Source organism: Bicyclus anynana, chromosome 18 (assembly GCF_947172395.1).
Source record: "Bicyclus anynana chromosome 18, ilBicAnyn1.1, whole genome shotgun sequence".
In the NCBI taxonomy this organism is placed as follows: Eukaryota; Metazoa; Arthropoda; class Insecta; order Lepidoptera; family Nymphalidae; genus Bicyclus; species Bicyclus anynana.
This window is the reverse complement of record NC_069100.1, coordinates 669,547-741,635: the sequence shown is the minus strand read 5'-3', so window position 1 is coordinate 741,635 and position 72,089 is coordinate 669,547. Positions and strand designations below refer to the sequence as shown.

Sequence of the window (72,089 nt, the reverse complement as noted above, 5' to 3'; positions counted from 1 at the left end):
CGTCTTAAACGGTCGTATCTTACGTTAACTTAGAAGTTCGATTTTTTCACATTCAATGGTCTGTGAGATCTACAATTTAAATTAAAACATGTCATATAAGAGCATGGTTTTTAATTTCAACTCTACCTGTACGCGCTCCAAAAGATCTTGACAGACAAGGGGGCAAACAACAAACTGATCCTATTATAGTTCCGTTTTTTCTGTAGCGGCACGGTACCCTAAAACAATTCTTGTTACGTTAAGAAAATAATTCCTACGGAATGAATTCCCACAAGTTGTTGTAACAATAGGAATAAAATGGTATTAGTAAGTTTAACAAGTGCTAAGTCAGCGGATCATAGAACTTGGTAGTTTTAATTCCTTGAACCTTCCCTCGCGTGACCTATGTACTAAAGTTTTGGGTTATGTACAAATGTATCGAATATTATAGTTAACTTTTTATGTAGAGTAGATTGAGAGCCTATACTTGCATGTAATAGCCTAGTGGATATGACCTCTGCCTCCGATTCCGGAGGGTGTGGGTTCAAATCCGGTCCGGGTCATGCACCTCCAACTTTTCAGTTGTGTGCATTTTAAGAAATTAAATATCACGTGTCTCAATCGGTGAAGGAAAACATCGTGAGGAAACCTGCATACCAGAGAATTATCTTAATTCTCTGCGTGTGTGAAGTCTGCCAATCCGCATTGGGCCAGCGTGGTGGACTATTGGCCTTACCCCTCTCATTCTGAGAGGAGACTCTATCTCAGCAGTGAGCCGAATATGGGTTGATGACGACGACGACGACTTGCCTGTAGCTAGCCTAGATAGCTAGACTTTCGGGAATTTATATAAACAGAAACTTTGCTAAATGCTTCCTATAATCAGTGAGTGCGCCAGACGAATAAGGAGCTTGGTCCGAGGTGGCATTAAAGGTAGCAAGTCAGGTAGGTTAGCTTTCAAATATAGAGACAATATTTTAAGAGTTCCAAATTAATTGGCAATGCTAAGGGTTGCCGAAAAAGCTGACGACGGGTATGATTCATTGTAGCATTTCGTGAAAATTAAAATAAATATATATACTTGAACAGTTTAGGTCTGGATATTTAAAACCTGCCAGATGAAATCATTAACCCACGCTATCCAAAGGGCATAGTAGGTCTGGTCCAAACATCTCCAAAAAATTAATGATAAGGAAATTGGTTTAAAAAATATCATAATATTCAGAATCGAGTTAACAGGATGTAAGGCTTTTTAATATGTAACCCGGGCAGCGAGCAGGCCTTCGTCGCGTTAGCGAGCCTGCTCTCGTAAAAAATAGGCAATCCAATACGCGCCGTGCAGCGTATATCACCCTACAAGACAGACGTGAATGAGGAATTACATCCCGTTTACACCATGCGATACGACTCAGGTACATAAATGAACAATTGAACGAATGAGTGAAGGAAACGTAGAAATCATCTACAATAAACAAGTTGACTACCTGTCCTAAATGTGTGTCATTGGTAACAGAGACCGTGGTTTAAATCTATTTTGGACTTTGCATTTTTAATATTGTCTCGGATCTAGATCAGACCAGACTAGAGTAATATAGCTGCTCAGTGACTAGATATACAGATGTTATCTAGTAGTATATTTTCGCCTTGAATAGGTAGAAATATACCGACAAAGAATAATCGCTGAGGTAAATAAATCTTACTGCTTCATGTTGGCCCGTTTGGCTGACGTTCATCAGGTGTAAAGAAAGCGCAGTCAAGTGCTAAATTGTCAACATTATTAAATATATTTTAACATTGTCATTGACTTAATAAGACAAGCATATTACGGACTGCTCGCACCTGTGAAGTATTGCACTGATTCCATATTATATAACTTTGATATGGAATCAGTTAAAAATATCCGTTAAAAATATGTTGACATATTTTTATTTTATTATTCAAAAAGACAACACGACACGACAAATCGCACCATGTAAACTCAACCTGACATTATGGAGATTAAAATTGTTTTTTTTTTCGCTGACAAGACAGTGTCGGAGGCTTTTTTTTATAACAGCAGTAGCAGCAAGCAATCCGTTTGTTTTCGCTCCTTGGATTAAAGATGAACTCAGATCGATGTTTACTTTATTAGATTTGCCACGGACGATTATATGTTCATTGTCAGCAGATGGGGCAAAGGTAAACAGAAAAATCATTAAGATATATTTAGCAAATTAACAAGAAGAACATGGTGCTGTTGAATTTCCCGCTGCCATTTTTAGTAAAATCTGCCTTCCGAACTGACAGTAGGGTTACTACAAACATACAGAATACGTTATTTTATATTCATACAATTTAAAACTGCTTTTATTTAATTTACACGCATTTTGACTAATGAAATGAATTATAGCTTTTTGATCGAGCCAAGTATCTAACTTTATAATTGCCATTCTTAAACTTAAATTTTGATTTTAAGAAAACAATGTCATTGACTTTTAGTTTATTTCATATTTTGTCGTCTTCTTTTCTATATATTTAACCACTCTACATTTTAGAAATTATATATCTTCGATTACATTTGATATGTTGCTTCTTTGTGTTACTCGACTTTGTACTTTCCGTGAATACACTAAGACTCAATATTCAATGGCAATAAAATCCTTATATAAGGTAACCCCGACACATAATTTAGGCATCGAATTATGTTAGAATTGTATAGTAGGCGAATATGATATTGTATAATAATACAATGTACCATGTTATATAATAATATTTTATTCAATACGTAAAGATGGGACAAATCCGATATACTTATACAAACCCACGGCTGAATGTTCCTCATTCTTGATACTCATTGTCTTTATCTGGAATGTTCTAGTTTCAGTTTTTTTTACCACCTACAAAATAGGTACCCATATTTATGACCAACTTTTAGTCATAGTCAAGCACTTTCATCGGCAAAATGGAAAAACCGTAATTAAATAGTATAGAATAAAATAAACCAAAGGACAGAACAATAAAAGCACCTTATTATGGTAGACGTCCACTGATCCGCATCGTACGCATCGCATCACACGGATTTTTAATTTTAATGTAGAAAATATCGATGCGTCGTCTCGAGCCGCCAGCATCCAGCGGTTCCCTGCAACCCGCTTGATATCCTCGGTCCACCTAGTGGGGGTTCGACCAACACTGCCCGGTGCGAGGTCTCCATTCCAGCACCTTGGGACACGTCCATCGGCTCTTCGATCTATGTGGCCTGCCCATTGCCTCTTCAGCTTCGCAACTCGCTGAGCTATGTCGGTGACATTGGTTCGTCTGCGGATCTCCTCATTCCTGATTCGGTCACGCAATTTCTAATAAGGCTCATAGTCAGCGATCAAGTCTCAGATCCGTAGGTCATCACTGACAACACGCACTGTTCGAAGACTTTCGTCTTATTTAGGTATATTAAAATATTCAAACTCATATATACACTGCAGCACATAGACCTTTTGTACGAACATCGGACCACGGTCCCAAGACGCCAGCATCTAGCGACTCCGTGTATACCACTTAAAGTAGTCAGTCCACTCAACGGAGGTTCGACCAACACTGCACTTTTCAGTACAGGGTCACCAATCCGCGTTGTATCTGCGTGTATACTTTCTCATACTGTAAGACATCAATATAGACCGACGACTATTACTTTTTATTATATCTCGCCCTAAGCCCTCTAGCTCTGACCCCGCAGTAAGGATGTTCTCCAAGCTAATGGCGGTGCTGGGTAAGCTTGATTACAAGCACGCGTCAGCACTCCTTTACGTCCCTTATTTATAACGGAGGGGCTTGAATTAGACAAATAATAAATAGGGGCAATTTGGTCATTCGCTGACTCGGCACGCCTTACCTGGAAATAGAGATGCGCCTGCGGGTCTCCCAGAATTATCGAAATCGATCCACGAAAAATGGTAAATGACACGTTTTAGATCGTTTGTGGCGTTTGCTACTTGTCTATACCTACTAATATTATAAATAGGAAAGACTTAATTGTTTGTTTGCATTTTATAAGCTCCGAAACAACTTAACATATACATGATATTCTGTTGGAAAGCTACACTATCCCCGGGCGCTATAGGCTATACTTTATCCACGTATTCCTATTCTGCTAACTGTCTAATAAAGTGAAGATCTGTATAGCTTCCAAAATGCTTTAGGATTTAAAACTGCGTTAATTGTAAAAGTATTTTATTTTTGGAAAAAAGACAACTGCAAATTTAACGAGGTTTATTTCATTGGTTTTAAAATAGTATTACATGTAAAATTAACGAAAGCATCCTATACCGTCCATCGACTTCAAACAAACTTAAACCTCGTTAGCATTATTTCAAACCAACATAATTCCCGGAAAATCAACATTTAATTTTAAGAATTGTACATTCAATAATTGTATTTTCTAATAAAAGTTCTGAATTATACTACTCAGTTTAATTTCCGCAAATTATTTGAGAAAAGTATTCCGCAATTAGGCATTGATGGACTTACGTATGTGTGCCTTGGACCACATTCACACGTTCGTCCATCAATGCCTCTCTTGCCGGCCCCTGTAATGTACTAATTATGTTATCGCAGTCAACACAGAAAAATATTTATGAGGACTTGTATTTTAAATGTAAAATATATTTTTTTTAAATGCAAGAGTAGCGTTACGTCGATAAGTGTCCCTTCACTATTCCATCACAAAGGGGCGGTGATTTGTATCAAGGAATGTTTTTTCTTGATTCCCCGTGCGCTGCCGATTATACAACCTTATTGCTTCGCCAATTTATAACGCAACGGTTTACGCACACTTTAGACAAAATGGTGGACCTAGGTTGGATAGACGTCAGAATAAACTGGTACTGACTGGTAGGTATTTTCATTATTTTTAAAGTTTTATTTAGTTTTACTATTTGGTTCGGTCTAATTGTGGTGAATTTAACACAAACCACACACTTTAGACTGTTGTCTGCTGGTTTTAGCTTAAAATGAGTTCAGTATACAATGCACTCTATGGTTATTGTTTTAAAACTCTACTTTGTTTAAATTAAAAAAAAACATTTATTGAAATAAATGTTTTTTAGGCTTAATTTACGAGCACTTTTAAAACATTAAGTTTGACTATTTGTAGTCTCTACCACCGGTTCAGAATGGAGGTTCTGCTGAGAAGAGCCGGCAAGAAATCCCATGTTCTTTTGAAATCACACAATGTTATAATAATTACAATATTTAAGATTTCGAAAGAACGAAAGATTTCGAAAAATCCCATGTAACCTAATTCAATTTGATAGCTAATGATTCCTACTATCACCCCTTAAAGGGATCGGTATAAGTTTTCTATGTCCCTGTATATTGACAGGCATAAATACTGTAAGTATACCTATTTCTAAACTTTTCTTGAAAGGACCCGTCAAAAGACTTACTTTATTGTAATTAATTGGATTCAATTCAGAATTCGTTCGTATTTTGCGATTATTGGTCAGGAAAGTAACACTAATGTATCCTGTGAGCTGAAGAGGTAGGCAGGAGTAAACTGATGTGTGGTTTCAATTTCAGTCCATGCATTAGTACGTGTACCTATAATTGTAGTATATAGTACTAGACTAGACCTTTCGCTGGATGAAAACGTGAGTAGATTGCTATTTATACACAAATAATGTGGGAATTGTCTAGGGTGTGGTGGAAATAGACCTTTTTAACCGACTTCCAAAAAGGAGGAGGTTCTACGTTCGGCTGTATGTATGTTTTTTTTTTTTTTTTTTTTATGTATGTCCAGCGATAATTCCGTCATTTGTGGACCGATTTTGAAAATTTTTTTTTTGTTGTGAAGGGTTTGATTCCAGGGTGGTCCCATTTTTTTCATGTCAGGATCTGATGATGGCATCCTGGAGAAATCGAGGGGAACTTTTGAAAATCGTACAGACGGCTAGTGCGTTTGTTAGTGTTTCCATAAGGTATTTTAAACCACTACAATTTTATGAAGGTCTGGAGTTGGTCTGATGATGGAGCCGATACACAGACGATGGAACTCGTCAACGATTTACAGCAAGTACCTTTTGTTTGGGCTTAATTTATTTGTATTAATGAGAACTTTCCACCTAGGTGGGTTGTGACTGTATTAAGGGTCTGATGATGAAGACGAAGGACAGTGAAGGGAACTCCTCGACGGTTCACAGTAGCTACCTTGTGTTTTGACTTGATAATTTTGTATTGATGAGAACTTTCCACCTGGATAGGTTATGACTGTATTAAAGGTCTGGTGATGAAGATGAAGGAGAGTTAAGGGAACTCCTCGACGGTTCACAGTAGCTACCTTGTGTTTGGACTTGATAAATTTTATATTGATGAGAACTTTCCACCCATATCACACGACCCACACTCAGTAGGTGTGCTAACACTAAAAATTAAAAAATAAAAATTTTAATAAAAAAAATTCAACCGACTTCCAACTCAAAAATTAACCTAAACTAAAAAGCAAAAAATAACATCTTACCTATGTGCTACCTTCTGATCAGTTTGAAGGCGGTGCCAATACAGTGTCATGTTTTAATTAAAGCTGTTTCTGAAAGAACCATAGAAATTGTGTAATTTAAACGGCTTGAATTAAAACATCACTGGCTTGGCACCGCCTTCAAACTGATCAGAAGGTAGCACATAGGTAAGATGTTATTTTTTGCTTTTTAGTTTAGGTTAATTTTTGAGTTGGAAGTCGGTTGAATTTTTTTTATTAAAATTTTTTCATTGCTGAGGTTCCGGTTCCAATTTACCGATTCGGTTAACGTTGTATCTCTTAGCACGTAAAGTAGAAGAGGAGACAGTGGGAATATTGGGCATCACACTAATAGTATAAAGGCAGAAGTTTGTGTGTAAGTGAGGGTGTGTTACTCCTTCATGCCGAAACAACTTAATTGTTAAAACTTTATTCCGGGAAATCCATGCGGTTCCTGCGCAGTATTTGTGAAAAACAGAGTTTTACGCGGACAGAGTCGTGGGCGTCCCACGAGTAAGTAATTGTTAAATTAAATGAAGGTTAATTTATTTTGTTAACTTTTTGCAACATATTTTTTAATATAACATGGTAGAGCTGACAAAACATAGTATTAGGGGCCCTACGTTGGAAAACCCTACAATGACATTATCGCAGTCTCGCAAACGTACTATCCTTATCGAGAATAAACAATGCAACGTTGAAATAAAATGAACCTAACAGCCTTGTTTTAAAGCTCTATTTCCATTGAACTGTAATAACGGTACAAAAACCCAGCATACGCTAGTTTAGTGAATACTTTAACCATTTCATACAGGAATATGTCCAAAAAACAAACCCCATGGCCCTAAGCGGAAAGTGCGAAATGATAAGCGGGCCATTTGTATTCGAGACGCGCTCGCCGAGTTTATGAGGTTGGTATAACAGTAATATATACTGACGCGCGCGTAAAAGTGTAATAAAAATGTGTTTTCGTCACAAATTAAGATTACTCGACGTTTCCCTAGACCTTTTACTACCTTTCCCTATTCAGAAAAATTACCTGCTAAGGGAAATATTTTTTTCCAATAAGCAGGCCATATACAATGATTTCATATAATGATAAGTAGCAATGCATTTTTACTGGAACAAATATTTTATATTGTTTGACAACGTATGGTTTTAGAGAACCTTCTGGTTTCTGGTCGTCATCAACCCATATTCGGCTCACTGCTGAGCTCGAGTCTCCTCTCAGAATGAGAGGGGTTAGGCCAATAGTCCACCACGCTGGCCCAATGCGGATTGGCAGACTTCACACACGCAGAGAATGAAGATAATTCTCTGGTATGCAGGTTTCCTCACGATGTTTTCCTTCACCGATTGAGACACGTGATATTTAATTTCTTAAAATGCACACAACTGAAAAGTTGGAGGTGCATGCCCCGGACAGGATTCGAACCCACACCCCCCGGAATCGGAGGCAGAGGTCATATCCACTGGGCTATCACTGCTCTGGTTTCTCTAAAACTCTCGTAGCTCAACGTGTCGCGAAGCTGAAGTGGAAATGCGGGGCATATAGTTCGAAGAGCCGTTAGCCGTTGGTTTTACAAGGAGTTGCGACCCCGCACCGAAAAATACAGTGTTGGTCGACCCTGGTAGACTACCAACAGGTATACTGATGATATGAAACGTATCGCAGGGATCCACTGGTAAAAGGTGGCTCAGGACCGTCGTGTTGGGAGGCCCTACTAAAGGCCATATCCAGCAGTAGATGAGCTATTAATACAGTAATAGATTATCGTAAATAGATAGGATAGATAGGGAATACTGACATAAAAACTGGAGCATTCCCTTTTAGTTGAGCAAACACATAGTTACAATCCAATCAATATCGAATCACGGAGTTATTGAAAGTAAACATTTAAAATTATTCCACACACACCAGTTGTCAGGCTTGTGCTGTGTTCGCACGCTGCGGTTACTCGGGCCAGTTACTTGCACATGAGCCCTCTCTACACATCATGCTTTTTTCCTGTCTTCTCCTATCTTCAACCATTTATTTTATCTATCAGCAACTGCTTTTAAGTCCATAAAATATGTCATCTACTGTATAATATCCACCAGTAGGTACTGGATGACATTTGTTATATAGAATCTCAATTTCGTACATGTCATAGCACACAAACGTACATGTCAAATATAGTGAATTAGCTTGTTGGTTCCTGATTTCTTACGTATTCTGTAAGTGGTTAACAAAGACTACCGTGGCATCGGGACAAACTTTTCTTTAACCATAAATTCTAACAGTACTAAAGTCGCGTTGAGCCGCTTCTGCGCTCCCTGAAACTCCACAATGACTCCACTAATTATGAAACCTACAGCAATAGATATACGTCATCAGCTTAAACCATAATATTGTCATCTTAAAACACTGTTATATTCTAAAGAAATAATTCACATCCTTAAATACTCGTAAGCTAAATAGTACCTATCTACATCGGCTGCGTTAGCCAAGTTGAAATGCTTGTAATCTAAACGATGATGAAGATTGTCTACGCTTCGGTAGGTACCAATCTAAACGTAACAACTAATCAACAGAAAAAAAATAAAGCGATAGTAGGAACGAGAACACACGAACTTTATTACTTACTCAACTTTAACTGACTCAAAATTGTTATAGATGTTTCTTTACCGAAAATACTTGTTTACAGTTGTATTAATTGTCTACAGCTAGAATTATTAAAAAAGTATTGATTTGATTCACAACTTGAGCGAGTAACACATCCATTTACAACTCACCATAAAAATAGTTGTACAAACAATTGGGCACAAAATAAATATGATCAAATTAATGAGCTCCCTCGGTCACCGGCTTAGCGATGAATTATACAGCGATGCATTGTGACGGAAAATGTATTCGCAATCATTCGATAAATACATAATAAACCGTTATAATTGTTTATTCATGTTATAATTGCTTTCGCGACTTGCGCTGTAATCCACGTAACAATAGGTAAAGCTATTGACGGCCGAATATAACAATATTTGCTTAATAATTATTCATTCATACCGTGGCTAGTTACCACCCTACCGACAAAGACGTACCGCCAAGCGATTTAGATATGATATCGTGTAGAAACCGAAAGAGGTGTGGATTTTCATCCTCCTACTAACAAGTTAGCCCGCTTCCATCTTAGATTACATCATCACTTACCATCAGGTGAGATTGTAGTCAAGGGCTAATTTTAAAAAAATCATCATTATCAGTCGATGGACGTCCAATGCGGACCTTGAACGAATATTTATATGTTTTTATAGTTTGCCCTATTAGTAGTGTTTGCTCACTACCTATGAGCGTCATAAGAAGGCACTCAGCAGGCGATAGAGCAAGTTATTCTTGGAATATCTGTGGGATTGTATCAGAATTGAGGAGATCCGCAAAAGAACCAAAGCCACCGACATAGTTCAACAAGGCAGGAAGCTAAAATGGGCGAGACATACAGTTCGAAGAGTTGATAGGATGAAAAACTCCTGTTGAAGTTCTTGAAAAAAAGGCGAATCTGCACCGAAAAGTGCATGGGTTTTTCATCATTTATAAAGCAGTTTTGAAAATTCTTTTATGGTTTCAAAGGGTGTAACATCTATTAATTTTCTTTTCTGTGTGTGGTTTGGTGTTTATTTTGTTTAATGCTGTAATATACAAACAGGATATTTTTTTCATATATCTTATCACTTAAGTTGGACATACCATTTTTTGGTTCAAACACAAAAAACATAGACTTAATAAATTCAATGGACAAGAAAAAAAAATAACTGCAATGCGTGGATTTCGAAAAATAAATAAAAGTTGACACGTTTCAAATACGGCAAAAAAGCTGTTATAACACTGTTATAACACATTCATGAATGGACTCTAAAAATGGTATTGACGCGGCCCGACAAAAGCGTAAAAATATTTTCCATTTTGGGACCAACTTCAAAACTTTGACGACTTATTTTTTTTTTTGCAATTTCGTCCTACTGTTCTACTTTGTGAGGATGAATGGTTTATTACTGTTTCAGGTGAAAACTATTGACGAATTTTGATAAAAATAACATGTCAAATAAATTTAAAGTGGAATTTAAAAACCATCCAATTTTCAACTTCCAGTATAATTTGGTTCCAGTCTAATTCCATCTAAGGGACTAATAAGAAAGGCGAGCATCACATAGGCAGTACCTTATGACTATGACCACTTAACATAACATGTACATGCTTGTTTACTAGCTATTAAAAATATTGTGGTAGTGGTAATCACTTGAGGTTAGGTGCTATTTATTGCTATTTCATCACTATTAACAACCTATATTCTTCTCACTGTTGAGCACAAGTCTCCTCTCAGAATAAAAGGGGTAAGGCCAATAGTCCACCACGCTAGTCCAATGCGGATTGGCAGACTTCACACACGTAGAGAATTAAGAATTTTCTCAGGTGTGCAGGTTTCCTCACGATGTTTTTCCTTCACCACTTTAGACACGTGATATTTAATTTCTTATAATGCACATAACTTAAAAGTCTGCCTTTGATTCAAAAAGCATACGTTCCAATCTTGTCCGCAAAAATGCACTGCCTATATCCTAATTACTCAATACAAACCTACGTTGGATCACAAAGTACATAGTTGTACAAGGAACTTTGATTTTTACTTATAGTGCCTTCTCTAGTTAAAAACCTTTCACACACCACTGCATGCACCTCCAACTTCTCCATTGCTTTTTATGAATTCAAAAAGTTTCTTAGTAAATCTTAGGCGGTATTTCTAGAACGTTCCTCTTGCAAATCGATGGTTTTCGACTTAATATCAGGTGATAGTGGGTGGGTTGGGTGCTACATCATCATCATCATGTCAGCCGATGGACGTCCACTGCAGGACATAGGCCTTTTGTAGGGACTTCCAAACATCACGATACTGAGCCGCCTGCATCCAGCGAATCCCTGCGACTCGCTTGATGTCGTCAGTCCACCTGGTGGGGGGTCGGCCAACACTGCGCATCACATTAGTGCACCTTTGAACTTCACCTTGTATAGTAGCGACAGCAGAAACAATCTGTTACTATAACAAGCAGAGTTCATTTGATGGCAAGTGTGCACAGTACACTCTCACAGATGAAGTGAACGTAAACAATGGCCGCCTTGTGCCGCCCGCCCAGTGCACCTTTGCGCTTCACCTCGTGTACTACCGACAGCAGAAACAATCTATTTATCTTACTAATATTATAAATGGGAAAGTTTGTATGTTTGGATGTTTGTATTAACGCCGGAACTACTGAACCAATTTGTCTGAAATTTGGAATGGAAATAGATTTTACTCTGGATTAACACATAGACTATTCTTTATCCCGAATAAATCTATGCTTTTCCGAGGTTTGCAAAAAAACTGATGATTAGTATGAATGTTTGTTAGTCTTTCACGCCGTGACTACTAAACCGAATCACCTGAAATTTGAAGAAGAGATAGATTATAGTCTGGATCAACACATATTTTATCCCGGAAAAATTTATGGTTCCCGAGAGTTTTGTGATAAACTAAATTCTACGCGGACGAAGTCGTAGGCGTCCTCTAGTACTAAAATTGTATAAAGCTCAGTCAACGAACCAGGAATTAGTGGTTGTGTGACTTGATCAGGAATGTGTAACTTGATCGGAACCCTTCGGCAGCAAATTCATTCCAATAAAGTTCTCAAACTGACAGTTTTCACATTTGACATTTATTTGACGTATTCATTAAATTGTCACCTTTTTTGAATAATTTTGGTGACACTTTATTTAGAATAATTTTAGGCAGCGTTTGGGAAACTTCGCGACATCTTTTCGTCCGAAATTCCTCAGTGCCTGAAGACGAAAGTCTTCGAACAGTGCGTGTTGCCAGTGATGACCTACGGATCATCGTTTCGAGACGGCTAAAGACCGTATTGTTTGGAAGTCCGTGCAAGAGGCCTATGTCCAGCAGTGGATGTCCATCGGGTGATAATGATTGATTGAATCATTTATGAGTTGTCAATTACCCTGTTCGTTATATATTTTTTGCTGACGCTACAGCCGTTTCAGCTCCGTCGATACGCGCAAACATTAGTTCGTTATGCCCCGCACTCATTGCACGGCTTTGTGACTAAGAATTAGTTTGCGTTCCTTTGTAGCAGCGCTGTCACTCGCCGCGTAGTGCGCCGGCCGACTGCTGACAGCGTGAGCTTTGTGGACACTGGGGTTGATTGGGAGCAGAGATTGACTTAACTGGTAATTGGTAATTGGGCTTAAAAATTGCCCTGTTGAGGTTAGCTTTTTTTTATTCTCTACAAGTTGGGACTTGACTACAATCTCACCTGATGGTAAGTAATGATGCAATCTAAGATACAAGCGGGTTAACTTGTTAGGAGTAGGATCGTACCGGAACGCAAAATCGCTTAGCGGTACGTCTTTGTCGGTAGGTTAGTAACTAGTAACCGAAGACTCCCACCAGCCAGACCTGGACCAATTAAGAAAACCTCAATCGGTCCAGCCGGGGATCGAACCCAGGACTTCCTTCTAAATCGACCGCGCATATCACTGCGCCACGAAGGCCGTCACCGTGTCCTGGGTTTACATTCGGGCTACGAAATATGAAGTTTGCATTTCTTTAATTTTTTTTTAATTGAAGTCCAGAGTTAAAACACATTAATTAATAATTATTTTGGTCTTAAAAACTGCCTTGTCTTAAACAATGGACTCATACTACAGTTGTTAAGGTATCACGTGAAAAAAATCACGTGGTAGGTATAAACTCTAAAATATGACACTAACATATAATGTATTTTATATTCTTAATTTTACTTTTACAGAAGTTTCCTAATAAGCTGTATGTGTTAAACAATTGAAATAAATCCTTTCAGAACATCGGTTAAAAATCTAAACACGAAAATATAAACACAGGAGGGAATTTTCTAATGAAAATTGGACCGTGAGCGCGGAAAATATACGACATTTTCCGAAATAAGAAAAACATAATTTCTAATACCGTTCATTACGGTGTGAGAGGCGGCGCGTAATAAAGAGGAAGGTGGGGCTAAATGTGCCAATTTCAGTGGGAATATCAAAGGACACAAATTATGTACCATCGCAGCGCTCCGTTTATTACTAAAGAGTAATGAGAAAGAACAGAGATTGCTGTGGAGTCGCATGACATAAACTTACGAGTATACATCCATATTGACGTCTAAATCACGTTGTGGTAGGCAGAGTCCACCGTTCTTCCACTTGCTACGATCCTTGAATATCTCCTCTCCTGCTTCCCTTCTTCCATTTTCATAACATATTCTCTAATACACGTGCTATAAGCGTAGTGTTAACAAAAACACAAACACTCGGACTCAAAGAAAAACCACTGACTGTATGTAGGACAATTTATGTCACGAATAGATCCTTAAAAGCTTAGCTTAGCTCCTTACAGGTTAGATATGAATGACGTTGTAAATTAATTCCTAGATAAACTTTAATAAAACTTTTTATAGTCATACATATTATTATACAAGCCGTTGTAACAGTAATAAACAATGGTCATAATGTTAATGATAAGCTAACCTTACAAATACAATCATTTTACTAGTATTTACAAAAACAATGAAAATAGTCGTCGACAATTTTTTTTTTTTAATATCTTTGAAATCAATTTCGGTAAGTTCTATATATTTAAACTAACAATCTATACGTTTGATTATTAATGTGGAAAACTTATTTATTACAAAGCGACTCCACTCGTTTTGCTGTTCTACGCAGTACGCGTCAGTCGTGACCGTAAAACGAATCTAGTTATTCATTATAAGTACCTACAGTTACTGTGCACGAAAAATTAGTGAAAATATCGTTAAATGCGGAAAATACGAAACAATTTTATTTGGGGGGCTAACGATCTCTAAACAAAGAGGTCTTTGACCTCTGTCTCTCTCTTTCTCTCTGTGGAAACAGGTCATTGAGCTTGATGTTAACTATCGTTTTGTAAATTGTACTATTTCCCCTGCTCTCCATGAAATTTCTGTTAAAATAGGTTCAGATATTGTGTAAAATAATGTTGCAGTAAACGGACGGACAGACAGACGGACATGACGAAACTATAAGGGTTCCTTGTGGACTACGGAACCCTAAAAAGGGCAAATATAACTATACAGAAGAAGAACTTATTGTAATTCAATAAAATATTTTTTATTTAATTAGTCTATAATTACACTAACATATTTTAATTTAGTTGTTAGTAACTTTATCAACTAATATTACTAACATTAAGATATTTAAATTTAATCAATTTCATGTAATTTAATAATTTTATGGATTTTAGTATCTGATATAAAGATTATTATTATTATTATTAATTATTACAATGACGTCCATAGGCGTTTTAAAATTAACTTGAAGACTTTTATGGAATAAAAATTTAAAATATTTTTGCTTTGGACTATTATTTAGTCGGTCCACCGCATAGGACTATTCGCCTGTACAGAGAGGGCATAAACTAGTGAAAACTAACTAAGCGCCATTAAATTCAATACACACTTAGCCGAGCTAATCCTACGCTAAAGCTCGGCTTACCGGTCCGCCTTGTCCGACTAAAATTGACTTAGTTTAGTTTCCGCGGTCGTAGTCTGGAGCTGTGGGGCGCCGCACTTAATGTGCTGATGGAGACACATTTTGAATGCGATATTTTTCATGTAAACTGGAAACACATTTTGAACACATCCTTTTTAATGACACACTAGCTTGAGACATTATTGCGAATTGAAATGCTATATTTTTTTGTTCTAAGCATTGACTTTTTTGTTGGATACATTAATAATATTTATAATCTGTGTAATTGTCAATGTCAATGTTATGTTACTTGCCTTTTCTATTGTCTACTCATCATGTCATGTCCTAAAGTCTGTAGTACGTATCTAACCTAATAAATAATATAATCGTCAAGCATCCGTGTTCTTATTCATCATTACAAACGTTACATGGTGTCAGAAGTGGGATGTAGAAAATGTCACTTAAAACTGGCCAATTTTGCTTTGGCAGTTTTAGAATTATTGATAAAGAAAATTATACCTAAAGGACTTTGGATATAGTCCAATATTCAATGCAAATTCAAATTCAGAGCAAATTCAACCTTAAGGATTGAGTTTAAGATTGAATTTGCAAATGCTACTACTTTATTTGAGTGCCAAGAAGTTGTGTTTGGCACTCATTGAGTGGGGACGTTTTTTGGTCGCTGATTGTGCATCCACTTTTTAATAGGAGATCGATGGTTTTAAGCGAGTATTTGAATTTTCACTGGAATCCCCAAAAATGCGTTTCGTTTTCAAACATAGATAATGAGAGGGTTGCCATATGTGTTATGCAAGCAAATATAATCATCAAAAATAAGCAAAGGAAAGAACTCCACTCCCTTATAAACCTTACGTCATACTAGAACGGCCCCCTAAAGCAGGAATTTTTGAATGCATTTTTTATTGAGGCTTATTTAGGATGTAAGGCCTGTAGTAGGCTGTTTAAAATATACTTATAATGGTAAATGAATAATTTAAATTTAATTGTGTGATAGTCGTAACAAACAAATAATCTATCCGCCGCAAACAATCCACAACTTTTATTTTTGTTGAATTATGTGCAATTATGATAACACTCAGAGGTAATGTATGAAATTAATTTTATCACCCACAAAATACATAAACTGGGTTAACACTTACACACATAGAGTTATTATACATAGACACGCAATCGGAACTTGATGAAACTTTTATAAGTTTAATCAACTTTCAAGTACAATTAATACAAAAATCTCTTTTGACTTGAAGACATTCTTTACCCTTTGACGCAAAAAAGGGGTGTTAGAAGTTTGACCGCTATGTGCGGTTTTATGTATGTCTGTGTGTGGCACTGTAGCAATATGGAAATTTGAATGTACTTATCTATTCATGTAGTGTTCCACCAACCAATCAAAAATCTAGCTATTTATTTACTCTGTCACTGCGTAAATAAATAGCGTCTCTAAGCGCAACAACTCTATGCTTAGACCTGGTGACAGGCGTTAAATTTGAGATTCATTCCGCAAACCATCTTTATAGGCTATACGTTTATATGACCTGAGATTAGTGAGCGTTCTAGACTAATTTATGTAGGCTTTAACTTGGGCTACGATACGTTTTAACGTTTGGTTAAGTTTGGTTTAAAAAGTATCGATACTTTTATAAGGCAACTAAAGTGTTTTTCAGGTAGCATACATACGGTGGCAGTTCGTTTCACTCTTGAAAGTTTACCGCGATTCTCGATAATAGTACGTATTATGAACGTTATAAGGCAACTGTCACTGTACCCATGCTATCTGAAAACACTTTTAGCAGAAGACTGTGGTTTCACCTCGGTTGTTCCCGTTCACGTGGGAATGCGGGAATATAATATAGACACTTCCTAGTAACGTGGTTTTCTATTGATAAAATAATTTTCAAAAGCGTTTCCGTAGATCCAGAGATTACTAGAAGCTCACAAATATTGTTACGGGTATTGAACTAATGTTGGACGCCAGGAGGGTTTGCGTTTAGTTGTTCTGCAGGCACCCTACCAAGCCTTTCAATAGTGCTAGCTCGGAGCTGACCCTCAGGGATCCGGTTTGTGAATACAATGTGATACAGTTCCCTCGTGCTGAGAAGGCGTTTCAAGAGGCTAAGAACAATAGAAACAACATCATGTTTAATCTAATCGTTACCTACGTATTAAGTAATGCGCGAGTTTTATATTAGTCTAACACTTACCCTTCTCAACACATCCAAAATATACTTTAGACAATTAAAGCAAAACTAAATCACTGACAGTAATTATTCACAAATGTCTGTACACAGTAGTAGCTTTGAAGCGACGACGCCTTACACAATGCAACCGTCTGACCTCAACTCAATCTCTCCACAAAATGGCCGATACAATAATACAATAATTTTAATTAATTGCAAATAACTAATACACGTCATACATATTCCCTATAAATTAAAAAAGACATTTTGACATTTTGGCTAGGGTTCGAACTCACGACCATATTAATTTAGGTCCGACAGTTTACCCACATTGCTGTGCAGTCTTTACTAAGCTATGTGGAAATGTTCTTCGTATTTGAAATATTCCTACTCATTGAGCTGCTATTCATATCAAATACCCCTACCCACACAAAAAAAAAATTGCAAGTTATATATATTTATATATTTTTTTTTTTATTTTTTTTTTTTGCATTCAGTTTAGTATGCTTTTAAGTCCTTTGCGTGCCAGAGACCTATATCTTTACCAAAAGCGTTGTTTAATTTAAAAATATTTTCCGAAATTTTCTTTGTGATTACAGCCTTTTCAAATTTGGGTGCTAATTTAGACATAAATTTATTTGAAGCTTTTGATAAGTATTTGGTTCTCTTCCATACTATATCTCCTTCTTTAAAATGTGCTTGTCTATGTTTACGATCATAGATTATTTTACTGTTGTCGTGTGTTTGCCGTAACTTAATTTTAACGTTTTCATTAATTTGGCCACGCAATTTTAAATTATTGATGAATGATTGTTGGTCTGGTAATGGCAAAATTTCCTTAATGTCCTTTAAATATTCAAACTGATTTACTGGAGGTACGTTTGTTTCCCGACCAAAAAATAAATAAGATGGTGTGTAGCCCGTGCCTTCATGAACCGCTGTACGTATAGCATGACCTATATCATTGAGGTAGATGTCCCAATTATTATGTTTTCCTGACTGAATATATGATCTGATCATGGTCCCTATGACTCTATTTACCCGTTCTGTTGGATTACTTTGTGGGTGGTAATTTGGTGTGTACCAAATTTTCACATTAAATTTGTTGGCAACATTTTTAAAGTCTTCAGACAAAAACTGCCTACCATTATCGCAGATTATAGCTGACGGAGAACCAAATAATAGGAACTGACTTTCTATAATCTCGCATATTTTATCTGCTTTTCCTGTGCGTAAAGGGAATAGTAGGGTAAATTTGCTAAACCAACATGTCAGAACCAATAACATAGTGTTGCACTTTCTACTCTTTGGGAACGGACCCATCAAATCTAAGCTTACCACTTCCCATGGACCTGATACCTCTCTATGCTGTCCCATTTTTCCAAAAGAAGGTTGCTGAGATACTTTTACCTTAGCACATGTTTTGCAATTATTAACATAATCCTTTACATCTCTCAACATGCTAGGCCAGTAGTAATTTTGCTTAATTTTGAATAATGTTTTTCTAATACCGAAATGTCCTGAAGTAGATAAATCATGACATTCTTGCAATACATCTGTTCTTAAGCTTTGGGGTACATAAATTTTCCAACGGCTAGTTACTGGAAATTGCTTCAATGATACTGATTTTAAAAGCAAGCCGTTTTCAACCGCCCAACTTGGATCTTGATCAGCCCCAGAACAGATGACTTTTACTTTATTTTTGTACCAGCTGTCTTTATTTTTATCTTGAATTTTGATAGCATTTATTTCTAAAGAGCGTGATAAGGCATCTGGAACTACATTGCAGGAACCAGGTCTATGCACTACATCAAAGTCAAATTGTTGAAGCTTCATAGCCCACCTGGCTAATCGACCATGGGGGTCTTTCATCTTGTGCAACCATTGTAATGCACTATGATCAGTCACAACTGTAAAATGAGCCCCATCAATATATGGCCGAAATTTCTCTACTGCAAACACTACACTAAGTAACTCTCGTTCCGACGTGGAGTATTTTATTTCATGGTTATTAAGCTTACGACTCAAATAAGCAATTGCCTGATCTCCATTATCTGATTTCTGACACAAAACCGCTCCTATACCATGTTTTGACGCGTCGCAGTGTATAAAAAATGGTTTACAGTAATCAGGACAAGTAATTACTGGAGTGGTAGTTAGAAGTGTTTTTAACTCTAAAAATGACTTGTCAGCTTCCGCTGTCCACTTAAATTTAGGTACACCCTTTGTTTTTGTCAGCTGATGTAAGGGGGCTGCTATTTCGGAAAAATTCCTTACAAACCTGCGGTACCAACTAGCTAAACCGATAAATCTTTTGAGTTCTCTAATATTCTTTGGTTTTGCAAAATTTAAGATAGCGCACACTTTATCGGGATCAGTGCGCAATCCGTCCTTATCAATAATGTATCCTAAATATCGCAGGGATGATCTAGCAAAGTGGCATTTTTCCATATTTACTGTTAAGCCTGCCTTCTTAAGCACTTCAGTGACCCATCTCAACAACTTTAAGTGTTCCTCCAAGGTGGACGAACACACTACTATGTCATCTAAATATGCCCAAACGTTATCATTTTTTGACTGGAATAACATATCCATCAGTCTTTGCTGGGACTGCGATGCATTTACTAAACCAAAAGGCATGACCTTGAATTGGAAAAGGCCTTTACCTGGCAGCGCAAAGGCTGTTTTCTGTTTACTGGACTCCTCCAGTGGCAACTGCCAGAAAGCTGACTTTAAATCTATAGTGCTTAAATACCTAGCATTACGTAAGCTATCCAAAATGGAAGAAACACGAGGTAAGGGATATGTATCTCTTCGAGTCACTTTATTCAGCTGCCTACTATCCAAACAAAGCCTGTTAGAACCGTTTGGTTTCTTAACTATAAGTACGGGTGAGCACCATGAACTATAGGATGGTTCCACCACATCTTTAGCTAACATGTCATCTAACTCAGCTTCAATTTGTTTTCTTACGACTGGTGAGAAATTGTATGGTTTTTGATAAATTGCTTTGGTGTCACCCGTATCTATCTTATGCTCTATTAAGTTCGTTCGGCCTAACCCAACCCCTATAGTGCATTTCATTTCCTCTATTACTTTCGAGAGTTCATCCTGCTCAAATTCATCTAAATCATTTTGTGATACTAATGTACTGGTTGTATGTAGATTTATTGTATTAACTTGAGTATCACCAATTGGTATATCGCTTTTAAATTGGAACCTGATATGGAATTGGTCAAAAAAATCCTTCCCCAATAACAAATTTTGCACTAAACCTGGCATTACCAATAGAGACATGACGTGAGACTGACCATCAAATTTAATGGGTACATCAAATAACTCAGAAATAGTATGATTTGTACCGTCCGCCGTAGAAATGTATCCGTCAAATTTTCTTTTATACGGCTTTAGTCCCAAAGATCTTAAGGTCAGAGCAAAATCTGGATTAATAACAGTCCTATTTGCTCCCGAATCTAATAAACCTGTGCAATTAAGGTCTAAAATTTCTAACATTACATATGACCGGTTATCGTTCTCTTTGGAAACAGTAAGATTATCTATTTCATGGCCTACGAACATTTTACTAACTACCTTTAACCAATTCTGCCATTCTTTGCTATTTCTATCAAGGGGAGATCCAACTAGGCAGATTTCTGATTGTTGCCCTCCCCTGCCCCGTTTCCCTTACACGAGCAATCTTTTGAAGTTGTGCCAAATCTACCGCACCTATAACAAAATAGACGTTGCTTTGGAATGGTACATGACCGAAATAAATGTCCATTTTGCCTACAATTCCAGCAACGTTTCTTATTTATTCCTAATGAATTGTCGTTTATTTCGAGAATTTGGTTATCTGGCACTCTAACTTCCTCCATTTTATAGGCTAAGTCTGGTTCTAATAAGTTTTTGTTGGTTCCTGGTTCCCGAAATTGTTCACAATTTATTTTTGATCTTTCCACCACCCTGAGTACATTTATCAAATCCGGTATAGAAGCGAACCGGTCCCTACACACCGCGCGTTGGAAGTAAGGCTGAATGTTTTTCAAGATAATTGTAATCTTATTATGTTCTGAGATTTTTTCTGGTAACCTATTGAACATGTTTTGCATTATTGACATGTATATTATAACTGATTCATTTCTTCCCTGAGTTCTAGATCTAATTTCGTCTAGTAATTCCTCTTGGTAACAAGGTGGTTGAAAAGCTCGTTTCAGTAAAAGTGTTAATTCATTCCAAGTTAATATATTTTCTCTATTCGCTCTGTACCAGATTAAAGCGTCTCCTTCAAAAAAGTCTATTGCATATCTCCAAAGATCCCTATCTGAAGCATTTCTTGCTTCTTTGAGCTCATTTACTCTTTCGATAAACGCATTTACACTGACCTTATTGTTTCCGGAAAATTTTACACCCCACTGTATAATAGGCACTAGTTTACGTTTTTGCATGTGACTCTCATCTTCAATTACTGATGATGAAGAAATTATTTTACCACTAGCCTTACGAGACTCAAGCTTGTCTTTAAAATTCACTGACCTATCACAATCATCTTCTTGGTTGCTGATGTCTAAGTGTTCCCTAGATTGAGATCGTTTTTCTAGTTTTTTTATTATTCTTTCCCCTACCGTACCTAATGTTTCTTGTAAAATCTGTTTATCTTTAAATGTTAGGTTTTCTTCCTCTTCTTTATCATCCTGTTCTTCTAATTGTGCTAATAAATTATCTATCTTAATTCTTAAATTTTCTCTTACCTCGGTTTCATCATCTGATTTAGGAACTATGAAATCTACCCTGTTTTTAACATGGTAAAGCCTAGACACTAATCGTCTAAATAAATTTCTGTCTGGTTTTTCTGAAATTTCTGAAATATAACTTGATAGAATCGCCACCTTTGATTTACACACCTCTAACTCCTGAGCAGGACACTCGAAGCTTTGTTTTGGGGCTTTAATCTGATATGAATAGTCGCCTTTTTCTTCTGAATTCATTAGCTCCTTAAGCATTTTTTTCATGACTGATACAAAAGTTTTAATATATACTCCGCGAGACGCAAGTTCGAACTCCAACTCATCTTTCAATAAAAAGTTGACCTCCATTTTTATAAATATCGATAACAATATTGATCCAACAAAAATATTATTTTACAACTATTATATTAATAATTGACTTATTAATTTAATTTATTTATAAAAGAATAATTTATTAATAATATTTAAATCAATTACTTATTAGAACAGTAAATAACATACCTGTAATGTGAAAAAAAATGTAAAGAGTTACCAGAATATGAACAAATATTTCGTATAAAATTTTCACTAACATATAAAATTAAATATCTGATATATATCTATATATAGATTAACAGATTGATAAAAAGTATTATAATATTGCTGAATTTAATCTTTAATACAAAACCAATCAATCGTCATTATTAATGAATGAATGAATTATACAAAATAATTATAAAAAAGATATCTTTTAAAACATTTATCCTTAAAGACAAGATAAAGAGGACTATATATGATCAACTAGAACGAAATAACAAGGAAAACAAAAACATTTCATTTAAAATCATATTTACCCATCAATGAAATAATATTATAAATTATCTTATAAACTTCTCTCTTTAAAGAAAAGATAAAGATGTAATATCAAATAAATTTAAAATAACAACAACAACAACAACTACAACAACAACAACAACTACAACAACAACTACAACAACAACAACAGAGATAAAAACACATAAATATTTAATTAAAATTAATAGCAATCCAGAAATAAATAAATTCTCAATTATATACCTAACAAAGTATTATTAGGTATTAATTAATTATTGACAAAATATCTTGAATCTAGGCACTATTTCAACATAATAAATTGACATAATATTAGTAAATGTAACACACAAAACTTATTGAAACACAACAATGCAATTTTTTATCAGTAAATATTATTTTCAATTAATTAAAATAGTTCATGCAAAAATATAATATCAATTCAAGTAATGCTCCCTAATCTGAATTAAACCTATTAGTATCAAACTTCAATAACACATGCACTAGGTTGATACCTTCTTTATACCTACACTGCAAATCACACAATCTTTAAGAATCTTATATCAAGTTATTATATTAGTTACAGCTTTAGAACATCTAAGTTATAGTACGTAAAACATAAGTAAGTAAATACAAAGTTCTCCGTCCAAAAGTAAAACGTTCAGCACTTTAGATAGGCGGGTAGGTATAGTGTAGAATCGTTTCTACAATTCAAGAATGTAATGTTCGTTCTTACACAGTTCTTTTAATATTATATTTTTAGACACTTTAATTACTATTTTCATAATTATTTTCCGTTGGGCGCCATATGTTACGGGTATTGAACTAATGTTGGACGCCAGGAGGGTTTGCGTTTAGTTGTTCTGCAGGCACCCTACCAAGCCTTTCAATAGTGCTAGCTCGGAGCTGACCCTCAGGGATCCGGTTTGTGAATACAATGTGATACAGTTCCCTCGTGCTGAGAAGGCGTTTCAAGAGGCTAAGAACAATAGAAACAACATCATGTTTAATCTAATCGTTACCTACGTATTAAGTAATGCGCGAGTTTTATATTAGTCTAACACTTACCCTTCTCAACACATCCAAAATATACTTTAGACAATTAAAGCAAAACTAAATCACTGACAGTAATTATTCACAAATGTCTGTACACAGTAGTAGCTTTGAAGCGACGACGCCTTACACAATGCAACCGTCTGACCTCAACTCAATCTCTCCACAAAATGGCCGATACAATAATACAATAATTTTAATTAATTGCAAATAACTAATACACGTCATACATATTCCCTATAAATTAAAAAAGACATTTTGACATTTTGGCTAGGGTTCGAACTCACGACCATATTAATTTAGGTCCGACAGTTTACCCACATTGCTGTGCAGTCTTTACTAAGCTATGTGGAAATGTTCTTCGTATTTGAAATATTCCTACTCATTGAGCTGCTATTCATATCAATATACCTTCTTATAAAATCAGTAAAGATGGTTGTAACCTGGCATAAGCATGCAGCATAAAAAAATAAGTTAAACAGCTGATAAAACCAAAAACCGCGAATTTATTATTTGCTTATTTAAGCCGCGATTGTTTATTTAAACTGCAATTCCACGGTAACCGTTGACGGCTACTGTCAGTATTTGCCGTCATGCCTCAGTGAGCTACACTCCTAAATCACTAGAGGACTAAACTAATTAAAATATTTATGACAGTGAGATCTGACCCGTACCCGCTTGCACAGTGTACCAGCTCAGAGTTCCGGTTATATTGGTTTATCAGAATTCAAATTTCTAACCGCAGTTCTAGTGTTACTGTCGGACTCTTAAAACTGATGTTAGTGGTGTGACACATCGATAAATTTTATCGATAAATACTGCTGATAAAAAATATAAACAAATAGATTGAAAACTTCGGACTAGTGGAAGTTTGCGAGAGTTGAAATTGAAAATATAAAAATGTGTAAAAAAATATTATTACTTTCATAGCGATTTAGATAAACAGACGAGTAAAATAAATAAACAGACGAGTAAAATAAATAATTTTAAATCACCTCTGTATCTACCTGTCCAAGCTGTTCTCAAAAAACACTAAATGAATTTAGTGTTTAGAATGTTGAAGTCGGTAAAAACACTAAGTTAGTTTTTGTATGTTTCTTTTCATTTTGATCAGATGAAGAAAAATTTAAGGAAAATCTAAAAAATCCAAAAGCAATGTGGACGAAGTCTTGAATATATTCTAGATAAGTATAACAAAATATATGTTATTCATAAAAAATATAAATTAAATAGTAATTTTATTTATTATTTTATTGCTATTTAATGTTTTTGTAACATAGATAGTTTTTTCGTAATGTTTTTTATCCTTCTTTTCTCAAATGAAACAATTTACCTTGTCGAGCGGTAAATATTCTTCATACCTCTTTAGCCTGTAACACAGAATACATATATACACTGTAATATGAACGGCTTGATATTTTTAGCCAAACCTTCAGCCGTGTATAAGATATCCAATAATTAAAATTTCATCGATGTCTTAATTACGCCACCCCTAGACCGTTTGCTTGGGAAACCACATTTTGTGCAAGTCACCGCGCGTTTCCGAAATTAGATTTTCTCTGTAAGTCTGATTAAAACCGTTCCAGGAGCCACTTGCCGCGACTTGTTCCACATTTGTCTACCGTTCATCTTAAACATGGTCGTTCATCTTGAGAATTTTCGTTTATTTTAAACATGCTCATTCAGAAACATATTCTTTCATCGTAGACGGAGTATCTCTGTCTACACTATTCATCTTAAAGCTTTTACTAATGTCACCTACTTCGAACCAATTTTGATTTTTTTTAATGTTCAAAAAATGTTATAATAATTAATTAGGTACTTACGATCATTTCGATCCTGTTATACTTTATGTGTTTGTGAATAAGTTTACGCCTATAGTCGGAAATCGATTGAGAGTGTTTTTGGCTGGTGGGAGGCTTTGGCCGTGGCTAGTTACCACCCTACCGGCAAAGACGTACCGCTAAACAATTAAGCGTTCCGGTACGATGCCGTGTAGAAACCGAAAGGGGTGTGGATTGTCTTCCTACTCCTAACAAGTTAGTCCGCAGATTACATCATCACTTATTAGGTGAGATTGTGGTCAAGGGCTAACTTGTAAAGAATTAAAAAAAGAAGGAGTTGCTGTTATGCTATAAAGCAATAACCTATTTCAAATCAAGGTTCCCATTAAAATTTACTTTGAAAAAAACAAATTAACAAGACAAACGATATAGAAAAAAAATGGCAGTAAATCCACTCCCAAATGGGCCACGTAATCTCCGGATAATACAAGCTTAATTCTCATGCGTCGTTTGGCTGAGGTAACAGAATTACGCGCGGTGACAAATGGACAGACATCTCGCTCTCAGTGCCCCTAATGGGGACAGTTTACTTCGTAATGGCGCTTTTTTTCTACTCAGATTGATGTCACCCTTTTATTCTTCGCCTTAAGCTGGCGTCTTAATGACGAAGCTATGATATAAGAAGCTACTTCTATAGCTTGGCAACTTCGTTCGTAACACTCCCGATGTTGCGCGCGGCGCGGGGGGTGTCTAGAATAAATGAAAATCACACGACTGATGCACGTCATTTCCCTGCGCGCACGATTTCACACCCACGCTGTCTTTCCGCCCGTCGCCCGCATATCATGGGAGTGTTATTAATTAAGAGTGAGCGTACCTAATTGTAAACTCGAGACTAATAAAATTGAAAGTTAATCTACAAAAGATCCACGATTAAGAGTTAAAAATGCAAACATCAAGACATTCAATTTTCAGTTGGACTACTTTTCGTTGCAATAGAAAAATGAATTGGTAATATTATTCTTTAAAGTTGGCTAAGATTTTTTATTCAAACAACTTCAAACTATAAAAGGGTAATCTCGATTGATTGGCTGTTAAAGCACTGTCTAGCCATTGACTTCTCGTCGCATGACCACGACAAGTCGTTAACCGTGGTCGAAAAAGCTACGGTTGAACTGCGACCAGATTTGCAGCCACGGCAACGACCAGTTGGCCAGGACCAGCAGTGTTATTATGTATCTCGGTGTCCCATTCAAATACATCATTTTTCACTACATAAGTCACTACATCGTTTTTCATAATATTTTCGTTTATGCAATAATCTAACATCATATTTACAACGAAATGACTATATAAGTAAATTACTGACACTTTACATAAAGTCTTCATTTTATGTAAAGTGTCAGTAATATAGAAGTGGCAATAGCAAGTAGTTAGATTATTTCAACGAAACATAATTATTTACGTTTTTTCGTTGAAATAACCATGTTAAGTGATTGTAAAACAAAAAAAATCACTTTCATTCGATGTAAAATGACGTAGTCAAGATAATTTAATTGAAGTAACTATGTTAGATGATTACAATTACGAAGATACGATGAACAACGACGAAGTGACTTATTATTTGAATGGTACACCGAATTACATTATAACCCTGCAGGTGGCCAGTTTGGCCAAGTGCGCTATATTCATAGTCAGCTAACTATGCGGCCACTAGTCGTGGTGCCTAATCACTTATTTAAACTTTACATTAATTACTAAATAACTCCTTTCATTGTTCGTTAGCAATTTTTATCTTATTTATTTCTCTACAATACTATAGCGATAGCTAATCTCTGGCTGCCTGACCTCATCGACCACTGTCTCCGCGAGGGGCGGCGGGGATAAAAACAATATAATACTCATCCACTATCAAAATATTACGCCTTTGTGCTGGAGGAGACGCAGAGTTGAAAAACCTTTCGTGTTTTGTAAAGTGGTTTCTTACAGGACATAAGTAAGGCAGGAGTGTGAAATTCGATTTATATTAACAGTTTAAAAATACATAATTAATGGGGTCCTTAAAAGCGTGTTTAGAGGCTTCCCAAAGTTGGGACCAACATGCCTGAAATACAATGTGTATGCTTTATATTCCACGACTAAAGTAAAACTTCTTTAGCTCTCCATCTCAACGTCTGTTCGCCTCACCCGATTACTCTTTTCGTAACGCATTCACCAACTTACTTCCCAAGTTTTCAAGTCCAAGAAGTTTTAGCTAAAAAAATATTCTTAAGCGCTTGTTTTTATTAGAAAATATTAGAACTCCAAAACTGTTTGTCTTTGAAAACTACCACGAAATTAATGGATATTTATAAACTTATCTATGACATAATTAAAAGTTTAACAATTATGTAACCCTACATAATAAAAAATCTACTTCTTGTATAGTTGAACAAGATTAAAATGTAACCTAGCATAGTCCATTTGATTACAAAAGAATGAACAGTTTAGACAACACGGAAGAACATACACAAACACAAACATAGTTATATATAGGTATATGTAATAGAGGACTGTTAATCATAACTCTTCCACTTCGCTTTGGCGTAGTCGGGTAGAAAATACAAATTATTGACGAAAACATTTTTAGAGAAACCTCTCGTTTATTCATAGCTCAGAAGAATATGCATGCGAGCTATAAGCAACCCTCGACATATGCATACACGTTACGTTCATCATGGATATTATGTGACGTCATGCATACATGATGTGATGCACGGATTTACGATACTGTGCATAAATAAATATATGCAAGCTCGGATAATTTTGTGCATTTTGTACAAAGATGAGGATGTATTAAAGAATCCGTACTATTGCTCAAATATAAAGCTTGGTTTTTTGATGTACCATCATCATAAACATCTGTTGGTAGGCACAGGCAGGCTAGTTATCACAATATAGGGAGATTTTAGTAAGTACACTTCTCACGTCTCAGTTAGACGTGAGAAGACTTGCTAGGACCTTAAGCCTTGAAATAACGTGTGCATATATACAACGTTTTATAAATGCACACAACTTTTCAGTTGTGTGCATTTTAAGATATTAAATATCACGTGTCTCAACCGGTGAAGGAAAAACATAGTGAGGAAACTTGCATACCAGTAAATTTTCTTAATTTTCTGCGAGTGTGAAGTCTGCCAATCCGCATTGGGCCTGCGTGGTGGACTATTGGCCTAACCCCTCTCATTGTGAGAGGAGACTCGAGCTCAGCAGTGAGCCGAATATGGGTTGATAATGATGATAATGATGATATAGAACGTATAAGAATTCAGTTACAACCTACATTTTTTCAATTACATCAGAACACATAACCTGTGATATGACATGCCCGTGATCAAAATAAACAATCCCCCCTCGCGTAAGCAGGAATGTTTTAACAATATTGTTTGTTTAGTTTTGTTTGCTGTGATCTAAGGACACTAGATGCGACAAGGCGGGACTCTAGGACCAAGGCGCGTTTGGAACCCTTATAACTTTAATTTTATGTTTTCGTACTTGAATAAACTGAACTTGAATAAAAATTTTGAACTTCAGCTTACATATTTCACAGTTTGTAGAAAAATTTCATTTTTTTAAAGGGAATCGTTACGTATCTGTGCTTACCCAATATTAATAAATTATTAAAAACAAATTCAGTAGCTTTTTTTTTATTCTTTACAAGTTAGCCCTTGACTAAAATCTCACCTGATGGTAAGTGATGATACAATTTAAAATGAAATCGGGCTAATTTGTTAGGAGGAGGATGAAAATCCACACCCCTCTCGGTTTCTACACGACATCGTACCGGAACGCTAAATCGCTTGTACGTCTTTGCCGGTAGGGTGGTAAATAGCCTCCCACCAGCCAAGCTAGTGTTAGTAGTAGGTATAGTAGTTTCTCTTGTCTCTCAGAGCGCATCCATTCTCTATATGCCGCCGATATGTAAGTCGTTATGCATGATCACGTGTAGCCCCTAAACTGCTTGTTGCTCACGGCGACGGGCGGCGGCGCCTCAACGATCATATTTTTGTGCGAGCTTATGTTACGTGTGTGTGAACCCACGCGCCTTATTAGGGGACTGTTCACACTTTATCGCTTTTAAACGCCATTTCTGATTTGATGTCAACCGTCAACTGTAGGTACTACTCACTCTTAACACAGTCTTTCCCGACTAATTGGAGGGGGAATGGGAATATTGGTCATATTTAAAAAATAAATAAAAGATATGGCATATAATATATTGACACTATTTTTTTTTAATTATTATTTAAAAAAAATAGTGTCAATATATTGTCAATCAAGTAGGGTTTGATTGTCTAGTTGTTCTAAGGCATATTACAGTATTGTATCTTAAACAGTACCAGCTTAAAAAATCCTTACTTTATTCATAAAATACTGCTAGTATTATTGTGTGTACCACAACAAATAATTATTGAGATCTTTGAGACCTGTAAAATAGTCATACCCCCGGAACTCTATCTGTACTATAAAAGTAAAAAAATATACTTTACAGCATTATATTGTTAAGGAAACAAGTGTCAACTAAATATGATAATTTCGTCACATACGCACGTGCACGTGCACTATGTGCCTATTTTAAGGGGTCAGACCTCCCTCTTTTTAGAAGGAGAAGTATGGAGATTAGCCCATTACGCTGCACCAATGTTAGTTGGCGACTTCAGGGTGATCATGTTTAACTTTTAAACAATCACTATCAAAACTCAACTATCAGATGTTATAGATAATGGCCAGGACCGACATCTCAACGGGTTGTCTAAAGCACGAGGGTGTAACTATACGAACTCTTCAAATCAGTTCTAAGAATATGTCCTAAAAATTTCTTGGAAGAAAGAATTTAGTTTTCTTAGTCCGACTCCGAACTTGAGCCCATGATCAAGTGATCTGAAGCCAAATCGGTTTACCACTGGACGGACGTGGCAGTTTGTAAATATCATCATTACAATAGTTTTATTTAGGTTTATCATCTTCTGATAAGTATCGAGTAGCTTATTCATAGGCTTTGAAAGTAAGAAACTGACAAAATCTACTTTTGAAAAACCTTCACTTCTCAAAAGGTTGTAAACTTGGCCCTTAATATCACTAATCAAATCAAATCTTAACACAGTCACACATAATTATGTTTTTCTACACAAAAAGCAAAATTTTACCATATAATTTGGTTTTTACGATATTATAAGAGTAGTTAAAAGAATTATTAGACCGTTAAGTAAAAGATAGTCGCATTACCACGGCCCGCAATTCGTTCCGGGGCTAAAGTACAAAGACAATTGGTACAACAATTGCCAAATGCAATTTTTCCAAATGTTAGGCGGCTTAGTTTGTAGTTGGGCGCGCGCCAACCTCATAATGGAGTTATACGGATGCTCCAAGATTTGACGTTCAGTGCTGAATCATAACGTACGAGTGTGTCTACTCTCTCGGGCGTCTGACGACCTTAACATCTATAACTTTTCTAAACATTTTTGGCTTAAATTATCACTATCAAGCCTACTTAAATAACCCATCATCATCATCTCAGGATCAGGATTCCCTCCTTTAACCAAAAATAATTGTAATGAATGATGAAAAAATTGGATTAAAACTATCTTGCTTGTAAATATTTTTAATAATCACGGCTACAGGTCCACTACACAGCCAGTTAGGCCTAGAATGCATCAGCAATAATATCTCGTGATGAGATATTTATTATTGTCGACGAATAGCGGCGGAACTGCAACTTTCGTCCCATCACAATGAAAGAAAGCGATATAATTATCAATTTAGCCGTTATTGGTAGATAATAGCCTAGAAAATAGCCTGTCTCGTGATGTGTATCTTAAATATGCTTATCGCCATTGTTATCGGAGGAAGAGCTTTGAAATTGGCGATACCAAAAGAAACAAGATAAATTTCAAGAGCACTACCTCAATGGCTTGGAACCGCCTTTAAACCAATCAGTAAATAGGATATAAATTCTATATTATTTGCAGTTTATAGAAAAAAAGTAAAGTTTCATCAAGACATAATCTTAAACTCTTGTAGATTAATATCAAACTTGTGGAAAATCTCCAAAAAAAATTGAGAATTCTCCAGAGTCACTTTTCAGTTTTATTAAAAATGCATTTTTGTGTACAGAAATATAAATATACTGTCACAAACTGACAACGCAACTTCATAATATAGTGAGCTCGAGCACGGCCGCATCTGTGAGAGTATTTCTCAAAAGTTATCATATTTCACATAGATAAAGCAGAACTTCTATGCAATGATGCAAGGTATATGACATCAGGCATTGTCTCAAATATTGGCAACATTCCATGGAGTTAGGGGCACCATGGCATCTTAAATTTACTGGAATTTCCTGAATCTTTTGTATTAAACAGTTCAGAGATTTTTATTTTTTTAATTAATTATTTTTAATCAATCAATTCTTTTTTTTAGCTGATCATTCTTATCCACTTAAGTGAAGTCTGCACAATTTATTATTTTTTTCCCATATACTTCTGTCATACGGCAACTCATCACACATCTTTTTGTAAACAAAAGCAGCAGTATTAATCGTGAAAAGGAAAAATAGACTTACAGTATTAGTGTGGATATGACACGTATAAGGCCAAAAGCGTTAGCTCTTAGCGATGTCTGTTCTGTGACTAAGACAACAAAGTCTACGACCCTCACGTGTGTTTTTTTTATCGCTCTATATATTTTGTTCTGTTCGAATAATATACAATTACTTATCTCTTTCGCTCTGCGTTAATATCATTGTTCTTTAGAATTCCCTTACCTTTCCCTTTGCTACTAGTTTTTTGATTAGTTGGATCATCAATATTATGAGTCTAGACATAACAGTTTGATATGATTTTTGTACCTTCGCACTTATGGTTACCCTACATGTAGATATTCTTATGAAGAACACTTTATTACTAGGTTAGTTTATAGTGATGATAGTGTGTTGGCCTGGTTTTTATGGTTCTTTTAAATTGGAAATCTTTGTATCTCCACATGTTTATGGGTTAATTCCGGGATACAAAAGACCACTGCTTACTAGAAACATTAAACCGTATCACTAAATTGTTCCAATTTTTAATGTGAATTTTTTTTTAAGTTTTTATGTTAATTCACAAACAACAAAGTAAACAGAACAACCATTATTCTGTAATTTGAGTACCTACCTGCTAGTTTTTGGTACGACGAGTGGTAGTGCAATTTCTTTGTAAAAAAAATTGTTTTATACTTGGACGGTTTTATTCACCCTGGCGTGGATTTTATTAACTCACGACCTTGGAGGTATCCGGATTGTTACTCTCAGGCTTCCAGAACGGCCCTCTGGGCTGAGAAGACGCCCTTAGAGAGTCGTTCCTGCCTTTGTTTTTCTAAGTCTTCGAGCCCTTAAGGCTTGACTTAATAGTTACTCACAATAGCTAGTTAATAAAATTCGTGTAGGTATATCCACTAAAGACAAGCTGGATTCTTGAAACCTGCTACCTCTCAAAGCCTCAAAGCCTCTCAATCTAAACCTCATAATTGCCTACCGTCACCAGTTCACCTACTAATACGCAATTTTTTTATTTTATTTTTATTGTTTTCAAGTTATCCCTTGAGTACAATCTCACCTGATGGTCAGTGATGATGTAATCTAAGATGGAAGCGTTCTAATTTGTTAGGTGGAGGGCGAAAATCCACACCCCTTCGGTTTCTACAAGATATCTTACCGGAACGCTAAATCGCTTGGCAGTACGTTTTAAGTAGGGTGGTGACTAGCCACGGCCAGAGCCTCCCACCAGCCAGATCTGGCCAAATTAAGATAACCTCAATCGGCCCAGCCGGGAATCGAACCCAGGACCTCCGTCCTGTAAATCCACCGCGCATACCGCAGCTCCACAGATGCCTTCAAATCAAAAAAGCTACTGACCAATAGCAATGTTTCGTTCTTTTATAACCAAAATGCAATAGTTTAGTAGGAAGGTAGTTTTTAAAAAGTTAATTATGAAAGTTTCTCCGAGAGTTTAGAGCGCGGTTCATTTATCACATCCTATATCACAAAACTGCTGACTCAGTGCGAAATTGAGTTTAGATTTATTATTGACGTATTGGTTATCATACGCTTGATAGTTTTTTTGAAAAATTATACTCCCGAGGCGGGTTTTAGTTTATAGTATAGAGATAAAATGAAAACGTACAAGCATAAAATATTAATTGAAGTTTCTCTTTTGGCAAATATATTTATTCATTAACGTTCTTTCTTTCTAATCGCGGTAATATTTTTTTTAAAGAATATTTCCCATATATTTATATGATTTTAAATAAGACCAATATTCCCATTTCCCTCCAATTGTTCGGGAAAGACTGTTAGGAGTGCGACAATAAACCCACGGGGCGAGGATCGAATCATAACCCTTCGGTGATGAGTCCGACCGCTCTTACCGTTGAGCTATTGAGGCTATAAATCGTTAACTTATATAAACCTACTAATTTGTAAAGAGGTAAAGTGAGGTTATACGGACCTTGTAATATGTAACCTCTGGATCTAGTAAATCAATTTGAATTTCTCTTACCAATAGAAAGTCACGTTATTTGTGAGAGTCACGGGTTATTTTATCCTCGTATTCTCACGAAAATTACGCGGGTGAAACCGCGGGGACTAGTGGATAATTAAAAAACCTGTACATTATTATTAAAGCATTGTAGGTATATAATTAAGCAATTATTGTGAACCTTGTTAAATCCAAAAAAGAAGAGAATTTATTATTTTCCCATGGATTGTATGGATAATGGAAACATGAATCTTATTACATCACATCATAAAATGTTGGGTGCAACGTGTGTTGTATGTAGCATGTAGAATGTGTAAGTAAATTTGAAATTTAGGAGTAGGTAGTATTTGTGATAGAGCTCTGTTTGGAAATTCTACACAACAACATCTCTATTTTTTTGGTTTGTATAATAATAATATGCTCTCGATCAAATCATTCGACCACGGCCAATCTCATGTTGAGATTAACCATCGCAAGAGATAATAAGTGCATCAGTGTGTGCGCAAGCACAAGTGCACTCTCTATTCCCTCACTCTGGAGGATGACAGACTGACACGCCCGTTGAGAGATCAGGCACGGAACCGACGGCGACGGAATATATTATATTATTAAAAGTTGCAATTTTATTGACACAATTCAAGGCATTGCGAACTAGGATACCTATCGAATTTGAGAGTTCAGTTGGGGCTGCAAAAATTCAATAGCCTTCTGGCGGCAAATTTTCAAATCCGCCACTGCCAAGCGATAATCTTCCAATAAGATGCTGCGTAGAAACTATCAGAGATATGGGTAGAGCAGCCCGCTTCCATGCTAGACCGTTCCTTACCATAAGCTGAGATCGCAGTGAAAGGCATCATTCATTTCATTAATTATCAACCCATATTCAGCTCACCGCTGAGCTTTAGTCTCCTCTCAGAATGAAAGTGGTTAGGCCAATATTCCACCCCGCTGGTCCAATGCGGATTGGCAGACTTCACACACGCAGAAAATTAAGAAAATTCTCTGGTGTGCAGGTTTCCTCACGATGTTTTTCCTTCACCGTTTGAGACACGTGATATTTAATTTCTTAAAATGCACACAACTGAAAAGTTGCATGCCCCGAACCAGATTCGAAGTCACGCCTTCCGGAATCGGAGGCAAAGATCATCATATCCACTGGGCTATCACGGCTGTCTAGTCAAGGGCTAACTTTAAAAAAACAATTGGGCTGTTGCTCATGAATTTCGACCTCGCTTCATTTGTTCATCCAAGTTATTACTAAATGTATCATAGGACATGATGCATTTCAAAACGCGTATCGTATTGTTTAGATAGGCTGTGTGTTAAAAACTCCTCCACACACAATACATTGTCATTCACAATCCAACTCCCGCGCTTGTAACTGACGTATTGTTTTTTTTTTACGCCATCTTGTTATTTTTTGTTTGAAGGGCGTTCGGATACATGTAACACTTTGTTTTTTTTTTATTTGAGGACAAACGATTTTTTGTGTAAATTGATATTTTGTTATTAATTATATGACTTGGACTTGGTGGTTTTGGTGTCATTTGTGAATATTAAGTGAAAAAAATATTGGTTTTTGATTTCGAAATGTTTGGAAAATCAGTGTGGTGAGTATCTACCTCTTTAATTATTTACCTTTATATTGGAAAGACAGTCGTCTTTTCCTTTTGTCTTTTTAGTATTTTGATTCGATTCAAAATTTAGATTAGTAAATAGCAAAACTGATGAAAATTAAGGGAATCCCCATTCACTTCCGAAATTGAGGATGTGTTAAGTACAAATTCAGCTTCTGTATATTATGTCCGTCTGTAGAATCATACCTCACAAGCGGATTTCAATTTTGTGTTATTTTAGTTTGATTTAGAATTTTTTTTTTTAAATTTAAATAATTTTAAAAACAACGATAATACTTAAATATTATGCCAAAAACTGCTTCGTTGGTCAAATGGTTAGTTTATGTGGTTTCGGAATATTAGGTCCTGGGTTTGAATCCAGGGTCGAGCTTATATGAAATACTCTGTTTTTCTTTCTTCCAAGAAATTAATTGTCAGTTCAAATTCTCAACCCGCAGTTGGAAAGTTGGCGGCGTTAAAACCCTCGGAGAGCACGTTAAACCTGACGAAGTATATCATTTGAAACAGGTCGTTAATAAATTTAGCAATATCACCCTAAGCAAACCAATATAATTGGAGCAGCATGATGGGTTTAAGCTCCATATCTAAAAAAAACATACACATATTCTCGCACACCCACACACACACACACACAAACACACATCCACACACACACGTGCAAACAATATTGTACGTAATTAAGTTATTTGTTAACTAACAATTGTGTCTTGGCGGATGAGAGGGGCAACCAGTAATACAGGTTTCCACCTAGAACAGGGGCCCTTGCAACTTATATGTCACACACTTGTACTTTAGATAATAAACGTTTTTTTTTAATATGTTAGCCTGGCCCTGTACCGATAAAATTGGCTAATAGTAATGATGCAAAACACAAACCTTGACCCATTAAAATACAAGTAAATATATCCAACCGTGCAAATTACAATTTAGCTAATATAATATTGAGCACCCTCACAGACAGGCGTATGAAATCATAACAAATCCCTTCTGTCTGCTCGTTACAAATTGTGATTGATCGCATGCAAACATATCCTTTAATTACCTATTTCTATACCTATCGCAAACATTTCCGAACGTCAAAGTTGTTAAAAAATATCACCACATAAAATAAAAACGAACGCTGTGATAGCCCAGTGGATATGACCTTTGCCTCCTATTCCGGAGGGTATGAGTTCGAATCCGGGCCGGGGCATGTACCTTAAACTTTTTAGTTTTGTGCATTAAAAAAAAAAATATAATATGTCTCAAAAGGTGTACAATTTCATGTTTTTTTTTCATTATAACACTGGGGTATCACGGCTATAGTGTTTTTCAGATAGCATGGGTACGGTGACAGTTCGTTTCATTATTGAAAGTTTGCCGCGATTCACGATAATAGTACGTATTATGAACGTCATAAGGCAACTGGCACAATACCCATGCTATCTGAAAAACACTTTAATGTTTTATTTTTTAAAAATTATTTTTTTATTATAGTAGTAACTTTTAGATACATGTTCATTTTAATTAGTTTTTCGATAAATTTGGTTGGTGCACACGTTTTTTTTTTTTGGTATATTATCCATTCGATAAATAGGTGCTCTTTTAAAATCATTAGTATGTAAGGTAGTTTAAAGTGATTATTTTCAGTTAAATCAATTTCTTTTACTTCTTCGTGTATGAAAGTGAAACCTTATTCAATGGCCTCCAAGTATAAATCATTGTCATTAATTAAACACAATTACCTACATATTACAAAAAATATACCTTTACCTTCCTACGTGTTAAATTGAAACCTTTGTTTTGAAGTTTGTTTAATAAATCATCAAGCAATAAAAAGCGATATATTCCACGAACTTCCTTTGAAAAAAAATCAATAATCTTTACAAGGTTTTAATTAAAACTCGTACTCATCGGAAATCGCGCTTTTCACACAAACGCGACCGAATCCCGCCATTTTCCCACGCCGACAATGGTTGCCATGACAACGGCAACATGGCGGCTTTAGCTCGTATCTGTGACAGCGCGTTCACACGGCACAATGATGCAATCACGCCAGCAAATACGCCGTTTTGTGTGTTTTTATTCAATTAAAAGCCATAGATATATTAAATTTGTGTTGTGTTTTGGTAAATTTATATTTATGGCAGATATTGCAAGACCCACGCGCAGTGTAGGGTTCCGTAGATTAAATCTCGGATAAAAGAAGCGCACCGTAAATGCTTTATGTGCTGTGGTCAGCTGTCTTTCGACCATTGCAGCTTTTGTTCTCAAACGAAACGCCTGGTCTCCAACTTCAATTCCGAGTTGGAGATAAGGCGGTTTATTTATTAAATTTTATCTCACAAAGTAAATTTTATTCATAATAAATGTTGAGCACTTTTCTGTCATAAAAACTCTTTGCTAAGATTCAAAAAAGTACCGTTCGTTTTTAGACGGATGATAAAGTTTTTATGTTATTTACGGCATATGTTCATTTTACATTACATTACGGCATATGTGGGTAATGAGATTTATTACGATATTGTAATTGGTGAATTAAGAGGTACTTTACAAGCGAATACCTATGTTATAAATAGAAAATAACTTTATTATTAGTGTCATAGGTTACACTTATTTTTAACCCCGTATTCCGCGTGACGCCTGCTAATTAACACTAAAATAAAATATTTACAAAATATATAACACATCTAATTTTTCACTTAGATGCAAGTTAATTAAGCCTTCGTGATTTAAAGAAAATAATATTACCTAAAATCCCATAAAAACAATTAAGTTTATACAATCCAGTCAAATTAAATTTAAATTATTAAACAATATAAACTCACACACACCCACCACAGTAAGCCCTCATTCGCACGAGAGTTTTTTAACGGACGTCAAAAAAGCGTTCAAATTCAACAATCACACAGAAAGAGCGTGGTGAAATCTTGACAAGCAGCGTGGTGAAACCCATAAAAATACAAAAATCAATCTGTAAATAATTTTTATTTCTAAATTTAACACTAACAACAATTACGTAAATAATCAATAAAAAAATACTTCATCTTATTCCCTTACTTTTTGTGAACTGTTTTAAAAAAAACATAAGATGCCATTTTTCTTGAATAATATTGAAAATTACTGATGCGACGCTTCGTGTCGTACTGACTGGAGAATGTATTCGTTTTTGAATTTTGTATTTGGAGCGGCTACGACACCGACGTGTTCCGTACGCTCTATCTGCCTATTATTAATTAATCTGTGATGTTCACACGACTGCGTTTACAGTTTTACTATCCAGCAGTGTTGTATTTTCAATTTTGGGCGTTGGAAATAGACCATGAATTAAATTAAGAACGTAAAAAAGCGCGAACGCTGGGTTTAACTCTCTTTTCAACGTATCGCTTTTTTAACTCAGTTGACAGCTGTCAATCATTAGAGGAACACGTATTTTAACGGCCAGATAAAAATTTAAATTATTTAATTATGAATAAGTGTGAGAAATGTGGTAAAAATATTACAAAACGAAATCCGGGTCTGGAATGTGCAAAATGTGAAAAAATAGTGCATGGTAATACCGTCTGCTCCGGCCTAACGAACAAGCAACTTGCCGCCGTCCGTGCGGCTGACAATCTGGAATGGACGTGTACTGAATGCCATAACACATCGATAAGACGCAGCTCCTTTATTATTCCGGAAGAGGACGATGAGGAGGCATCACCTTCACATCGCCATCGCATCGACGGATCCCAGGACGTATGTATCAATGTGAAGCAGCTTCTGAACGATATGTCGAAAGAAATGGAAAAGGCAATCCAGAAAGAGATGAAAGAATGCATGCGCAGCTTGCAATATCATAGTGAGAAAATGGACGAGATGATTGAAAGTATGGAGTTTTGTAAGCAGTCGATTCAAGACCTCAAGCGAAAAAACTGCGAATTAACGAATAAAAATACAAATCTTGAAACTAGGGTTATAGCATTAGAACAGCGTCTTCAAGAAACCGAACAACAAAAACTAGGTGACCAAATTGAAATTCTGAACCTACATGACTGTGAAGAAAAAGACACAAAAGGGGTTGTAGATAGCATTGCAAAAAAACTTTGTTTACCGTACGAAGATATCATTAATGTTAACTTCAAGCTCCCTCGGGCACGTAAGGACCGTGGAAAGATGCCTGGATCAATACTACTTAAAATGAAAAGCGAAAATATACAGCAAAAATGGATTGCCACATCAAAAACAATCAAGGTTACCGTGAAAGATATTATCTCGAACGCGAACGAAAAATCTGCTCAAGAAACGGTGTTCTTACGTGAAGCGCTGACGCCTTACAACAAAAACCTACTGTGGAACGCTAAAAATCAATTGAAAGACACATACAAATTCATATGGTGTAAAAAAGGGATTATTCGCGCACGTAAAGATATAAATTGTGAACCTATTATAATTCGTTCCTTAGACGAAATCAATAAACTAGCTTAAACCAATAGTTTACTACAAATACCTACTTTAACAATTCGTAATACGGTTAATTTCCTACTAACTTATTATGGAAACAATCAAAGACGACGTAACGGAATTTCTGAGTTGTAGTAATATTCATAATTTTGTAAATTCGATACCTAATAATAATAATATTAAACTGTTGTGTATACATATAAATATAAGGTCTATGATAAAAAACTTCTCTGCTTTGGAACAAAGTATTATACAATGTCCCAAACCTATGGATGTAATTGTGATAACAGAGGCTAATATTTCCGATTCTATAAGCTGCATGTTTAATTTAAATGGGTTTCAAATGTACACAGATCTGCGTAAAGGGCGAAAAGGTGGGGGAATTATAATATACATTAACAAAAAACACAAATTTACGGTAACTAAAACGATGACGCAAAACTTTGAATGCATCTGGGGTGAAATAATCACCCCTGAACTGTATACTGCAAATCTGTGCACAATTTACCGCCCACCTAGCTATAGCAAACACTTATTTATACACGAACTCGAACAACTCATACGAAACACCGCACACACACGAGATTTATATTTATTAGGTGACGTGAATATTGACCTAAGATCAATTAACCCTGTAAAGCATAAGTATAACAGCATGTTGTACGGCCTAGGGCTAGTAAGCGGGATTACGAACTATACGCGAATTGAAGTGCGCAATAATCGCATAAGTAAATCATGTATAGATCACATATACGCGAAGTCCCGCTCACTAAACCTATACACCGCGGCGCTCGACATTGTACTGGCCGACCATCGGATGACCGCCTTAGCGTGCGTCGGCGCGTCGACTATACAGGCTGGTTCAAAATCTAAATTTAAAATTAATAATAAAAAATTACAATGTTATTTAAATGACATCGATTGGTCACCAGTGGATCATATGTCATGCCCAGACGACATTTACATGTACATAAAAAACAATATGAACCTTTGCTATGATAAATCAAAAACAAAAATAAAGATGAATAAAAATCCCAACCGTCGCCTTAATTATTGGATTAATAAGAGAGTCCTTAAAGCATGTGAGTTTAGAGATGAACTATTTAAAAAATGGAAAAACGACTTAAATAATATGATGTTAAAATTACAGCTTAACCGTGCTCGAAATTTCGCAAATAAAGTGATAACAAAAGCTAAAAATGAGTACTCCAGGAATGAAATACTTAAGCACAAAAATGATATTAGGAAGCTCTGGGATATACTGAATGAATTAACAGGTAGAATTAAAAAGTCACTAGATGAAACTATTTTAAAGGCTTTTGATAAAAATACTAACTCGTCGAGAAGTATTGCTAATAACTTCGCTGAATCCTTTAATAACAGTGTAAAAAATAGTATGCTTTCTTGTACAAAACCACTACTAAATAAAAGCGATTATAAAAACTCCCTAAACGTTTCATGTAGATTCAAAATCGCTTCTGCGACTGAAATCTCAAAAATAGTTGCTAAATTAGGGAACAATAAATCAGCGGGATCTGATAATATACGTCCAATAGATATAAAAATGCTATCCGGCAAGATTACATCTATAATAGCAAAGCTTGTAAACACATCGGTCGCTACTTCTAAATATCCCAAAGATCTTAAAACGGGTATAGTTCGACCGATTCATAAAAAAGGTAACACAAGCGACTATAATAATTACCGACCTATTACAATATTACCCACAATTGATAAAATTGTTGAAAAGTACATTTGTCAGCAATTACACGCATTTTATAAAGATCACAACGTATTATCTGATAAGCAATATGGTTTTCAGCAGAAAAAGAGCACATCGCAACTACTATCAGCATTTACAGATTCTGTCAATAAGCATTTAAATAACAAAAAACATGTCTTGGTTGTATATATAGACTACAGTAAAGCATTTGATATGCTTCGACACAACGTCCTACTTGAAAAACTACAAGATAATGGAATAAGGGGCCCACTTCTGAAATGGTGTCAAAATTACATGACTGACAGGTTGTATAGAGTGAAAATTGAAGAAACGTTAAGTAAAGATGTGACTGTAACACAGGGAACAGCACAAGGTTCGGTTATTGGCCCTTTGCATTTTTTAACGTATGTAAATGATCTTGCAAATAAAATTAAAACGTGCGAAATGTTTCAATTTGCTGATGATACTTGCTTAGTGTCCGCTCATCACGACATCCACGAAGCTATGTTCCAGCTTCAATCAGATTTTGATTCACTATTAAAATGGTCGCATGACGTTGGCCTAGTTATTAATGTTGATAAAACTAAAATGATGTACATTAGTTCGAGTCATAACAGATACAATGGTATTACAAAGCTTATAGCACATAGCCATCAATGTATGCATAAAAACGAGCAACATTTTACAAAACGGACATCTAATATTTGTAGTTGTGCTTCCGTTGAGACGGTCTCCAGTCAACGATACCTAGGATTAATTATCGATGATCGTCTTCAATGGAAAGAACACATTAATTATGTGTGCGATAAGCTTCGTGCTCTCCTGGCTAAACTATCATTGATCAATAACAAAGTTCCATTTTCCACCTTACTAATGATGTACAAAGCACTAGGTGAATCAATAATATCATATGGATTGAGTAGTTATGGTCTTACGTATAAAAGTAATATTAATCAAATATATCAACTTCAACTACGCCTTTTAAAAACCATTGTACCGAAAAAAATAAAACAACAATATAGAAATGATTATCATGTCTTATTTAATTACTGTAAATTAATGCCAATAGACGTAAAAACAAAATATTCCATAATAACAGAGCAGTACCTTCAAATAAAACCTAAACTGAAGGAAATTACATACAATAAACAACTAAGAAGTTCAAAAAAATGTAAATTGTATGTACCGAACTTCATAAATGGGTATGGTAAGAGAAGGCTGGAATATATTGTTCCGACAATCTTTAACGATTTTCCGGATGCGGTAAAGAATCTTCTAAAAGATACCAATATACTCACGAACGTACATAAGCGGAAACTAAAGAATTATTTTTTGGGACAGCCTGTGTAGCGTCGCAGCACCGGTTCACTCACACTTTTTTTCAACTACCCTATAATCATTATTCTTGGTATTTATCCTCTTCTGTTTGTTAATCTGTTTATTTATCCTCTTCTGTTTGTTAATAATGTTCTGTTTGTTCCTAAATATTGTATTTATTGTATGCAATAATAACCAGTGCACAGTAAAACTAACTGTGGTTTGTGTTGCACTATGGTTAGGCTTAATTTCAATGTGTTGTTTGTTAAATAATAATAAATAATAAAATAATAATATCTATGCTAAATGCTAATGGTTGTAAAAAGTTCTAGAAATAAAACGTGGTTTAACAAAAAAAAAAAAAAAAAAAACTCTCGTGCGAATGAGGACTAAAGCCTAAACATAATCAGCGCAGATTTCAACACAATTTCCCAGCAATACATCAACTCGTCGCGGCTCTATTTGTATATCTGTCCGTCTGTCAGCTGTAACGTATGGAGTGCGAACCATACGCGCCATAAAGTTATGGAAAATTATTCCTGTGCTTATTAAATTCAGGTAAGACGGCGAATTAGTTGTTAGAGTTTCGCTTACAATTGTGATTCAAGTATGTATTGTGATTCAAGAGTGCTAATTTTCTATAATAATATCGAAATAATATATAAAATATATAATTTATTTATTTATTTTATATAGTCCACTGATGGGTATTAATCCGCGACTTCTCGCATTTAACTACCGGCCCCTAAATCTTAGATTTGATATAGTTTGTTTATTTGTATACTTTATTGTTATTATATGTTTTTTTTTATTTTGTATACTTATAGCCCGCTTCCATCTTAGACTGCATCATCACTTACCATCAGATGAGATTGTAGTCAAGGGCTAATTTGTAAAGAATAAAAAAAAAAAAAACTTTCTATTTATTTCAGGTTTGCAATATTGGCCATTTGTATCCTGGAAGTGTCACCCCAAGAGACTGCAACACCAGCTAGCTTCCTGGAGCCCAGGAACTTTAACTACCACCCCTACGAACTGCGCCAGTATTTGGAAGAGAGTAAACCCACCAAGTAAGTCTAAAGGTATTTGTTTTTTTTTTGTATAATCAAGCGCTTAGCTGCAATCACGCTTGATGATTGCAGCGATGATGCAGCCTATGGTGGAACGCGCTTACCTAGAATTTGCCTGTACACTCTTGACTTGAAGACAACCCATATTGTAGGTGGTGGGGAAAACGGAAGCTGGAAGAGCATTGCACATCTTTGCAGTGCGTTTATGAAAAGAGGAACTAAACCGCTTAGTACGCGTTAGGAATATCGACGACGTAGCGGTATAGATCTCTGCGACGCCTTACAGCCCTGTGGTAGAACGGCGAAGGTGGCACAAGATCGAACAGTTCCTGAGCGCACTCCTCGAAATATATCTTTTACTTTCTTATATAAGTTGATGGTACAAATACAAACATCTGCTGGACTAACTGCCCTTGTTGCTTGCCCTGTTCGTTCAAATGAAATCATTTTTTTTTTGGGGTCAGATTCGAATTCCAGCCAGTAATTTAGAATTCTATATTTTTTAATTGACATAATATAAGTCTAGTTTATTAATAGGCATCGGCCGTGGCTACTTACCTATCACATCTTCCTAACTTTAGTGTATCCTGCCCCTTAAATATGCACCCAGAAAATTGTCCGTGAAGGTTACCATTTGATTTAAAATATTTTCCTTTAAATGCAAAAAATCGATTGTCAATCATTTTATTTCATAAAAAGAATTTACAAGATCAGTCCAGACGTCTTCAAGTAATCGGTGTACATACATAAAAAAAATAACAATCAACTTGAGAAACTTCTCCTTTTTAACTTTTTAAGTCAGTTAAAAATATTCTACAATCGAGCCTTTTGTATTGAACCTTGTGCCAACCTAAACCTGCCCTTGGGCCAAAGGAATATAAACAGCTGAGTGGAAACTAAAGGAAAGGTTACCTGGGTAATGGGAAATCCATAGCGCGAGCTATCAATACGGGGGAGGGGAGGCTTCCCCTGCTAACGACTGTTGTTTAATGAAATTCGTACAACTTGTTGAGCCGATGGCTCACAATTTGTCTTCACTACGTCTGCTTTATAATTACATTTGATTGACAGTTATGGTGTTACTGGGCAGATTTACTAATGAGACTGGGATAAACTGCCTAATTTGATTTATTTTAAACTACAGAGATTTCAGGTTCGAGTCCCGGGTCGAATAATATGTACACTTATTACATGGTTTAATCGCAAATAGGTTAACACATAGCGGTAAAAAATAAAGGCATCCTTTGAGATTGATTTGGAAAAGAAACAAAACTTGCAAAGTTAACAGCATAATATATTTATATCCCATTAAAGTCTGGCATCATTTATGGTCCAAATTCTCGCTTCTACAAATTCTAGAAAGAGATATTTGAAACTCAGTAACCTTTTCTAATTTTCTGGCTGTTATCTATACTAATATATAAAGCTGAAAAGTTTGTTTGTTCGTTTATTTGTTTGAACGTGCTAATCTCAGGAACTACTGGCCGATTAAAAAAATTCTTTCAGTGTTAGATAGCCCATTAATTGAGGAAGGCTATAGGTTATATATTATTCCCGTACACCTACGGGAACAAGAACCACGCGGGTGAAACCGCGCGGCGTCAGCTAGTTAAGAATATTTGGCAAAAATAAAATATTATTATTTTATAGCCCGTTCCAGGACTTGATGTAGGACCGCACTTTCCAAAAACCCATAACTACATACATACGAAATAGTTGATCGACAACAGTATACGTACGTGTACAATTACAGAGGAAAGATTTTTATTTTTGTATGTAACAAATGAACTTAAAAATGACTAGATCGATTTGAAAATTCCTTCACCGATGGAAAGCCACATTATCAGAGAGTGACATAGGCTATAGCCTAACCCCATATTGCGATAGTTTTCCGCGGAGTTTTGCTAGTAAAGTATAAGCTTGGAGCCAGTAACCAATTAACAACATGATTTTCCTTTCCAGACAAGGCCCAGTACTATTTCCAAACGACGGCCCGCCAGCACCAAGAACCCCCTTGATCGTAACAACACGCCCCCTGCTAGAAGCCATTGCAAACAGCGACTTGAACCCAAACCCACGCAACAGTTCCACCACCCAAAACACACCATCCCAAAACATCCCTCTGAACCCTGCTTACCCCTTACCAAGTCCAGATGTTACTGTATCTCCTGATCTTTTGGCTGACATATCCCCAATATCCAATAATGCACTTTTTGACAACAATGGTGGAAATGCCATCAACAATGTACCAGAAGCGTCTTCATACACTCAAGTGCCGTACGCAGCAATGCTGTTGAAAGCAAGACTGGGAGGATATTCACAGCAGAATAGATTCAACGATTACGAGGTAAATATTCCTTTTATTGTAAAGTGGGTGTGTAAACCCACAATTTCGCGTGAAATTCAGTTTCTCACAATTCTCATAAACTCACAAATGGGATCCATGGATTTTTTGAAAAAGTAGCCTATACGTTGCTCAACAGCTCAATGGTTAGAGCGGTCGGACTCATCACCGAAGGGTAGTTCGATCCCCGTTGGTCTATTGTCGTACGCACTCCTAATGCAGTCTTTCCCGACTAATGCAGGGAAATGGGGATCTTAATTAAAAGATATAGCACAAAAAAAAACAGAAAATGATAAGTATTTTTGTACTAGATCTACCAAAACCTAATCATTATCACCATATTTTCACGTGTCACTACAGGGTCTGGCTTCTTTCCTTATAAAAAAGGGAATTGACCGGCAAGATAAATAAAACACACAAATTGCATGGAAAACTTTTCATACAGTTCCACGTCCCACTTCCTCCTCTAAAGTTGCAATTTCCAAAAAGTCTATCTGTCAAAAAAGTAAAGTATTATACAAATTACATCTTGCTGTCTTCAGTAAAGTTTTGGCACACATAGATAATTGTTTAGTTGTTACATTTTCTCAAGTTGTTGTTGCCGAGTTGGCTGAGTTTGTAGTGGACTCTTCAAGATCATGACGCACTTGTCACCTTCTTAACTTTGATTTTACATTGTCAACTTTAATTATCACTGTAGTGTTTGTATCTACTAAATAGAACCTACAATACTACATACACTATCTCATGTACATTGGTAGTGGGGGCAATGGGACAGTCCAAAAAGTATAAAATGGGACAGTCTATCACCGGCGCTTGACCGGGGTGGTCGTGTGGGGTCTGCTTGCCACACCAGTGTCGGAATGAGCCAGTGATTTGCTTATCTTATAGTCAGGATGAGGGTCCTTACAATCACCATTAACTCCTAACATAACCGTTTGTAAAGTGCTTGTAAACTGACGCCCGTTTTCAATAATCTATCTATCCGTCATTTCGCTTACTAAGGTTAGGAAAATCAATCTTTCTGTTCTTATCTGCTTTTCAATAACCTACTGACAGATAGTTTGACTATGTAAAGATAGTTTGACTGTTACTGATATCGAGAATAGCTAACTATTCGTAATCTTGGATAGGTTATTGAAAATGACCGTAAGCCTAATTGAAGTAAATGAACTTTGACTTTGACTAGATGATTTAAACCTCTTTTTTTATTCTTTACAAGTTAGCCCTTGACTACAATCTCACCAGATGATAAGTGATGATGCAATCTAAGATGGAATCAAGCTAACTTGTTAGGAAGAGGATGAAATCCACACCCCTTTCGGTTTCTACGTGACGTACCGGAACACTAAATCGCTTGGCGGTCTTTGTTGGTCAGGTGGTAACTAACCACGGCCAAAGCCTCCCACCAGCCAGACCTGGACCAATTAAGAAAACCTCAATCAGTCCAGCCGGGGATCGAACCCAGGACCTCCGTCTTGTAAGTCCACTGCGCCACGGAGGCCGCCAAATACTGCACCCTATACTGTGCGAGGTCGTCGGAATAATCCTAAAGCTAAAATCTTAACAAATATGATGAAAACACTCGTACAATTGATAGCCTTCCCCTTCAGGAAGTAGCAAAAAGCAATTTTCCGACCGCAGCCTTTAATTCCGCGAAAAGACCAATAAACATCAATAATACTCAAAACCCGCGCACAAAGTAAACTCCGTCAAAAGTTAACTTACAAACAAACGGGACTAATTAGAGGCTTACTCGCCTCCGTGGACGTAATGCCGATCTGAATGCCGCGGTGGAAAACGAACCTTAATTGCGGAGGAGATGCGGAATTTGCTTTAATTCCTGATGTAATTAGTGCTACTTTAATTGGTTCCGTACATCGATTAGCTGCAGAGTTAGGAGGTAACCTTAAGTTCCCTTTCATCAACGAATTGTATAGGATACATTGGCATAGAAAATGGCTAAATTACAATCTGACCCGAATTGTGAAAAATCGTTTACAATGTATATTTTTTTTATTCTTTACAAGTTAACCCTTGACTGCAATCTCACCTGATAGTAATTGATGATGCAATTTAAAATGGAGGCAGGCTAACTTTTTAGGAGGAGGATGATAATCCGCACCCCTTTCGGTTTCTACACGTCATCGTACAGGAACGCTAAATCGCTTGGTGGTACGTCTTTGCCTGTAGGGTGGTAACCAGCCAAGGCCGAAACCTCCCACCAGCCAGACCTAGACCAATTCAGAAAAGAAAGAAAATAAAATCACAAATTATTAATTTAATTAGGTAACTATAATATACTAATCTTATAAAGTTGAAGGGTTTGTTTGTTTGTTTGTTTGTTTGATTGAACGCGCTAATCTCAGGAAGTACTGGACCGATTTGAAAAATTCTTTCAGTGTTAGATAGCCCATTTATCGAGAAAGGCTATAGGCTATATTTTATCCCCGTATTCCCACAGGAACGGGAACCACGCGAGTGTGTGAAACCGTGTGGCGTCAGCTAGTATTAGATGAATGTCACATTGTATATTTATTAGCATATCTGTCTAAACGGATATATGTTTTATTTTTTTTATTTTTTTTATTACCTTGGAACTTAAGTAACGGTTTTAAAACTCGCATTTCATGGCCCCTGCCACAGTATCAACACAATATGAAATCAACATATTCCCTTAATGTTCGCCTCTAAACAAAGCCGAGACTTGCGTCAATGTGGGAATATTTCGCTGCTAACTGGCTTGAATAAGGCTTTAAACAATACAATTACATTTGGATTTAGCACGAGCTACGTCTGCTAGTGATGAACTCAATTAGCAATCGCAGTTTAGCATGCGATTTAGCATTTACAGCATGTTGATAATTATATTCTTTAACTTTACACACGCTAATAAATACAATTGCAAAAATAATATAAAACAATAGTTTAATTCAATAATGGTTACGTTATTTTATAATTATTATTATGTTAAACAATGAACTTACAAAAACTAATTCTGTGAGCCATACAACAAAAAACTTCTTCAGATTCAATATTGGTATTTGTACTTTTTATTCAAGTCTTAGCACCTACTTATTAATGGCCAAGTCCTGTCTTACAGCATGCTATTATTAAAGGTCAAAAGAATAATAATTGTGATAGCAAATTGTAAATTGTTTACTTAACTTAATGAAATAATAATCCACAAGACGAAAATAAAACTAAAAATAATTCGGCCACGAGTAAAATGATGTATTTAAATCAGACATTCAAAACTGATACTGGAATCTGAGAATAATATAAATTGGATTAATGTAACTAACTGGTAACAATTTAGAATTGGACGTTTTTCACTCTCCACCGCAGATGCTTGTAGAAACCATTAAATTATTATTAATGGAGTAAGTTGATGTTTTTTCGGGCATTTCATTTTTATGTTTTGTTAAATTGTTAAGTATATTATTGTTATTCATTAATGTTTTTTGTATTTAAATTATTAATGTTTTTTTTTCTCTTTTATGTTATTTTTGTTATAGTTTGTAATTTTGTTTGTATTATTCTAATGTATGTATGTATAGCCTGGGAAGACGAATTGGGCAACTGTAATGTCTTCCCGGGTATTGATTAAATAAATAAATAAATAAATAAATAAATGTCGCTGATTGTTACAAAGGTACTATCCGACTTCAAAAAAAATAAGATGGTAATCAATTCGACTGAATGTTTCATAGGTAAAAATTCGTGTTTTTCAATTAGGCTTAGTTTTGAAACATTTGGTACTTATACTATAGTGTTTTTCAAATAGCATGGGTACTATGACAGTTGCTACTACTATCGTGAATCGCGGCAAACTTTCAAGAGTGAAACGAACTGTCACCGTACCCATTCTATCTGATATATACACTAAATACCTTATTTCTTGGTTTAATATATTTTGCTGTTACTTTTACAGATAATTATTATAATTAAACTATTTAAAACTATAATAAGTAATGGATATTTTTTTTATCATTTTGCATACATTATGTTAAATCTCAATTCGCAATCACAATGAATTTGGCGAAAAATATCATCGATTCCCATCCCTAGCACATACCTGAACAATGCGCCACAATCAATCACGTGAATGAAAGAAACAAACAAAATTATGGAATCAATGAGGTCAGCGGGCCACAAAACAAGCGATAAATATTTATATCCAATTTAGTTTTTTTTTTTTAGTTGGTAGTTGTTATATTATTCTGTTCTGTATTTAGGTACAATCAGTAATAGGGCATGGAAATTTAACTACTTTTATTCTTAATTAGTAATTAAAAAAAAAATATTCTAAACTATTTATCAAAAAGAATTACCATCATTTACACCATGTGGTTATCTTCAAGTCAAAAATAAAAAGGCATCTTCTAAGCAAACGTGTTTCAACATGGGCTGGCTTTTGCTTGCATTTCTTACCATCAGGAGTGATTATAGTCTGTAACAAAAAAAATCAACTAATACCTATATCTTAAATACCATAAAATTTTCCAGAAAAAATCTCTCCAGATTGTTTTTATAGGAGACGTAATATAAGATAGAAAATGTAACCTTGAATTTTGTGATAAAAAATTTAATGAATTTAAAAAAAAAAACTTGTCATTTCCTGCAATCGCTTTTTCACCAGCCCCGTACCGCACCGTTAATCCGCCGTATGCCGTGAACCGCAACTGTGGCGGAAGTTTGCGGAACTATTATCCGCAAAGAATCCGAAGGCACTTAGCCGAATAATTGACAAGGGTCAGGGAATATATTTAGATTTCTGTGTGTGATGAAGGTATGGAATGCTCTGGTAAATAATAATGACCGGGGATTGGGGAGGATCAACTGCGATTTCCGTTTTTGAGTTCCGACGTAATAAGTTAGCATGTATACTAATATTACTAGCGGACTTCGTCTTCGTCAATCCGGCCCTGTTGCAAAATCTATTCATAGAAGACGTCTACCATTGACCTCCAATGAAAGGACGCACAATCATGCCACTTTAAAACAGGCCAATTTTGCTTTAGCATTTTTTTTTTTTAATTATTGGTAAAGAAAATTATACATAAAGGCCTTTAAATATAGTTCAATGTTCAATGCAAATGCAAATTCAGAGCAAATTCAACCTTAAGGATTGAGTTTAAGGTTGAATTTGCGAATGCTACTACTTGAATTGAGTGCCAAGAAGTTGTGTTTGGGACTCATTAAGTGGGGACGTTTTTTGGTCGCTCATTGTGCTTCCACTTTTTAATAGAAGATCGATAACGTCTACTAACTATAAACTACTTCCCTACCAAATTTCATCTTTGTGCATCAAGCGGTTTTCTATATTTCGTGATGAATGACCATTCACTTTTATATAAATAGATGAATAGGTTAGTGTGTCACTGTGTGACTGTGTGATCATGGTCAAACGCGAGCCTATCCTACTAATATATGCGAAAGGTTGTATGGATGTATGTATGTTTGTTTGGATGTTTGCTACTCTTTAACGCCGCTACTACCTACAGAAGCGATTTGGCTGTAATTTGGAATTAAAATAGATTTTACTCTGTATTAACATGGGCTATGGGCTACTTTTCATCCCGGAAAAAATTCATGTTTCCCGCGGGATTTGTGAAAAACTGAATTCCACGCGGACATAGTCGCGGGCGTCCGCTAGTATTGCATAAAAAATGTAAAGGTACGTCCTACAAAGGACTTTATCTGACGTGATGGTAATGATGTAAATAAATAATTATTTATTGGTCAAACTTGCTTATTTTCAGGAGCAGACAGTTTTGCCGCCGATATACAGAGCTCTATCGGACCATGCAAGACAAAATGTGTTGAAACAGAGAGAACAGAAGCAATATAACTATCAGGTATTCTTGCAGCATGTTGATGCAGTTTTTTTTACTGAACGAGTTAAATTACGACTTAATAATATAGAATTTAACGCAAACGAAACCTCAGGCGTTGAGTATTTTTTTTTAATCCCTTGAGAGTGTCAAAATTTACGTTATAAAAATTCATTTTAGCTGGTGGGAGGCTTTGGCAGTGGCTAGTTACCGACAAAGACGTACCGCCAAGCATTTTTGGTCTTCCGGTACGATGTCGTGTAGAAACCGAAAGGGGATTTCATCCTACTCCTAACAAGTTAGCCCGCTTCCATCTTAGATTGCATCATCACTTACTATCACTAAAATTGTAACTTGTAGAGAATGAAAAAAAATTAGAAGTTTCATTCTTTTACAGTGTCAAGAGACTGTGTACCTGAGTATAATATAATTTTAATTTCAACTATTTCCCTACTCTTACACGTTCACGTTATACCTAAAGAATACTAGCGGACGCATGTGTCTTCGTCTGCCCTTAGATGTCTTTAATCTGACCCTCTCGCAAAATGCGTTCTTAGCTGACATCTAGTCGATTACTAAATAAACTACCTCTTCGCCAAATTTCAATTGTCTACGTCAAGCGGTTTTCGATAGATAGATAAATTGACAAGAAACTGAGATGCACAACAAAGTGATCCAATAAGGTTTCCATTTTTTCCCTTTGAGGTACGGAACCATAAAAAATCCATAATAATTACATGAGCATATTGCTATTAAACCGCGGTTAGCAAAATGAAACATTTGTGGCAAAGACAAAATTTGGACCTTCACAAGTCGGTCACCCAAATGCATTAATTAATGTCATTAATATTTCAGCGACACAACGCTGGCCACGATAATCAATATGGCGGTAGTGGAGCGACGGGAGATAATGGGGATTACGATCAGGTAACCTTTGATTGTACTTATGATTATTGGAAAATAGAACTTTTACATTACATTAGCTATATTTTCGCCAAGAAACCTGTAATGAAACTTGAAGAGCGAGATTCTTTCATAGCGAGAATTTCGTCATTCAAAGCTGAAGGATTTTCAGAATATGCAATACAATAGGCAAGTGCGGAAAGCAATTACAGAGTACAATTCTGATATATTTGTAGCAATGTGACAGCCTTTGTCCAGAAAAATACTATACTGCTATTTTTTTGCATGTGGCTTGTCTGAAGTGTTTCTGGCTTAATGAAAGGTACACGAAACTTAGGATCGATGCTTCAGGTTGTTAGACACATGGTCACAGAAAACATATGTACATGGTGGAACTTTACAAGACGTTTTCTATAAATGTCTTGCAAATTGTTACTCTGTTGTTTGAGGTTTTAACTTGTTTGTTTTAGTAATAGCCGGCGACCCGGGATTTCACTCGCGATGTGTCCATTTGCGTGAGAATACGGGGACAAACATGACACTCAATCGTGTATTTCTATTAGTTATTTTCGGTTTAGTAGATCCAGAGATATTACCTCCTACAATACCACAAACTTGACCACTTTATAATATAATATGTATAGATTCTTAGGGTAAAACAAAAGAGACATTACAAGTGAAAAATAAACCTTTTCAATTAGTGTAAAGTATGGTCTTAAGAACATGTTTAAAAACCACTGTTATAATTAGACTTAAACCAATTTGAAATTCCTAAATTAACTTATGAATTTCTCACTTATAGAACATCATATTGAAAAAGTACAGCAGAAAAGTATTTTCTCAATATTTTATTTAAAATTTTATGTTGTTTTCTTGCAGGATCCAAATTACGCTTTCTCTTATAGAGTTAACGATCACAAGACAGGTGATGACTTCTCTCATAAGCAGCAGAGCGTCAGCGGCGGTACCAACGGAGAGTACAGAGTTCGACTCCCGGACGGCAGAACACAGATCGTTTCCTACACGGCTGACGAAACTGGTTACAAAGCTGATGTCAGATATGATGACGAAAACAACGCTAAAATAAAAAATACTAACACTGATAATGATTATAATAACATGAGACAAAACGACGATAATATAAGAACAAACTACTTTAATCAGAACAATAATAAGTTAATAACACTTAATAATAACAATAACGGATTCGTGAATATTAGAAATAATGATTACAATAACATAAGACAATACGAAAATCAGAATATTGCAAATTATTTCACCCCACAAAATTACAATATTAGAGACTACGAAGATAGAATTACTTACAACCCACAAAATTATAACATAAGAGAAGAAGACAGAATTAATTACAATACTTATGTAAATCATGACAACACAAACCAATATGACACTACAAATCAAAGAAACGATTATGTTAATTACAAAGATGTAACACCAATCAAAGAAGATCCAAATCAATATAATTCAAAAGAGTATTACGACTATTCAGATTATAATCAAAATTATGATCCTTATGTCAGTAAATTTGCTGTTTTTAAACCTATTTCAACACCCAATCCTATAATTACAACAGTTAGACCGACGTTTGCATATAAACCTGTGTACACTGTTGCTCCAACACAAGGTATACAATATGCAGATGGTGTGATATCAGCTACCAATAACCCAGTAGTAAAATATGAAACGACAACAGAAAATGTTGTTCTCATCGGTGGTAAGAAGGTTTATACAAACGTAAATCAAGTTTTACCAACAAAATCAACTTCAACTGTTAAGAATGTTGTATCAGTAACTCCTGCTTCGTATTTAGCTTCCACTATTGCAAGCTTAAGAGATAGAATCACATCGACACCTAGACCAATTATTCTTGGTAACCTAATTAACAGAATCAATAAATATTTAACTTACAAATGATTGTTTAAGTAACTCATGATTGTAAAGTAAATATAGCCAGTTAAATGTACAAATGTAATTAAATAGGTATACCGTTTTATCTGTTTATGTAATAAAACATTGGAAATATTTTTTTGTTTCTTTTTTCGTTCTAAATTACATATAAAACGATATAGCAACCCTTTGAAAAATATTTTTCTTGCCCTACCAAAGTTATGCAGTAAAAATAATGGCGCCTTAAAAACCAATACTACTTCCTTAAACACCTTGATGCAAAGGAACTTCCTATTACTCTGCTCCAATGTGGTAATGGTTGACTCGACATTCGCTGTCAGATCTCAGCTCATAACCAAGAACGACGGCTAACTTACTAACCGAGGAATTGGTGTGTCAAATTAACCTAATCCGGATAACTATTTAGAAATCAATAAAAGAGAGCAAATATTGGGCATGTTTCTTAAAAGACTCGAACCCAGGACCAAATCACCAGTGGACCAGACATAAAAGTCGTAGAACGAAAATATTTAGAAGTCAAAAACCATTTTGCTACCACATATGAAGACTTTACCATGCGTAGATATTTCTATAACAAATAACCACTCTTGATATGCCTATTCATAGAGCGAACGGTAGACACTCGGTGACATTTACATGTAAAATGGAGGGCGAAAGGCAAACAGAGAGCCTAAAACACGGCTGCAACAGTTTTGTCCGAATTCATTAGCAATTTCAGCTTATTCGGGCGCGTCGACACTTGCGGAATATATTAACGCAAACGCCGCGAACTCATAAAAGGTATGTTATGGATATGGTACTCTGAAAATTAAAAAAAAAAATATCCCTTCTTTTAAATCCTTGACGCAAATGTATGTGGTGTTATAGGTTTAACGTATATCTCGGTATTATTGTCAGTCTGTGCCATTTATTGATTGATCGCAGTGTATTTTGCTATAATAGGTTATTATTGGATGAATGATACTACAACTACTACTACTACAAGTATAAGAAACTAAAGAAAGAAGATACTACGAGTATAAGAAAGTACTTACGATTAACGATGATCTAATAAGAATATCTATGGAACTTAGACGTACTATGCTGCTCGAATTTGAGTTAGCAGGTTTTCGTCTCCGAGGCACGAGGGTTTCGTCTCCGTCAGTTTACCAACTCCAAACTGAGGTTTTCTGAAAGTTTCATAAAATGAATAAAACCTTACTTTATAGATCGATCGAGGACCTCGTGATCTGAAACCACATAGGCTAACCACTGGACCAATGATTGGAGGCCATTTGATACATATACAATCATAATGATACAAAATTAAAAAATTGCCGTATCCATTGTTCCTTTACCGCATCCACGTCGTTGATGTACTCTATAATGAGAATAAGTTTGCAAGTTAAACAGCTTATACGTACTAGGCATTGCGGAGTTTGTGCGAAATAAATTGTAGTAGAATAGAATTACTGAGCGTAAACATTTACCGCGACTGTTATGCGCCTTATCTTTGTCTCCGTAGCGGCGTGAGTTATACGTGGCCAGGGTATGCGGGGGTTTACCAGGGCTAACGAGGGTTTTTTAATGTTGCTTTTCACCGCTCAACTAAGAGTATCAGTTAAATAGTGGAGCTGTTACTGAGGGCTTACTAAGACTGTCGAGGGTTTTTTTAATAATGTTATTCTTCTTTGCCGTTGAACCCAGAGTGAATGTGAGAACATGAATAGCGTAGCTTTGGTCACTGAGGGTTTACAAGGCCTAAAAGGGTTCTGTTTTAATGTTACTTTTCTTTGCCGCTCAACCCAGGGCGTCAGTGTGAATCATACACAACTAGGGTAACCCGAGGGTTTACAAGGCCTAACGTAGGTTTTTTAATAATGTTAATTTTCTTTGTCGTTTAACCTGGGTTGTTTCCAAATCCTAAATAAGGGTTTTTATGTGTTGTTGAGATGATTTTGTTTTTGACTTAGAAGATCACCTCAAGCTCGAGCAAAAGAGCAAGTTCTTTTTCTTCAAATCCTAGGAAAAACCATCACCCTGAACTGAACTTTACTAAGTAGTCTTACACGTCTTACATTGGGCTAACTTACACTGAGGCATACACCATATTTTTAATTAAATATTTTCTATTGAACTGTATGGGAACCAAGGACCAACAGGAAATAGAAGAAGAGAACGGCCTAAAAAAGATGGATAAAGAATATAATAGCGATAGCAGAAAACGAATGGATAAGAAAAGCTAAGGACAGAGAGAAAACAAAAAGAGAGGTCTGGAAAAGTGAAGGAGGTCTTAACCCGTGAAGGGGTTCCGATCAACGGTAATGATGACGTCAATATAATTTTAAATTAAATTAATGTATTTAAAATTAACGTAAAAAGCCAAATTTTTCCAGATTTCAAGGGTTCAGATTCTCAATTGACCAAGTATGAAACGTAATCCTACTAATATTATTATTAACGCGAAAGTTTGTATGGATGTTTGTATGGATATTTGTTTGAATGTTTATTACTCATTAACGCCGCAACTACTGTACCGATTTGGCTAAAATTTGGAATGGAAATAGATTTTACTCTGGATTAACACATAGACTACTTTTCTACTCGTAGCAATTCATATTTTAGCGACCTCGTGAAATATAGTTTTTCATAAATTTCTTGATTTATGAAAAACTATATTTCACGCGGTCGAGGTCGCGGGCGTCCGCTAGTTTATCGAGATTTTTACGAGTTTTACTTCGTTAGAGACTCTTACAGTTTATTCGTTAACGATGTTTTTGGAAGGGTTGTCGCCTGACTCACACAAATCACCTCACAATACTACGAATATTTTCAAAATATCTTTCATACTTAATTATAATCGTTAACCTCAACCTATTTATACAGATCTGCAATAGGTTCCACCTTCGAATACGTCTCATAGCACAGCGGATGTCTTATTACCGCTCGGCACATCGCACCAAATTGCAGCCTCCGTCGGAGATAAGGCAGTCCCGCGGTCTATGGCCTGTCGATTATTGCCAACGATTCTTGTAGTGCTGATACTGTTGACGTGTCGATAATCTCAAATTATTTTTACAAATTACTGTCGATGTAATGATATGGTGGAAGTGTTAGCAGAACGTCACTAGTGACTGATAAAGCTATCGAATGTACTTACTTATTGATTTTCTCTTCAAATTAATATTAATGAATTATGATCCACTTTTCTCTAAAGCATCCATTGACCTCTTATAATAAAAGGACGCACAATCATGTAGAAAATTTCACTTTAAAACTGGCCAATTCTGCTTTAACAGTTTTAGAATTATTGGTAAAGAAAATTATACCCAAAGGGCTTTAAATGTAGTCCAATATTCAATAAAATCCCTAATTCAGAGCAAACCTTAAGGATTGAGTTTAAGGTTGAATTTGCAAATGCGACTATTTGAGTTGAGTGCCAAGAAGTTGTGTTTGGCACTCATTGAGTGGGGACGATTTTTGGTGGCTAATTGTGCATCCACTTTTTAACAAGAGATCACTGATAGCATTGCTAATGACTAGCATGCTAAAAATATACCGTACAATGAATTATCGTCAACCTGTAGGTTTAAGCCTCTTGCGTCTATAATATTAACCTTGTACCTAGATGTAAGAGGGTTAAGCTATTTTCAGCGTGTATTTACTTCTCATTATTTGACCCGCTACAAAGCCTAAGCCTTTGGACGGGTTTCAAAATATAATATAAAGTTGTAAAAGTGACATACCTATAGTATAATTATAAATTATCACCGCCGCATATAATAAATTACGATAATCGAATATCGATATAACTTTTTCACATCACTGCCGGCAGTGCATCACGCGTTCCGCTGAGTCGGTTGGCGCACAGCCAGGCTTCATACAATATGTACTGGGACAAAACCTTGAGGAATTTATTACACTCATCGACTTTCTTTCCGCTATACTACCGTATAAATCTTTATTTTATAATTTTTATACTACAATCTAATAAATAATCTGATGACGCTGATTGACGCTGGTTCCCTGGGAAATTGGGCGGGCCCTAATGTGGGACGCTACATGCGTCGACACATTAGCAAAGCTGAAACCCGTAAATGGCTCAAGTATGCCTCTCTGACAGAGAGTTACATATTTGTACCTTTTGCCGTGGAGACCCTTGGGCCTTGGAATCACAGTGCCAAAAAATTTAGCGAATCATTTAACCGCGGCTAGTTGCCTCGACTGGTGACAGAAGGGCTGGCTCATTTTTTACGCAAAGGATTAGCCTTGCTGTTAGTATAAGTTAGCTTAAGTTCCTTATTGTATTCTTTCTCAATAAAAAAAAAACATATTAAACTCCATTATCCGCCTAGTTCAGCGAACCACTACAAGGCCAGGCCTCCGTATTTATAGGAGAGGGGATATGGAATTTAGACCCACTACGCCGCTCTAATGCGGGTTGGCGGAAGTAGTGTGGTAATGTTAAATTCGTTAACCACTATCAGGTGTTATGGTTAATGACCAGAACCGACCGGCTAACGTGCTCTCCGAAGCACGTGGGTGTAACACCACCAACATCCCAACTCCAGGCTGAGAATTTTATTAGAAAATGTCTTGGAAGAAAGAAAAGCTTTTTATCTCATAGCTACAGAATTCGATCCCAGCACTTTGGAATCTCGTCGTCTATTGGCTCTTCTAACTATGTGCCATGCTCATTGCCACTTCAACGTCACGACTCACTAAGTATGTCGGTGACTGGTTCTTTCATTTGGTTATCGTTTCTGATTCGATCACGCAGATAAACTCCAAACATAGCTTGCTCCACTGAAAGACTGTTAGCCTTTTTATAAGCCTACATTTATATAACTTAGGTAGTAGACATGTTCGTAATATGATAGTGTATAACGCCTCGCTGCATTTCATGCCAACAATCGGTAAGCTCTCGCGCTAACTTGACTAACAAGCCTGTCTCACTCTGTGACACACGGCGAGGAAGAATGTTATTAGAAATATATAGGTAAAGTAAATCTAAATCATAAGTACGAATAGTACTTAGTAGTAGAGAATTGCCTAAATTATGTGACTTCGGATCACATGATCTTAGGTAGGGCTGTGAAGTAGCGAGTTTTCTTTTACCTAACAAATTGTAAAAGTAAATTTTTTAACCCTGAATTGGAAAGATGGTGGCTTGGATTGGATCGATCATTAACATTAGCAGACCCACTCGTAGTATTCTGATAATGATCGTTACATAATAAAAAAAAATCAGTCTGCCAACTCGCAGTGGAGGGGATAACGGACTAAGGGCTTCCCACTCCTGTGGGAAAATGGGAATAAAATATATTGCTTATATAACTCAATGCTAATGTAGGTTTCCATTGCTAAAAAAATAATTAAAATCGGTTTAACCTTAGATTAGGAAGATGGTTTGGCTTTATATGCAAAAGTAAAATGGCAGCAGAAACGAATTCTGCTACTGCTAATAAAAAAAGGTAAAGTTAGTGGTGATGTAGGGGGTAATCGCTGGATCTATGAAACCGATTGTGAAAATTCTGTTACCACTAGAAAGCCACGTTATTTGTATCATAGGCTATATGTATGTTATTGCCATATTTTCACGGGAACGAGAACTACGCGCATGATACTGCGGGGCGTCGGCTAGTGTTAAATAATTTATAGTTTTAAGTACAGCGGGAGGTGTGTGACATCGAACCAATGATGTTAGAACAAAAAAGAGGTAGATAGGTTTTACGCGGATCGCATGTGGCACGCTAAAACTATGCTAATTAGCAAACTTGAGCTCAGTCGCTGCACTGTCATCGAGCCGTAGACTACGCCGCTGGAATATTTTGTTATGTGTGCCAATTGTAAACAACGAATGTGGTTTGTATAACCTATCAACCTCTTTTTTCTCCTAACATCATTACATCGAACCCAGTAAACCTATCAAACACTTACAGCTAGATGATAATTAAAAACATTGTTTCTGCTTTGCTAACTCTCCTTCAGTTGTACACACAAACTATCTTTTTATACATAGGCTGCACTAAAAGTATCGGGAATGAAATATTTCCACTGTTCCTGTCATATTTAAATATTTTTAATTGAAATTTCCTGTCATATTTAAATCTTTTTAATTTAAACTAAACTAAAAATCATATACCATTTATTTATGTTAAAAAATATTCTCGGTCTTGTCACTCGTATGTTCGTCATTCTGTCCACCCGTGTGTACAGGCACCGCAGATATTCAGTGTTTAGCACCAGCGCGTTACATGACATGGGAATGCCAACTTTCTTGATGGATGCGCTCCACTGCTGCCGAGTTTAACTACTTGCCACCTAATCGTGGCTGTAGCTAAGGGGATATTTCTCACAGCCCACCGACCGTAGACAGTGAAGTAAATAGATAGAAAGCATTCATTCAATTCCCATTTATAAGAAAACGACTTATTTCTGGACTTTGTAAAACAATGTTAAGATTCTACTTCTCATGTTTATTTAGGATATGCACTGTACTTTACAGATTATACAAAATTAGCAAACTCCTTTTCCGATAGAGGTCTTAATGCGTCTTAGAGATAGGCAGAGGATTTTTGCATCTGTGAAGTGCACGATACTAATGTTTATTGCTCCGTATGTACAATTTTATATAACTAACTATAATATAAATTAAGAGTGTGCAATATGTAATTTGGTGGTTACAAATGGATCTCAGATTCTGGAAAAGTTAGGAGCCTTATATTTGGGTAAATGATATTTCAAAGTGTTAGCTTCGTTATGACTATACAAAATACACAATTTGTAAAACTTTACTCGATAGTTTATTTTTTTGAAAAATACATGTTCTGCTCACATTTTGCTTTCAATCTCAGGAAAAGCAAACTTATTTTCTTAAATTTTTGTTTTGTATAGAAAATTAGGTAAAAATGGTTTTGGCGCTCACGTCATAAAATTTGGTAAGTAGGTACCTACCTACGAGAACCTACTTGATTAAAAATAACATCCTATTTTTCAAAGTTTATGACCAGTTATTTTTACTGGAAATACAAATCAAGGAACATTAATATACATGTATTAGTATCCACACAAAACAACGTAAGTACATTTATGTAAGATAATAAACCTACGAATTTTTTCATTAACCAACAACTAATTAATGCAAAATAACAAAGAAAACACATGGTAATCGCATTTTCCTAAAGCTTTTTTACAAATTCCAAATTTCGCCGTCCTTTGTAATATAATAACAATACAAGCAACATGTTGTGTTTATATTCGCATTACAAAACTCCCTGACTTTTAATTTCTAAAGTAAATACATTCCCGCCATAACTGTCGGACGCTTGCTTCGCTCACAAAATGGCAGACATTACCGTAGCTTCTTGTTTTTACAATGCTGCCCGTTAATACAATTAACTTTGAAAATTAATTTAAAAACACTTTTTTTTTTGACATGAGATATTTTGCTGCTGGTCTGAGATCCGCCATTAGAAATATCTGTTATTTATCAGTGATAAGAAGTCATCACCATCAACGCATATTCGGCTCACTGCTGAGCTCGAGTCTCCTTTCAGAATGAGGCCAATAGTCCTCCACGCTGGCCCAATGCGGATTGGCAGACTTCACATACGCAGGGAATTAAGAAAACTCTCTGGTGTGCAGGTTTCCTTACATGTTTTTCCTACACCGTTTGAGACACGTGATATTTAATTTCATAAAATGCACACAACTGAAAAGTTGGGGGTGCATGCCCCGGACCTCCATAAACCCATATTCGTCTCACTATTGAGTACGGGTCTCTTCTCAGAATGAGAGGGGTTAAGGCTTAGGCCTTAGTCTACCACGCTGGCAGATCTCACACACGTAGAGAATTAAGAAATGTCTCAGGTAGGTATGAGTCTAATTCTTACCAGTTGTTATTAGAAGCGTTGATGCAATTCGCGTCTTGCGGGTCGATTGGATGTCAACAGCAAAAATATGCCATTTTTCACGGCGTCTCACTGTTCTGTGGTAATTTGAACACCATCAAGATAAGAGTGAATTTACAGGCTTGATTGATGCATGATAGTCAAGCGCCTATCTAGAAGCAAATAAAAATAAATCTATACCTACTATTATATAAAGCTGAAGAGTTTGTTTGTTTGTTTGAACGCGCTAATCTCGGTAACTACTGGTCCGATTTTAAAAATACTTTAAGTGAAAGGCATTTATCGAGGAAGGCTATTTAGTATTCCCGTATTCCTATGGGAACGGGAACCATTTTAGAATTGAAACTATCGTGAGTATAATGACTTTAATGAGTCGTATCTGAAGCTTGAACATGCTTGGCTATTGCTGAACCGTCCGTGTCCACATTCTCAACCCCTCTCCGAGCGCGCAATGCGAGCAGCAGCGCGTCGCGCAGCCGCTTTGCAGTTTGGATCGTGCCGCGATGCAAGAACCAGCTCATGACTAAGGGCCCCGTATGGGTTCTAAACTCGGGCATACTCCGACCTAATATAACGAGAGTTTTAGCCGTGTTTCATAATCAATTAACGGGAACCACGTCCTAAATGTTGTGATTACCTAATCTGTGTACTTTTATTTCCCCTAAAAACCTACCTTTTATGGCGGTAAGTAAATAATAGTTGCGTAGTTTTTCGCGAAGGTCGTCCACTTGTTTACCCCCATTTCCAAGATAAGGGATCTTTGATTCGGCAGGATTAAGCCGCCTTTTGTTGCGCGCCGCTCTACAGTTAATAGCCTTTTAATGATCTAATATAAAACAAAGGATCCTCCTTAATGAAGGAACGTAATAACGTTTGCTCGCGTTGTTTTAATTAGTTGTGCTTTTTATTATGCACTAGCTTCGTCCGACACGCGTTTGAGGACGACGAGATGAAAACGAAAACATTAGGAAATCAAAAACATTCTTGCCTAAAAATTAATGGTCTACTGCTACTCGTATGATGGTCAGAACGAGTTTTATAAAAGTTGAAAGCTTGTTAGTCTAAGCCTCTGCCATAGTACCATAATCTATCTTATGTATATGCAAGTAAGCGTATACCTTATCAGCCGATAGACGTCCACAGCTGGACATAGGACTCTTGCATGGACCTCTAAGCACAACGGTCTCGAGCCGCCAGCATCCAGCAATATGTGGATAAGATCATAGTAATTTTGGGAAGCATAGTTCCCTTTAGATTTACATACATCCAAGTACTACATTTTTTGGAGTTTACTCTGAGAGAAACTATTTTCGAAATGGTGGGTTTAATGGGTCTGTCGCCTAGTGGGAATATGTCTTAGCATTCCATGGATTCACCGTGCAGGTGCCGGGTCCATCGCGTGGTAGAGAGAAAAACACCAACCAAAGTCCAGGACTTGTGACTACTGTATGTATAGGGGAAGTATAAGGAGTGTTGGGTATACCTACGGAGAGAGTTATAAGACAGATAAAAGGGGATTTGGAGCTTAGACCCACCACGCTTTGGGTTGAGTTGGCGGGCTGTTACAACATAATCCCGCCAACCATTGGAGAAGTGTAGTGGTTCTAAGCACCAAATTCCATATTCTTTTCATTAAAAAAGAAGCAAAGATGAGTCATAAAATAGACCGATGATGATGTGATTAATTAGGATTATAGACTAACTACAATGACTGAGCGAGTGGTTCAATCAGTCGACTAATCGGGTCCGTCATCGAATTGGTTCACAGTGAATCAAGCCGCGTTGTGATTTGTCACTAATGTTGATTGATTCGCGTTTAGCTCGCGACTGTACCGCATTTACGCCTTTGTCACCGGATTAATACTATTTAAACTATTCGATTGCTGTACCGCAGTGTACCTACATAGCCTTTTTAAACTAAGACTTAATTTTAAACTAAATTTAATTTTGTAAGACCTTAAAGGAAATGTCTGAATCAATAATCATTATAGGTTCACTTTGTTGTAGGTTCACTATCTCGGGTACGCGTAGAAGTATTGAGTTAAATTTTCTGTTCGTACTGCAATCTCCATTAGGATAAGCTACTTGGGTTCACTGCTGCACATAGGTATCTTGTCTATGGACTTCAACATCACGGTCTCATGCCGCTAGAGATTCCTTTCAAAGCGGTGGATATCGTCGTTCCACTTAGTGGGGGTAACCCAACACAGCGCTTTCCGGCGTGAACTATAAAAAAGTTCTATAAGCATGTTGTCAAAAAAATAAACAAATCTAATCAAAATCGATCCACACTTTCAAAAGTTACAACACTATCAAAAAACTAATAAAAGAACTATCTTATCAAACTTCTACTATAAAATCTCGCCTATTGCATGAAACGAAAATAGTGAAGTACTAACGTGTGTAGCAATAAAAAACTCTATCGATAGAATGTGATGAGCTTAGTCGAATCGATAACTAAATAGTCTATTTCTATGCATCTTCACAACGCATAGGGATGTGATTATATCGAATATCGATTCATGGTAATTATTTATCGTGAGTCTTTATGTTATTGCAACTGTGCCGCTTTTTCCAACATCTCATGTTTCTTACGAACCGATGATAGTATCTGCAAGCAGTCAAGCTTGATTTTTCCAAAGTACTTATAAACTAAAGCCACTTATAATTAAAGAGTGAATAATATTTTTTTACTTTTAACACGCCTCTAATAGTATATGTACCTATTTTAAGCTTTTCTCAGTAAATCATTGACTTACCAATTTAATAGGTATTGAAATCTCAGCTGTAAGTAATCTTATTAGATAGTCGACACAACCTGCCGTTTGCACTTATGAAAGCATTATGTTTTTGCACTAATAGGTTTATTTCGTACTTTCTACAAAAATCAATTTGACCAAAACAATCCTTTTTACTAATTTTTCTCAAGTAAGGTTTTAGATTTGTATACGTTGAAAATGACTTAGTCTGAGAATATAGTAGAAGATAATTAACAATACCTACGATAGGTACGTTGGTTCGAGTCCCTTAGGTACGTTTCTACAGTATCTACTCGAGGTAAATAACTGTGCGATATAAACTCTATTATAATCGACAAAATATACGAGTACCTAGTGCTGCAAGGCCATCACTAGCTGCCTCAAGAAAACAGTCGACAAATAAGCGGATGCAGACGGGTCGAGACGGGCAGTTAGCATAATTGACTCGCTCGAGGCGCTACTAACTCTTTTGTTTTACACCATAGCCAACTGTGACTCGTGCCGCGCGCCATGTAGCGTATTTCCTACGAAACTACTTATGAAATTACTATATATGCATGGAAATATTATAAAATAAAACTGTGGATAATGAGATAGTCGACAGAATAACCATCAAAATAAACGGCTGGGTGGGTGTAGCTTTTCACGATAGTGGATAATATAAATAATAAAACAATTAGGTATTATTAGCGATACGACGTCAATTTTCCTTCTGTTTGCTAAGAGTATAATAACCTATTGACGTTACCAAAGCAATGTAACTTTTAAATTTTATTCATAACTAGCGGACGCCCGCGACTTCGTCCGCGTGAAAGTCTTTGTAAACTTTCAATTACCCCTACCCTACACTACCCCTACCCAACCCCTACTTTGGCTGCACTTCTTTATCATTCGCAAGTCGCGTCGAGCGCGGCAACCTTTACACAAAAATAATCCATATAGCATGAATTAGTATTCACGCGCGATGGTTTAGCGTATTTCTTGTATAACTTTGGTGTTTCTTTACCGATTTTTATGATTATTTTTTAATTTGTAAAAGTAATAATGTTAACTTTTTTAGTTAGGGATAAGTGATGAGTGTTATAAACATAAGAGTAGACAAATATAATTAGAAAGCTCCGAACTGCTAAGCTATCGGGAGTTACACGTGTTATTGTGAGTCAACCATAAAAGATAGACATATATATGCTGTTGTGTTTTTATAGATAATTTTAAGGAGAACATTTCCGTCATACATGATTTCTATGTAACTTTAACCATTAAGGCTGTACACGCGACGGAAGCTTAAAAAATTGAGTAACTTCTCCCGTTTTCTCAACATTTCTCTTTACTGCTCTGCTCCTATTGATTGTAGCGTAATGAAAAGTATACTATAACCTGCCCAGGAGTATGTAGAATAATTGTACCAAGTTTCGTTAAAATCCGTCCAGTAGTTTTTGTTTCTATAAAGAACATACAGACAGACAGACAGACAGACAGACAGACAAAAATTTTACTTTTTGCATTTTTGGCATCAGTATCGATCACTAATCACCCTCTGATAGTTATTTTGGAAATATATTTCATGTACAGAATTGACCTCTCTACAGATTTATTATAAGTATAGATCATCGAGTGACAGGATTCAAATCTAAAGTTTTAGACAGTAATAGCAAGTCGCAAGTATACGATGAGATATAACAACATTTTGTGATATTTAAACTTTAAAAACATTATATATAGGTAGCTATCCTTTTCATGGTGTTTCCTTTTAAAATGACAAAACACAGTCATAGAATTTTTATTTAGTTTCGAAAAGTTGTGAATGTCAGTGAAGTTCTTGTAAGCATTTAACTTAATAATAATTTACGCTTAAATTAGATACTTAGAATTGAATAAATAGAAAATATCGCGCAGACCGTTTCACACTATTCCTATAGCTACTTTAGTTTAAACTCTTTTGTTTTGCCGGTTCTTTAGTACGCTGCTAGATTCCCATTGAAACTAAACTATTGTACGATGAGGGTCCGGCTTTAAACGTTAAAGTTGCTCGGAAATAAATGATTTCACGATTTCCAATATCGATGTCTTGCATATTGGATTTGAAATGGACGTCTCGATAAACGAATGTTTTATAACATTATTACAATGATGCTAGATGGAGTCAAGTGCGCTTTCTTGTTTGTTATTCAAATTGGTATTATACTTTTGTTATCCGCTATTCCCCCACTAATCCCCGGAATGTCATGAAATTATTAATTACACTATCGATTAAGTCGTCAATATTCTCTTTCAGTGAGCTTTCATTTAAAACCCCACTCAAGTATATTTGCAGATATTTTCCACTTTCACCCCCACAACTTTTAAACGACTCAACCGATTTTCATCAAACATGTCTAAGAACACTCGTCCGTAATTCACCTTTAATACAAAAAACACAAAGAACCCGAGTGACTCTTTATAAGTAACGTGTGAAGCCGGTGAAACCCATAAAAAACACAAACGTCACCTGTCTCCTTGACAACCGCTTTTACAAACTTTTCAAAATTGAACACTAACAACAATTACGTAAATTAATTTAATAACCAATAAAAAAATACTCTATCTTAAACATAAGACGCCATTTTTCTTGATTAATGTTGAAAGTTACTGATGCTGCGTGTCGTACTGACACAAGAATGTATTCGTTTTTGAGTTTTGTATTTGGCGGGGTTACGAAACCGTCGTGTTCCGTGTGCTCCATCTGCCTATTATTGATGAATCTGTGACAAATAAAACTATATTGAAATCGCTTCACCCGTTCGGAAGCTATGGTAGGTACCACAGACTGACAGACAGACAGACACGTCATACTTAAAACACCCTTCTTTTTGCGTCGGAGGCTAAAAATGAAAGGTATTAACTACGCGTATACCTAATAATTGAATGAATAAGATAATACAATAGTTAAAATCTTTAATGCATTATTCAAGTTTGATGTTGGAATGAGGGCGTAGTGGTTCCTGGTGGCTTCAAGGACTTTTTTATACTTATTACACATCGCCATTGGTCCAGTGAGAACTTTTCTTTCATGTAAATAAACACATTTACACATACGTATCTATTCACATTATTTATGACTTTTCAGTTTTGGTTTAACTGTTTCTCGTAATTATTCACTCGCACTAAGACTGGCCCAGATTATGGAATATTTAAATTTTATATTACAGGGAGGCAGGTACATAAATGTAAAGGGGAATTGTCATCCCCGGCCCAGACCTACCTTATCTAACCGGCAGGTTTACTTAAATCAAAAAAAAAATCTTGATAATTATACTATAATAATGAAATCATTACCTACTTTGTCAAAAAAAGTTTGTTACAACGTTTTACGACATTTTTAATTCATCTTTAATAATTTGTCCTACTCCAAGAAGATGGGTCATTGCCCTATTTAAGTACAAGCAAATACCACAATATTAAATACGACATAACAATAAGGTCATTATTGGACAATATTTTATTTTATGAACTAGCGGACTCAGAGCTTCGCTTTGACTTAAGTACAATTCTTCCTTAACCTACCAATACCCTATCTCTACCCTACCCTTATTCTACGCCTACCGCTACCCCTACCCTTACTATTTTTATTATGCCCGCTGTAATATTTTGTAACTCTATGGTAAATTCATCTTTATTGACAACTAGCGGACGCCCGCGACTTCGTCCGCGTGAAAGTCGTTGTAAACTTTCAACTACCTCTATCCTACCCTACCCTACCTCTACCCTACCCTATCCCAACCCTACCCCTACCCTACCACTACCCTACCCCTGCCCTACCCCTACCCTACCCCTACCTTACACTACCCCTACCCTACCCTACCCCTACCCTACTCATTAAGGCTACTACTTTATTTATTCCCCTCCCCCCCGCGAGTCGCGTCGAGCATGAATTAGTATTCACGCGCGATGGCTTAGCGTATTTCTTGTATAACTTTGGCGTTTCTTTACCGATTTTTATGATTCTTTTTTTATTTAATAGGTAATAATATTAACTTTTTTAGTTAGGGATGAGTGATGAGTGTTATAAACATAAGAGTTGACAAATATAATTAGAAAGCTCCGAACTGCTAAGCTATCGGGAGTTACACGTGTTATTGTGAGTCAACCATAAAAGATAGACATATATATGCTGCTGTGTTTTTATAGATAATTTTAAAGAGAACATTTCCGTCATACATGATTTCTATGTAGCTTTAACCATTAAGGCTGTACACGCGACGGAAGTTTAAAAAATTGAGTAACTTCTCCCGTTTTCTCAACATTTCTCTTCACTGCTCTGCTCCTATTAATCGTAGCATAATGAAAAGTACACTATAACCTGCCCAGGACTATGTAGAATAATTGTACCAAGTTTCGTTAAAATCCGTCCAGTAGTTTTTGTTTCTATAAAGAACATACAGACAGACAGACAGACAGACAGACAGACAGACAGACAGACAGACAGACAAAAATTTTACTAATTGCATTTTTGGCATCAGTATCGATCACTAATCACCCCCTGATAGTTATTTTGGAAAAATATTTCATGTACAGAATTAACCTCTCTACAGATTTATTATAAGTATAGATTTAACAGTTTCACTTCGATAGATTATATTTTAACGAAATATTACACGTGGATTGTAATCAGTATGTTCAGTAAATCGACAGATTACATTATCGCGAGTGAGATGAAAACTAACGTATTTTACAACTAACGGTGACATAATATTTAAGTTATGACTTTATAAATGTTCCTAAACGTTAACTTAAATAACCAATTGTCAAATGTCAATTTGACAGTGATTTGACTTTATCATCTTCGTATTTTGACGTTTGTGTTTACCGTGGATTTTGACAGAATCGTAACGCGCGAATTATTTTTTAAAACTTTTAAAAATTAAAATCTTAAAATCAAACCAATTTAACTAATGGTGATTTGTGTAATAACTATATAAATAAGTATATAATAATAACAATTGCAATGACCAACATTTCGCCGTCTCCTGTAAAACTTTATATTCAGGATGTCTTCAGAGCAAAACAAAGTGAGGAAAACCGATACCTATACGAAATGTTCGGTTTAAAGTTTAAAAACATAATGATACACGGTGTAGTGACTTCAGTGTACAACACAAGTGCTAAAATGACAAACTTTGAGTTAAGTGACCCTACAGGTTCGATACAGATCTACTGCGCTGCGAAAAATAATAACTTTAATATTAATGAGAACACTTTAAAAGACCTAGTGAAGTCCTTCGCGCGCAAATCACAATCACAATCTAGTCACGATCACGATAAATTACCCACGATGTCGTCCATGTTACATTGCATTGAAAAAAACAGTAAAAATTGTGTTAATTTTGAAAATGGATCACACGTTTCTGTTGTAGGCGATATTTTCGTAGAAGACTTAAGTAATTCAAGGATGATATGTGCATATGTCTGTAGAATTACATCAGTGGAAAGGGATTTAGTGTGGTTGGAAGAACTCAGATATTTGTATGAAAATTATTATTTAAAGAGAAGACCTCAATAATGTATCTATAAATACCTGAGGACCGTTTTGTCTCTCTCATTTTCTTGTATGTATTAAAAATATAGAACTGTGATAGTCCAGTGGATATGACTCCTGGATTCGAATCTGGTCCGAGGCATGCACCTCCAACTTTTCAGTTGTGTGCATTTTAAGAAATTAAATATCAGGTGAAGGAAAAACATTGTGAGGAAACCTGCATACCAGAGCATTTTCTTAATTCTTTGTGTGTGTGAAGTGTCTGCTTATCTGCATTGGGCTAGTGTGGTGGATTATTGGCCTTACCCCTCTCATTCTGAGAGGAGACTCGTGCATAACAGTGAGCCAAATATGGGTTCGTAACGATGATGATACTGTCTATTGATATTAAATATTACTAAGTTTATTTAATTTTATCTAGATCCAACAAGAAGTTTTCTTAAATTGAACTCTTTAATTACTAAATAAACATTATTAAGTTGTTATTAAATTTGTGAATATAATATTTTATGTGTAAATACTTGATGAATGTTTTTGTCTGTATGAACATTGTATTAAAATAAATTAAAAGTCTTTACATTCAGT

The 72,089-nt window shown here is 35.9% G+C and overlaps 2 protein-coding genes across 2 annotated transcripts in view; both read left to right on the top strand.

Annotated features, from left to right (window-relative positions):
- Positions 1 to 39,240: 39,240 nt before the first annotated feature.
- On the top strand, positions 39,241 to 55,449 carry LOC112046702 (ras guanine nucleotide exchange factor P-like). The gene is made up of 6 exons (XM_052886957.1): positions 39,241 to 40,148; positions 44,188 to 44,325; positions 46,288 to 46,672; positions 52,435 to 52,530; positions 53,362 to 53,433; positions 54,289 to 55,449. The coding sequence occupies exons 1-6, from the start codon at positions 39,241 to 39,243 to the stop codon at positions 55,342 to 55,344; spliced, it is 2,655 nt and encodes an 884-aa protein (XP_052742917.1). The 3' UTR covers positions 55,345 to 55,449.
- Positions 55,450 to 70,853: 15,404 nt separating this feature from the next.
- LOC112046703 (uncharacterized) overlaps positions 70,854 to 72,089 on the top strand; it is a 3,848-nt gene continuing 2,612 nt past the window's right edge. The window contains exon 1 of the mRNA XM_024083444.2: positions 70,854 to 72,089. This exon is cut by the window's right edge and continues 2,612 nt beyond it. Within this exon, the coding sequence (XP_023939212.2) occupies positions 70,974 to 71,528 (555 nt within the window). The 5' untranslated portion in view covers positions 70,854 to 70,973 and the 3' untranslated portion in view covers positions 71,529 to 72,089.

Excerpts from the sequence above, each read along its gene's own strand:
- LOC112046702 (XM_052886957.1), top strand. The coding sequence starts at position 39,241 with ATGAATAAGTGTGAGAAATGTGGTAAAAATATTACAAAACGAAATCCG. Across the intron at positions 40,149-44,187 it reads GACACATACAAATTCATATG|GTTTGCAATATTGGCCATTT; the intron begins GTGTAAAAAAGG and ends TATTTATTTCAG. Across the intron at positions 52,531-53,361 it reads AGAAGCAATATAACTATCAG|CGACACAACGCTGGCCACGA; the intron begins GTATTCTTGCAG and ends TTAATATTTCAG.